General features: G+C 43.2%; 1 protein-coding gene and 1 pseudogene across 1 annotated transcript; one reads left to right on the top strand and one right to left on the bottom strand.

The window, feature by feature from the left end:
• Positions 1-36,770: 36,770 nt before the first annotated feature.
• Positions 36,771-59,248, bottom strand: MEX3C (mex-3 RNA binding family member C). Its single transcript, XM_066352743.1, has 2 exons — positions 58,376-59,248; positions 36,771-39,340 (listed from the first exon to the last, which is right to left on the bottom strand). The coding sequence occupies exons 1-2, from the start codon at positions 59,100-59,102 to the stop codon at positions 38,118-38,120; spliced, it is 1,950 nt and encodes a 649-aa protein (XP_066208840.1). The 5' UTR covers positions 59,103-59,248; the 3' UTR covers positions 36,771-38,117.
• Positions 43,000-43,098, top strand: LOC136383621 (U6 spliceosomal RNA; annotated as a pseudogene).
• Positions 59,249-72,089: the final 12,841 nt, after the last annotated feature.

The raw sequence follows: 72,089 nt of genomic DNA, 5'->3' as shown, positions 1-72,089 counted from the left end.
ATCCTTGCAGTCTGTAAGGTACCACCACCTTCTAAATGCTGCTGACCTTTTGCTTGCGGTGACAAAGCAAGCCCTGAGAGCCTTAGTTTTAACTGAAAATCAGACCATAAGCAAATTGCCCTTGACAGTTGTTATGGGTCGATTTGTGTCCTCCAAAAAAGATATGTTTAAATCCTAATCCCTGGTGCCTGTGAATAGACCTTACTCAGAAATAGGGTCTTTGTAGATGGAATCAAGGTAAGATGAGGTCATTAGGGTGGACCTAATGCAACATGACTGGTGTCCTCATAGGAAGAGAAAAGACACAGGGAGAGGGCCCTGCGTGACAGAGAGAGATGGAAGGAGTGCAAGTATAAGGAACACCACAATTGCTGGCTATCCACAGGAGCTGGAAGGGGCAAGGAGGTCCTCTCCTGCCGTTTCAGAGGGAGTGGCGCCCTGCTGACACCTTGGTTTTGGGCTTCCGGTCTCCGGAACCATGAAAGAATAAGTTTCTGCTGTTTTGAGCCACCATGTTTATGGTGCTTTGTTACAGCAGCTCTAGGAAATTAATACAACATTTATTTGTTCATTCAGGGTGAGATGGTGGTGCCCATGAGGAATAGAAGGTGGTGGCTTCTGGCCCTGGCAGGCTGGAGTCGCTAAGAAGAAGTTGGGGAGGGGCCAGGCCACATCGCAGTGTTCTCACGGGAACAAACCCCTTGAGAACGGGAGCCTCTGTCTGGAAGGACAAAGGCAGAGGGGCTTCCGTGGGGGGTGGGGGGGGTGGTTCAAGTGCATCTCTGAAATCTCCCGGGACAGAGCTGGGCAGGAGGACTTCGCTGATCCCCTCCTGGGCTCCTGGTGGCACCTTTCCTTGGTACATTGAAGGCCAGCAAGTAGGACAACTCAGACAGGAAGTGGAATAACCTGAAATCTCCCACTGAGGGTGCAAACACGATAGTCACTGCATGGTCAACTCAGGAGATCTGTCACCTACGTCAGTCACTGACAGCGCCTGGAGGCCTGTGTGTGGGGTGCCAGGGGGTTGGCATCGTCAGGTCTGAAGTTTCTCATTGTTTGTTGCACCTTCAACAAGTTCTGTAATTTCTTTAAGTGTCAGCTTCTTTATCTGTAAAATACTGACAGGCATACTTAACACCTTAGGATTGGTGTGAGGATAAATTGAGGAAAATGTATCTGAAGTATGTAACAATGTGCCTGGTGTACAGGAAGGGGTTAATAAAGCTTAGCTATCATCATCATCATCATTATCATTTTCATTACTGTCATTATCATCATCACCACGGTCATCATCATCAGATGCTTAATGGAAAACCAGTGTTTGGGGATCCCCTTACCTTTGAAATGCACAGCCCAGCTATCAATGTGCCCACGGAGGGTGGGGCCTCTGAGGGTTTTCCATTTCCTGCGATGACCACCAGGTGTCGCCATTGTCCCGCGAAGGCAGCGGGAGCGACTGTCCCGTGCGGCTCCTTCTTCTTCCCCTCCTCTCCCAGCACCTCCGGAGTTAAGACTTCGTCCTGCAAAGATGACACACACACACCGCTAGTCGCTCACCTATGAAGGTAGCCCGGTGGCGCAGGTCCGCGCAGAGTGTACTGCCCGCTGCCTACAGACATGTGGGCCGGCTCAGCTGCTGCACCTGAGTCTGGGAACCAGACTAACACTGACGCTCCTGACACCCAGATTTGGGCATATTAAGGATCTTTAATTCGATGCTGCTAGGACCCCTGGGAGGTAGCCTATGACAACTGTCATTTTAGTCCACAAGAGCCTGGGTCTTGTAGTAGAACTAAGCCAGGCCCTTGCTTGCCCAGAATTAGGAAGGTGGCGGAGCTTGAGCTTCGTTCTGGACATAGATCGCGCTCGCTGGGCACTATCCAACCTGGAGGGCTGCAGGCCTCCTGAGCTGCCGCCTTGTGGGGCCCCCCAGGCTTCATGCTGGAGGGAAAGCGGCTACCACCACCCCAGCCCAGCTCTCTGAAGAGCTCCAGCTACTGACAGGCTTGGGGAGTCCCTCCCAGCAGGGGGAGCTCCAGGCCAAAGAGGGAACTCCAGAGCCAGACGCAGGAGGCAAGCGGCCGCAGCTGACATGTAGTGGGCACTTCCTATATGAAGGCCTGTTCTAAGCATACTACTTGTAGTTACTCATGTAATCCTCTCAAAAACTTGACAAGATGATATTATCACTGTTTTACAGATAAGGAAAGTGAGGCACAGAGTTCTTAAGTCTCTCTGGGACTCAGGTGCCTGAAAATTCAACCATTTGGAAAGAAAGTGTCTCATATAAAGAGACTTAAGTATCAGGAGAGAAGATTACCTCCCATCACCACCACCACCACCACCACCACATTACCCATAAATTATTTTACTGAAATAGCAGGAAATTTCATGGTAAGTGGCAAAGGGTAAGGGAGACACCAGGAAAATTCACTTTTTTTGGATATGCTGCAGTGGGACCAGAGTGTTAGAAAAATTGCTGGAGAAACTAGAGGAAATGGTTTCTAGTGAGGTGATTTCTCCTACAGATGATTAAATCTGGGAGAGAAGATGTTTAGAGCTTCCCCTGATTGGCAAGGGTGGGCAACGCCACGTTCAGGAAAGTGCATTTTCACCCCGCTGCTGGAAATACCAGCTTCCTCCTTCGGGAGAGAGCCTTGTGATATGGACAAGCGGCAGCTTGGCCACTAGACGCAAAGCTAGAGGGGACAGATGAGTTGCCGTCCTGACTGGCCACCCATGAGGGGCTCCTCCATAGAAGACCGTGCAGGCACGTGTGGTGTGTGAACCAAGTGGTGGAGACGATGTTGGGAGGGGCTGGTAAACAATGGTTTGATGGGCCACAGCAGCCCCACCACTGCTACCAATGTCGGCAAGTTCATCACTGGAGAGGAGAGGACAGGGCGCAAGGCTGGGCCTTAATCCCCCCCAAATTTAGAAAGTGTTTCAGGGAGGGACCCCCGCCCCGTAATTTCCTTCCAGGCTCAGAGCCCTGGTTCCACAGGGAAGACATCGAATGACCCGGGACAAATGAGTTCATCAGACACTTTCCAGAGCCTGGGTGGGGAGGATCCCCGGGCAGCTGGAGCAGGGCGGGTGGTGGAGTCCACCCTGTTTAAGAGCAGGCTTTGCAGTGAGAGCTCCAGCTGCTGTGGCTGTGGCTGTGGCCGTGGGCTGAGCAGCCGGGTGTGAGAGCACTCTCACAAGAGCCCTGACACTGCCCTTTTGGACCAGCAAAGCTGTTAGGGGACATTTCTCCTTGAGAATGGTGTACCCCTTTCAGTCAGCATGCAGGGACCTTCAAGGCTGTAGTTACAGAAGAGTCAGGTCCCCCTATTCGATTGCCATCCTCGGGGCACAAGTATCCTATGTTGTGCCCCTGCTCTGGTGACTGGTCTCTATGCATGCTGCCTGGCATGGCCTTCACCCACTGCATGTTGACTTCAGCTTTTTTCTAAAGAAAGAAGCTGCACGCCTGACCAGGTGGTGGCACAGTGGATAGAGCATCGGACTGGGATGCAGAAGGACCCAGGTTCGAGACCCCGAGGTCGCCAGCTTGAGCGTGGGCTCATCTGGTTTGAGCAAAAGCTCACCAGCTTGGACCCAAAGTCACTGGCTGGAGCAAGGGGTTACTCAGTCTGCTGAAGGCCCGCGGTCAAGGCACATATGAGAAAGCAATCAATGAACAACTAAGGTATTGCAATGTGCAACGAAAAACTAATGATTGATGCTTCTCATCTCTCCGTTCCTGTCTGTCTGTCCCTGTCTATCCCTCTCTCTGGCTCTGAAAAAAAAAAAAAAAGAAAGAAAGAAGCTGCTCGTGTTTGGGGCCAGTCCCTGTCCTCCATGGCAGCCACCAGCAGTGCAGGGCCATGCACTGGAAGAGATTTAAAAAACACTGATTTACTGATGTCATAGAAAGACCATGAGCTTTGAAGTCAGACCTGAATGCAAATCTCTGTGACACCATTTATCAGCTCCAATATCAGGGCAAGTTTTCTCATCTAGAAGACAGTAGTTGTGGTGGTGGCGGGGAGTGAAAAGTGCATCATGGGATGTTAGGAGGATTAAAAGAATACTCCATCTTGGGGCTTCTCACAAACAAAGGGCAGGCCATGCAGGCACCTGATTCTCCAGTAAGAGGGGCCCACAGCAGGCTTTCAGCATCAGGCCCCGCCCAGGGCTTCCTGGTCCCCAGGCCCTTTCGCTAAGGTCCAAGAACACTGTCTACAATGTGCCACAGGCCTTTGCCTGATCCAGTCCCCAGAACAAAGGTTTCCTCCCCCCTTGAATATCTGGTTTGGAGTTACAGGAGGGGGAATGTGGGAGGGACTTTAGAGAGAAAAGAAAATGTTTAAAATAACAGAAGCTAATACTTTTGAGGGACATCTAAAAAGACTTAGATGATAAAGCCTTGGAAAGAAGAAAAGTGTAGCAAGCAAGGAAGAGGAGGATTCAGGTGAAACACAGAACCTCTTGTGGACAGAAACTTGGCGGAGAGAGACCGAGGGGCTCAGCAGTGGCTGTCAGCAAGAACCCGAAGACAGACTGCCCAAGCCTAACCCAGCCTGTCCCCTCAGGAGCCTGGCCCCCGTCCCTCTGAGCCCCGGGTGCCCGACTGCAGAATGGGCAGAGTGGCACTCTCATAGGGCTGCTGAGGGGTTAATGATTAATGTCCATGAATCACTCAGCCCAGTGCCTGACTTGTAGTGAATGTTCTGTAAGCACTAGCTAGTGTTCTTTTTTCTCTGAAACAAAAACTTAGGGAATTAAGGACCCAACCTGACAGCTCCGGTCTTTGCCAGGTTGCAGCAAAGGAAGGCCTATTTTCACAGCATTCCTGGAAGTCGGGCTCACCATGGCCTGTCTGTGAGTCAGTCAGGGTGCCAGGGACAGACAGCCCAACCTCAAATAGGTTAAACAAACAAACAGAAAAGCAATTGCTCGTGTAACTAGGAGACTGGGAAGTCTGGGGTGCTTTTCAGATGCAGGTGGACGCAGGGCTTGAAATGCTTCATCAGGACACTGCTTCTCTGTCGGTTTCTTCACCTGCTCTCATTCTCGGTGAGGCCCCCGCTCCGTGTGAAAATTTCCATAAGACTCGTGTGAAACAATAATCAGAGGACTTTTTAAAGATTGGAGTGAACAGGAAAGGCCTGGAACCTGCCTGGGATTCAGTGATGATGGGGCTCGGAGCAGGGTGAGGGCCGTGGGGTCCGAGGGTCTGATGCCACACCCGCGGGGACAGCAGCTGTGGAGTGGCAGCGGGCTGTGGCTGGGCAGGAAAACAAGCCCAGTGTGGCCAGATCAAATGTTTTCAGAAGTTGGATCCCATATTTTTATTGCTGTTTCCTAACATTGAAATGTTGGCAAATGATTCAAAAAAATCACACAACGTCATGGGCCAATCAAAACAGATGTGAGGGCCAGCAGCAGGCCTCAGGTGGCCAGTTCCCTGACCTCACACCGGCCCCCTCCAGGGCCATGTGCTGTCTGCTGGCGCCTGCCCAGCTCGCCCGTGGCTGCGAGGGAACAGCTGTGGACCGGCTCCCACTCAGCTGTGGGGCACGGAAACACTTCATTCTGAGGCATGGTCTACAAAGGGTTGTCTGGAAGTTTGGCCCCCACCTTTTGCCCTGTTTCACAGAAGCCATTTGAAATAGCGCCCATGCTCTACAGCAGGGGTCCCCAAACTACGGCCAGCGGGCCGCATGCGGCCCATGAGGCCATTTATCCGCCCCCGCCGCACTTCGGGAAGGGCACCTCTTTCATTGGTGGTCAGTGAGAGGAGCATAGTTCCCATTGAAATACTGGTCAGTTTGTTGATTTAAATTTACTTGTTCTTTATTTTAAATATTGTATTTGTTCCCGTTTTGTTTTTTTACTTTAAGATATGTGCAGTGTGCATAGGGATTTGTTCATAGTTTTTTTTATAGTCCAGCCCTCCAACGGTCTGAGGGACAGTGAACTGGCCCCTTGTGTAAAAAGTTTGGGGACCCCTGGTCTACAGTGATGCCCAGCGACCCCAGGCCAAGCCAGTCTCTTCTCTCTGGTCCTCAGTTTCATCGTCTGTAAAATGAACAGGTCCCATTAGACACCCATCCAGACCCAAACTTCACTGGCTCTAGGACCAACTATTTTTGGGGGTTGCTGAAGGGAGTTCTTGTAACATGTGTTAAAATGCAACAGTTCCACTCATGTTTTTAGCTCAGTCTCTAAAGCCGTACTGTCCAACAGAAACACGATGCAAGCTTCAGACATCATTTAAGACTTCCTAGTAGCCACGTTAAAAAGTTAAAAAGAAATAGGGGGAATTAATGTTAATGATACGTTTGATTTACTGCAAGACATAAAAATATCAGTTCAACAGGTCATGGATGTAAAAACTCTTGAGATATATATTTTAACTTTTTTATTGAATTAATTGGGGTGGCATTGGTTAGTAACATTATACGGGTTTCAGGTGTACAATTCTGTACATCATCTATATATTGCACTCTGTGTTCACCACCCCAAGTCAAGTCTCCCTCCATCAATCACCATCTATCCCCCACACTCTCCCACTCCGCCCACTCCTCCTTCCCTCCTGCAGTCCCCGCACGGTTGCCTGTGTGTGTAAGTTTTCTTCTTCTTTGCTTAGTCCCTTTACACTTTACACCCAGCCCCCGAGCCCCATCCTCTGGCAGCTGTCAGTCTGTTTTCATATCTATGAGTCTGTTTCTATTCACCTAGTGGGTGAAGGCAGTGTGTAGCCTCCTTCCCCCGACTACATTTTTCTTTCCACTGAAAAAACGTCTTCATAGTGAGGGGCAGCCAGGCCATGTTCAGTTTACCCAGAATGCACTGCTCTCTGACCCAGGCAATCAGACAGGTGTCTGCTTCCAGCCATCCCGTCTGTCAGCTTAGGGGACAGTTCTGAGTAGGCAAGACCCACAGGGGAGAGATGAGGAGCCCACTCTAGGACTTGTCGCTGACCACTGCCCATGACTTGGCCCACGAGAGCCAGGAGGAACATCTGCCCTGCCCCTTAGCCCAACCCTGAAGGAGGCAGAGGCAGCTGTGAGCAGGAGGAGGAGGAACATGAGATCTGGAACAGAGAGACACCCACCCCCAGCCCCCTTTCTAAAGGCAGGCTCAGCCTGCAGCAGCCTGGGGGAGGGGTGTGCAGAGCAAGCGGGAACTTGAAACTTGGAAGTTCTAGATTATTTCACTGGGCTCGGTTTGTCATTACTAAACTAAGGCTATTTTTGTTTCTAAAAAGTAATCAGAAGATTTGCTTTAAAATGTTCCAGCAAAAACAAAGAGTGTGTGTTTGGGGAGAGGTAGAACTTGATAAAACAAGCATGACTGTTGATAACTGTAGAAGCCGGGTGATGGGTTACATCGTGGTCCATTACACCATTTTCTTTATTTTTGGTCACGTGTGAAAATGTCCATAATATTTGTTTTGAAACAGTGATCAGAGGATTTTTTTAAAACTGGGAGCGAACAGGAAAGGCATTGAACCTGCCTGGTATTCACTTATGAGTAGGCTCAGCGCGAGCTCCCCAGAGTAGGCTTCAATGGGGACATTACAGGAAAACATTGTAAAATAAAATAGCTTTCTGAGCATATCCCATGAGATCCACTTGTTCAGTGGGTGAAATTATTTTTCTGGGTGGTTGAATTTATGTGGTCACATCCACCAGCCGGCACTGCCTCCATTCCAGGGGACATACCTTTTGGCTGAGGCTCCCGCTGCTCAACCCAGCAGGTCTGGGCTCCCGACTTCTTTGGTTGATTTGATGACCCAGTAGCTCCGTGTGACAGACATCCAGGTGGATATTCCAGAAGTGCAGAGACGCTGGAGCCCAGGACAGCCTCTGTGCAGATATTGAGCACAGGAGGGAACATTAGTCCCCCAGGACAATTTGACATTGAGAAATAAATTCATATTCTTTCATAAATAAGCTTGAACATGAAATCATGCCTGGGACAGGCTGGCTGCGATGGGGGTGAGCCCCCACACTTCTGCGTGAAGTGCTAGGAGATGCTCGGTGTAATATTTAAATGTGTAAAGTGCACAGCTTATATTTGAAGGGGACCTCGCTGGCCTCCTTGAGGCCCCCTGTTTGGAGCCACAGACCCGGGCAGCTCCAGCTGCCCCTCAAGCCTGAGTCCTGGGCCAGTGGGCGTTGGAGAGCCCTTTCTCAGGTCTGGAAGCTGCTCAGGAGAAAAGCCACCATTCCTGTGGGGTCCATCCCTGGTGCCGAAGCTCACACTGAGGCCTCCAGAGGTTGCTCGGTCTCTGAGAAACATGCCTTTCACTCGGAGTTTTGGTTTTTCAATTCTGAGTGAGTTAGCTAGTACTTTTTGAAGACTTCCTGAGCACCAGGTATATTGATCGATGCTTTGTGTGAATGATTTAATCCTCACAGCAGCCCTGTGAGGAGGGGATTGTCAGCTCCCTGTTGTGTAGACCAGCAGGTTTGCAGAGGAGGCTGCTAAGTGACTTGCCCAAGGACACAAAGCCAGCGGTCTGTGACCAGACCCAGCCCAGCAGCCACTGGTGATCGGGTTCCCAGCAAGCCAGACTCATTGAGGAGGCAAATCAAAACACGCCTGATGCACGGAAGGCTCCGGGGTGGGATTCCAGCTGAGGTCCCCGCAAAGGTCCAGCAGTGTCACATTTCTAAAGCCATGCTGCTTGGGGACGTTCCAGTAGCGCAAGCTATAGGGCGGTGCCTGGGGAAGTGCGGCCCTGGCCCACTGGCGTCCTGGGCGCCTGGGAGAATAATTGATTTAGAATAATGTGTGATGGGGTCGAATGTTTCTTTTGAAGTGGGGGACAGTAACTTTCAGGGCCAAACCTTCCCTCTACCCAGGTGCCACCCGCCCTTTCTTCGTTTGGCAAATCCTTTCTTTCTCCGGTGGTCCTGCAGGGGCTAGCTGAAGAACGCGCTGAGAATGTCAAACATTTTTGAGTTTACAAAGCATTTTCCTAACTCAGTTGTGCTTCTCTTCATACATCGCAGCAGGCATTTTAGACCCACAAGAGAGGTTAGGAAACAGAAGATTACGGTGGTTGGACCCATTGCTTGGCTGCTGAAGCCAGGACTCAAACCAAGTATTTAAAATACAATTTTCCAATTAAAAAAAAAAAGGAAAGGGAAAAGATGCCAAGCTGATGGGATTTTCAAACAACCACTTTGTGTGTCTTAAGGATTTCTCTCCAGCCCACGTCCTACCCTTCCTCGTCAGACACACACCCTTCCCTGTATTCTCCCAGGGCCCACTGGTAGTCAACCTGGTCCCTACCACCCACTAGTGGGCATTCAGCTTTCATGGTGGGCGGTAATGGAGCAACCAAAGTATAAATAAAAAGATAGATTTAACTATAGTAAGTTGTTTTATAAAGATTTATCCTGCCAAACTTAGCGAAAATCCAACATAAAGTACTTGGTAAGTAATTATAATTATATGCTTTAACTTGCTGTAACTCTGCTTTATAAATTTTATAAAGTAAAGTTACTTCCCTACTTTATAAATCACCATGACTGTGGAGCCAGTGGGCGGTTGGAAAATTTTACTACTAACAGAGATACAAAAGTGGGCGGTAGGTATAAAAAGGTTGACTACCTTTGTCCCAGGCCTTCTTGAGGAGTAACAAGACCTTAATGTCACTCACCTGAAAATGAGGGTAGCGTTGTAGCTGGACTCATCTGCCTGTGCAAGCTGAGTCTGGATGAGGAAATGTCTGGTCCTGATTTTAATATGGGGGCCCCGCCAGCCTGGATGATGAGTGAGGATTAACTGAACTTGAATTGTCCCTGGGGTACTTAGACCCAGCACGTGGATATAGAGTACAGTGCGTCCTTCTTAGTAAAGGCTGAGGAAGGCCTCAGTGAGGAGGGAGACAGGTGGGGTGAGGAGGGAGACAGGTGGGGTGAGGAGGGAGACAGGTGGGGTGAGGAGGGGCATGGCCAGCTGGACACAGGTCATCCAGGACCCATTCAGCCAGCCAGCGGGAGTCCAGGGCAGTTAAAAGCCTGTTTCTGAGGGACAGGAAGCCCTGCCCTGCCCATTTGACTTCTCAGAGCTTTTCTATGGGTCCTTTGGCTTTTTTCCTCCCCCTTTGCTATGTCTCCTTGGCCTTTGTCCCCTCCCCTGCCACCACAGCTTGCATGAAAAACTGTCCCACCACGGAGCCAATGAGGCTTTTCTGTTGACAGAGAACTTCAGTGCGTGCCGTTGGCTTCCTCTGCGGACATGCTGACAAAGACAAAAAACTGGGGTGGACTTCTCCAAGGTCACATAGAGCCAAGATGTCATCTCAGACTTTTTCGTTATGAGCCCAAAGTCTCTGTTCCAGCTCTGAGAAGCAGCAACCCTGCCTCCTTAACTCCTACTGCCCATGCTGCCAATAAACTCCATCTGTTGGTGAGCATGTCCGTTTGCCAGGAATTCTTCTATTTTAATTTACAAATACAGATCTCCCCCAACTTGACTCTGAACCCACTGAATCAACTCAATATATTATAAAAACATCAAACAAAAACCCTGCAAGTGAGAAAAAAACAAAAAAAGCATAATCTGAGGTCTGGGGTAGGATTTCTTTTTCTAAAGTGCTTCTCACAGCTATGACTTGGACTTGTCACTATCTATTATATTACTGTGTATGTGTGTATGTATACATATATAAAACTATGTGTTCATTGAGAGCCCCCCAGATCTGGGGAGTGCTAATTTGGTCATTTGTTTGCTTGTATGGGGATAAAAAAAAAGAAAAAATATGTACAGAAGTGGGTAAAAGTAGATTTATAGTTGTTCATATGGAAAACTATATAGTGTAAGTATAAAAATAATACAGGAATAAATTGCGTTCGATGTACTCACAACTGTAAGCCTGCTTTTGCCCACCTCTGTATGCATGTTACAGAGTACAGAATCTGGTTAAGGTATTTCATCCATTTCAGTAATTATTCTCGCTACTCAAATTGTCCCATATTGGGCCAGCTGGAGTTCTACTTGGCTCCATGTCCCTGATACCTTCTTTTCCATCATTTATGACAAGATGCTCCATCTTGTACCTATCTGGTCCCAGACATTTTTCCTTGAAGCACTGGCTTCTTTTAGTGGGAAATGGTGCATGATTTTGTACACACACATACACACACACACACACACACACACAATTGTCATTTTGGTTGTCTAAACTTTATTCTCTACTAGTTTCCTAAGCCAGGGATATAGAGTAATCAATATTCCCTGAATTTCTGCATGTTGTTGTCTGTAATATTTATATTCACAGTCAGTTGCTAGACAGAGGTCCTTGGCCCTCATTCCCTTTCCGTGAGTATTTTAAATATCTTACCCATTTTCTTCTGGAGTAACAAGTTGCTATCAAGATTTTCTTTTAGCAATTGAATTTTCTTTTCCTTGTAAGTTATTTGGTCTTTTTGTCTGGATGTTCAATGGATTTTTCTCCTTTTATTTTTAAATTTCAGTATTTTACTAGAATATGTTTTGGTATTAGTCATTGTGGATCAATTTCTCTGGTTAAAGGATGTGCCTTTTCAATTCCTTTCAGGCATTTTGTTGATTTTCCCCAAAGTTTCTGGAAGAAATACGTTACTATCACCTAACTATAGTTATAGAGTTGTGGATTGTCTATTTTTTCCTTTTGGTTGTCAACATTTTGCTTTCTGCATTTCTGTGTCTATTATGCACATACAAATTTAGATTTGTTAGATCTTTCTGTCAATTAAACCTTTTATTATTACAGAATACCTCTTTACCTCTAATAATGCTTGTTGCTTTCAAATTTGTTTTTTTTTTTCTGATATGAATATGGCTACCTCAATTTTTTTTTAGGTTTTTGATTGTTATATCTTTTTTCCATACTTTAACTTTTAATCTTTCTGTATCTTTTTATTTTAGGTATGCTTTCTGTAAACAGCTTATACTTGGGTTTTATTTTTATCATCAGACAATCTTTATCTTTTAATTGGAGCATGTAGTCTATTCATACTTAATATAATTACTGATTCGCTTGGGCTTAAATGCTATTATTTGCTTTCTTTTTGTCCCAATTAGTCTGTTTCCTTTTCCTTTCTTTCGTGCCTTTATAACTGCTTCTTAAATTATTTCATCTTTTCCTTTCTCAGTTTGGCAATTATATTTTAAATATATATATATAATTTTAGTAGTCAAATATGGATATTGCAATACATTTTTGAATTATCAAATTCTAAAAGAAATGAGTATTTTTCCCTCTTCTTGGGCAATATGAGTACCTTAGAAAAACTTTAATCCTACTTCCTGCACTTCTGATGTCCGTGCTACTGTTGTGTATCCTCGCCCTTCACAGGCCATGTGCCGTCTCTCGTCTGCTCTCTGTGTGATCAGCAAGTGCATCCAGGCTCTGCACACCTGCCTTACTCACCTGAGTTTCTGTTCTCACCAGATCTTGGCCCAGTGATTTTTAAAAATGTTTACTCTTATGTTAGCTTTCTGATGCCTTCAATAATTTTTCTACTTGGCCTAGCTTTGCCCACTGCCCTTGGTAAAACAGCGGTCTGGTTTACTATCCTGTCGTGAATGGAAGTGGAAGTCTGGGACTGTTGGTGGTGCTCTACGAGATGAAGACTCACGGGGCAGGTGCGGAGGCAGGTGCTGCTGTGAAGAGTCCCGGGCCTGTGGCCCCTCGGTGTTCTCAGTCTGGAAAAGCTGACTCACCAGCCCGGCGTGTGATGTGGTCCCAGGGGCGGGAGCGTGTGTCAGCCAGTCCCCGGAGCCACACATATTGCTCAGCTGTCTGAGTAAACAGAACCCGAAAGGGCACCTGAGGTGACCTGTGCTGTCCTGAGCAGACTTTGGGTCAGTGCCCAGGGCCCAGTGCCACCGGCGCCTACTTAGCCTCGACAGCCAATACGAAAATAAACTCTTTGTTCCACCTGCACAAAGATGAATACAACAAGTGCTCGGTGCTGGTTCAACAGCCTGTAGTTCAAAGACAGGAGTCTGGGCCAGCAGTCAGAGTCGGCCCATCCCTGCCAGAGGCTGAAAGAAGGGTGAGGGACAGGCCATTCCTGGAACTACTGCCTAGTCCCCTTGCCACTGCGGCAGGGGCTCTGCGCCTTCCTGGCAAGGATGTAGCTCAGGTCCGGACCTCCCACGCCGCACAATGCCATTTTCTTGGTGTGATGGACCAAACTGTATTTCCCCAAAATTCTTATGTTGAGGTTTTAATCCCTAACATCCCCTCCGACTGTGACTGTGTTTGAAGACAAGGTCTTTAAAGAAGTAAGTAAGGTTAAATGAGGTCATGTGGTGGTCCGTAATCTAACGGGACTAGTGTCCTTACAAGAGGGGAGAGGAAGAGGCCAGAGATTCATATGCACAGAGAAGAGGCTGTGTGAGGACACATCGGCCACCTGCAAGCGAAGGCGAGAGGACTTGGGAGAAACAAGCCACTCTGACCATGAACTTCTAGACTCCAGGACTGTGAGAAAATAAATTCCTGTTGTTTATCCGCCCCTCCCCCCAGTCTGCAGTACTTTGCACAGGCCTAGCAAACAAATGCTCTTGGGGTGGTGATGGTAGGAAGCTCTGTCTTCCCTGGAATACCCCTCCCCCACCGACACCCTCACCCCCAGTACCCACCTGTCCTGAGGGATCTGGCTTTAGAAAATGACTTCCTAGTGCTCCATTTACTTTCTGTGTCTGGGCCTGTGAACCACCTTTATTTTATTCTTCTTTTTCAAACATCCCCTTCCAAATGAGAAGATTCTAGCAGGTTCCTGTCTCAGAACGCTGGAGCCCAGAAACTCTGGGGTTTCTGTCCCGAGGGGGGGAATCCTCGCACCTGAGTCGTCAGCTCTGCTGGAAGCACCAGAAGGAGTGTGGACCGTCTCCTGGGTGGGGCCCCGCACGGCAGGGAGCTGGGACACCCGCGCCTCCCGGGCTTGTTCATGACTTGCGTGGACTTCCCGGTTCCCACTCTAACCCTCTTGCACTGCGTTTCCTGTTTCGCTCCAGTGGACAGCGAAGCTCTTAGGAAGTCTGAGAAACACCCTGAACGAAGCTGTGGCCCTTGTCCTTTTGGCCATGATAGCCCAGATCTAACTCTGGGGACTCAGCCACTCATGAGGGAAAGCAGTGAGTGCTCAGAGCTGCAGTCCCCCAGAGAGGAGGGGGCGCAGGTGGTGCCAGCTTCCCTCCCGGTGGTGATGACCTCACCTGTCTGCAGCTGCCCCTGGGGGCTGCGTGTGGGTTCAAGTCATACGTCACTTGGTTCATTAGGCAACAGCACATACATGAAATTCACATTTTACTTGTTGACCACAGAATGCTTGAAACTAAGACTTCAGGCACAAGTCCTGATGTTAGTAATAAACAGTCTGCTTAGAATCAGCTCCTTGTGTCAAGTGATAAATACCTTTCCCTGCCCGGCCCTCTCATCGCTGGTCCTAACCCCTGAAATTACTGTTCCATAATTCTTCCGGCAGCAACCCTCATCCTGGATCCTGCCGGAGAGCTGGTTTAGACACCAAAGTGGACATTTTTAGAAAGGAAAACAAATGTTTTATGATCTCCCTAGGGTTGACTTAAACTATTTTGCTTATTATTTTACTTAAATAAGTATGAAGACAAAATTGTTTAAACTCTGTATTCTTAATAGCATTTATATAACGCTAAAACCGAAATCAGCGGACAAATGAAACTCAAAAAAGTTTCTACAAAATCATTGAAACTCATGTGGGCACATTTTACAGTGATTTTAAGAAAAATTGAGATATAATTGACAGATAACATTGCATAAGTTTGTGTTTTTAAAAACAGTAATTAAAAACACACTCACTTTAGTGTGATGTGCTGCGTTATTTTTCGGAACCCACACACGGAACAGTGTGCTCAGTGAGACCACCCCGGAGGCTGTGACACGCTTCTTCCATGTCTTTGCTGGAAAAACTGCACTCATTTCATATGTGCAGAACGCCATGATGTTTATGAATAAAAGCTACTCCTCCATTCGTTAAAAAAAAATTAATTCTATGTACTCCTGAAGTCTCTAGAAACAGTTATGAAATAATTTCACATGTGATGGAGAACATGTTTAAATTAACTGTTGAGATTTTCATTTAAATGAAGATTAGAACTCATAGACAGGTCACGAACCTCCTGAATGCGGGTGGTGCTTCTTGGGGTGTTTGTCGGCCCCAGTTTCAAGATTCCTGGAGTTGAAGCCTGGCTCTCATGGGTGGGCTCTAGAATGACTTCTGTCTGGACCCAGTTTACCTCTGGCTCCTCCCGTTGCCAGGTGAGCCGAGGTCCCCCTGAGGGTGCGGGACTGGCCTTGTTTCTGTCTCTCTTGTCCCGCACGGGGCCAGGAGCCCTTCCTTTGTGCGATGCAGCCAGAACACGGGGCTGTTTCCCTGCCTGAGGGAATGCTCCCCACTCCACTGGGGCCCCAGCTGTCTGTGCAGTGTCCCCGTCTCTCTGGGCTGTTGCTGGCAGAGGGAGGGGCCTCTGCCACCCAACTGACCCCAGCTGGGGGACTGGCTGCTAACTGCCTCTGCCAGAGGAAAAAATAGTTCCGTCCTTGGAAAAAACTAGCGACTCACACGACCGGAATAGCAACTGCAGACATTTAAAAACAGAAACACCTGTCTTTCGGAATTGTCACAGGAAGTGAGATTTGAGAAATGCCACAGTGAAGCCGGGGAGACAGCAGCCCCTTCTCATCTCTCCCCTGTGTTTCCCGGCCAGTGGGCCCGCCCCCAGGGAAAGCCCTAGCCCTGTAGCCCCAAGGCCTGCCCAGTGACAGTGACGCCCAGACTGTAGCTGGCTGTGGATCAGGGCAGAGTGTGGCCTGCCTGGTCCTGCCAGACAGGCCTCTGGGCGACTTCACACCCCTCTGTGCTGACCTCCTGGGTGGTGACAGAAATCCGGGAGGGCTGGTCACAGAGGGAAGGGGGGCAGCCATCCCCTAAGACCCACCCACGAGTCTCCCTTTGATGGGCTGTCCGGCTGTTGGCAAATCCTCTGGACTGGTGACATCACTGTAGGGGCCTCCACAGGCTTTCGGGGGAGAGGGTACGGTGTTCAGTCGGGGTGGGGGTCCCCAAAGTGGGGCATACACATCGCAGAGGGCGTGGGAAATGACCTATGGGGTTGAGGAAAGAAAATGATAGTCCACCTATTTAATGTTTTACTTCAAAAAATGGGAGAGAAAGCCAGAGAACATAATTAAGGTTGAGTGGGCTGGGCTCCAGCCCCCTAGCTCGTCCTGAGGGGGTGCCCTGGGGGGTTACTGAGCTCACTGCCATTCACAGGCTGCTCACTGAAGGGAACTGACAGATTGTTTTCTCCCTCTTTCTTTCTTTTTCTTTCTTTCTTTCTTTCTTTCTTTCTTTCTTTCTTTCTTTCTTTCTTCTCTCTCTCTCTCTCTCTCTCTTTCTTTTTTTATAGTGAACTGTCACAAAAAGGACAAATGGCTTTAAAACCCTGCCGAGAAGGTCCCCTGGGCTGGAGGCAACACTAACCTGGGCGTGCTGAAAGCGGCCCCCAGCCTCACTGGTCCCCCTCCCTGCCGGGTCTGAGCTCACCGTCAGCCATGTTATGAGGTAAGAGCAACAGTGCTTTATAAAACCTGACAAAGAGTGGCCCAGAGGGAAATTATCCAGAAGACTACATAAAATATGGCTTCACATATGTAATCTAATCATCCATGTTGAATGTTGCCTGAAACATATATTGGGCTACAAAAGAGTAACGAGGCATTTTAAAATACTGTTAACCTCATCCTTTTAAGTCTTCTGTTGTGGATATTTCACATTGTGCACGATATAATAATAGCACAAAGACATAATGTATACAAGAGAAGGAAGCGAGCACGTGTAGCTGTGTGAACAGCTGGTCAGGGTGGCAGCACATAACTTGAGGACCCCGAGGTAAGGCAGTGGTCCTCCAAGTTCAGGTGCCTCAGGGTCACTGGGGGGCGTGTTAGAACACGGGTTGCAGAGCCCTGCTCCAGGGTTCGGTTCCAGGAGCTCTGGGATGGGACATGAGAAGTGGCACTTCTACCAGGTCCCCGGGAGATGCTGGCCCTGCTGCTCTACTGTAGAAAGGACCACGGCACAAGGGGAAGCGGCGGGCGATGAGCCTGCCTCTGCTGTCCCCGCCTTCCCCTCCGTGAGGACAAGCGTCCCAGGAAGCCAATGGTACGCCCCACCACCCAGTCCGCCACACTGCCTGGAAATTGCCCTCAGACATGGATTTCTTAGCGCAGGCCCGGCTTTGCAATCGCCTCTGGAAAGGGAGGAACCGGAAACAGTGCTGGGGAATGGGGCAGAGCGGCAGGGCAGGGGCTTGTGGTCCCCCTGCTGGCCTCGCCCCCTGGAAAGGGAGGAACCAGGAACAGTGCTGGGGAATGGGGCAGAGCGGCAGGGCAGGGGCTTGTGGTCCCCCTGCTGGCCTCGCCCCTGGCGCACAGGGGCTCAGGCTCTGAACTCAGAGAGCTGATGGGCACCCTGTGCAGCCACTCACGAGCTTTTGACCTCAAATTTTCTACAACATATGTGCAACAGGAAATCGTATGACACAGGAAAGAAAGCATATATTTCTTCTCGTCGCGCTGCCTCCTCGGCAGGGCGGTCTGGGCATGGAGGTGTGGAGGGGCGTAAGGGTCCCGTGGAGAGGGGACAGGAGGAGGCGCTCCGTGGGGTGGGGCTGCGGGAGGGAAGCTCGAGCAGTGGGGGGTGGGGTACACCCTGCTCCTCTGTCCCCTCCATATCCTCATCATCTAAAGCAGGACGGGAGGCTGAGTCCGGCATCTCACACCCGGCAGCAGGGGCCCGATACGGAGGTCTCCAGCCGGCACCTGTGAGGCCCCTCTGCCCTACACCGCCTTCCCACACATGGTCACATCCACTTTTCCTCTTTCTCCTTTTTTAAAGTGCATTATTACAGAGGACACTTGAAAGGCATAAGTTGTGACACATCAAGGGATGTAGTTTCAATAGGATTCTAGCCCTGGCCAGGCGGTAGAGTCCATGCTCCTTTTTTTTTCTCTTTAGTTTTTACTTCACTGTGTTGACATGGTTTCAAGTGCCCCACTCAATATAACACCGTCCACACACCGCATTGTGCTCCCCGCCCCATGCGAAGTCTCTTTCCACCCCCGTTTTCCCCCCTTCGCCTCCCACTCCCAGCTTTCCCTCTGGCTGTTGCTGCCCTGTATATATGTTTTGTTTATACATTTTTTTGGGGGGGCTATTTCCTTCACCTTCTTTGATCCAGTTCCCTCTTCCCCTTCCCTCTGACAGCTCCATTTGTTTTCTGTGAGCCTGCCTCTGTTTCTATTTTGTTCCTTAGTGTATTGTGTCCACCAGATTCCACATACAAGTGAGATCATATGGTATTTGTCTTTCTCTGCCTGGCTTATTTCACTTAGTATAATAATTTCCAGGTCTAACCATGCCATTGCAGAAGGTACAATTTTCTTCTTTTTTATGGCAATCCATCGTGTATATGTATCACAGCTTTTTTTATCCACTCATCCACTGACAGACACTTGGGCTGTTCTAGGTCTTGGCTATTGTAAATAATGCTGCAATGAACATGGGGGTGCATATCTTCTTTTGAATTAATGTTTTAAGATTCTTTTTTTTTTAGCTGTATAAAATTTGTATTTGTTAAAAATAAATAAAAATATAGAAGAAAATAAAACAATCATTACTGGGTTTTGAATGAGTGTGCATGTCACATCTAGCATTGAAGAGATTTTCGATGTGACTGAGTCACTCTGACAAGACACAGAGGCTTTAGTGGATGGACTCTTATTATCACAGATTATTCTGAGAATCTTCTGAAAGCTATAGACTTAAAACAGAAAATAACACAAATTGTCATAAAGCTTCAGATAGTTCTTTAAGCCGTTGAACATGGTCAAAGTTAGGAATGTAGAGCATCAGATTCTCCTGCAGTAAAAGGAAAGGAGTAACAACTTGGGAAAGACTTCAGAAAAGTCTACAAGGAGAGAGAGCAGTGATAACACAGAGCTCTCAACTGAAGATCGAGCAACTAAGAGGTTCGGTTTGCCATGAATATTCTTTATCAAGTGATTTAAAAGGTTTTGGTAGAAAACATCAGGAGAATGGTTACTCTTAACAAGTTTTGGGTCTTTTTTTTATTAATTTTAATGGGGTGACATTGATAAATCAGGGTACATATGTTCAGAGAAAACATCTCTAGGTTATTTTGACATTTGATTATGCTGCATTCCCATCACCCAAAGTCCAATTGTCTTCTGTCACCTTCTAACTGGTTTTCTTTGTGCCCCTCCCCTCCCTCAACCCCCTCCCTCCCCTCCCCCCCTCCCTGTAACCCCCACACTCTTGTCCATGTCTCTGAGTCTCATTTTTATGTCCCACCTATGTATGGAATTATATAGTTCTTAGTTTTTTCTGATTTACTTATTTCGCTCAGTATAATGTTATCAAGGTCCATCCATGTTGTTGTAAAAGATCCGATATCATCATTTCTTATGGCTGAGTAGTATTCCATAGTGTATATGTACCAAAACTTTTTAATCCACTGGTCCACTGACGGATACTTGGGCTGTTTTCAGATCTTCGCTATTGTGAACAATGCTGCCATAAACATGGGGGTGCATTTCTTCTTTTCAAACAGTGCTATGGTGTTCTTGGGGTATATTCCTAACAGTGGTATAGCTGGGTCAAAAGGCAGTTCGATTTTTAATTTCTTGAAGAATCTCCATACTGTTTTCCACAGTGGCTGCACCAGTCTGCATTCTCACCAGCAGTGCAGGAGGGTTCCCTTTTCTCTACATCCTCGCCAGCACTTATTCTGTGTTGTTTTGTTGATGAGCGTCATTCTGACTGGTGTGAGGTGATATCTCATTGTGGTTTTAATTTGCATTTCTCTGATGATTAGTAATATTGAGCATTTTTTCATATGCCTATTGGCCATCTGTATGTCCTCTTTGGAGAAGTATCTATTCAGGTCCTTTTATTTTATTTTATTGTATTTTATTTTGTTGATTGATTTTAGAGAGAGGAGAGAGAGAGAGAAAAGGGGGAACCAGAAGCATTAACTCATAGTAGCTGCTTCATGTATGAAGCAGCTTGACTGGGCAGGTCTGGGGTTTTGAACCGGAGACCTCAGCATTCCAGGTCGACACTTGATCTACTGTGCCACCACAGGTCAGGCCTTTGCCCACTTTTTAATTGGATGGTTTATCTTCCTGGTTGAGTTTTATAAGTTCTTTATAAATTTTGGTTATTAATCCCTTAATTAGATGTATCTGCAAATGCGTTCTCCCATACTGTGGGTTGTTTTTCATTTTGTTGATGGTTGTTTTTGCATTGCAAGAGCTTTTTAGTTTGATGTAGTTCCATTTGTTTATTTTTCCTTTATGTCTCTGTCTGAGGAGATATATCAGCAAAAATATTGCTACAAGAGATGTCTGTTGCCTGACCAGGTGGGGGCACAGTGGATAGAGCGTCAGCCTGGGACACAGAGGACCCAGGTTAGAAACCCCGAGGTTGCCGGCTTGAAACCCAAGGTCGCTGGCTTGAGTCCAAGGTTGCTGGCTTGAGCAAGGAGTCATTTGCTCTGCTGTAGCTCCCCTAGTCAAGGCATATGTGAGAAAGCAATCAATGAACAACTAAGGTGCCTCAATGAAGAATTGATGCTTATCTCTCTCCCTTCCTGTCTATCTGTCCTTATCTGTCCCTCTCTCTCTCTTTCTCTCACTAAAAAGAGAGAGAGAGAGAGAGAGAGAGAGAGAGATGTCTGAGATTTACTGCCTATGTTTTGTTCTAGGATTTTTTATGAGTTTGCAACTTACATTTAGGTCTATTACAATGGCTTTGTAGTATAGCTTGATATCAGGAAGTGTGATACCTCCCACTTTGTTTTCCATTTTGAAGATTGCTGAGGCTGTTTGAGTTCTTTTTGGTTCCATATACATTTTTGAAATATTTGTTCTAGACCAGGGGTCCCCAAACTTTTTACACAGGGGGCCAGTTCACTGTCCCTCAGACCATTGGAGGGCCGGACTATAAAAAAAACTATGAACAAATTCCTATGCACACTGCACATATCTTATTTTAAAGTAAAAAAACAAAACAGGAACAAATACAATATTTAAAATAAAGAACAAGTAAATTTAAATCAACAAACTGACCAATATTTCAATGGGAACTATGCTCCTCTCACTGACCACTAATGAAAGAGGTGCCCCTTCCAGAAGTGCGACGGGGGTGGATAAATGGCCTCAGGGGGCCGCATGTGGCCCGCGGGCTGTAGTTTAGGGACCCCTGTTCTAGACCATGAATTATGCCGTTGGTATTTTAACAGGAATTGCTTTGAATCTATAGATCACTTTGGGTAGTATGGACAATGGTGTTAATTCTTCCTATTCATGAACACAGTATATGTTTCCACTTGTTTGTGTCTTCCTCGATTTCTTTTTTTCAATGTCTTATAATTTTCCAAGTACAAGTCTTTTACCTCCTTGGTTAAATTTATTCCTAGGGACTTTATTTTTTTTTTGTTGCAATAGTGAAGGGGATTATTTCCTTAATTTCTCTTTCTGACAGTTCATTATTGGTGTACAAAAATGCCACTGATTTCTGAATATTAATTTTATATTCTGCCACTTTGCCGAATTCATTTATCAGGTTTAGTAGACTTTCATTTATCAGACTTTAGGGTTTTCTGTGTTCAGTATCATCTTGTTAGTAAATAATGACAGTTTGACTTCTTCCTTTCCAATTTGGATGCCTTTTATTTCTTCTTCTTGTCTGATTGCTGTGGCTAGGACTTCTAGTACTATGTTGAATATGAGTGGTAAAAGGGGGCAACCCTGTCTTGTTCCTGATCTTAAGGGGATTGCTTTTAGTTTTTGCACATTGAGTATGATGTTGTCTGTTGCTTTTGTCTTTATTATGTTGAGATATGTTCCTTGTATTCCTATTTTGCTAAAAGTGTTTTTTTTTTTTATCATGAATGGGTACTAGATTTTATCAATTGCTTTGTCTATTGATATGTTAATGTGATTTTTATCCTTCATTTTGTTTATGTAATGAATCATGTTTATTGATTTGCAAATATCATACCAGCCTTGCCTCCTTGGAATAAATTCCATTTGATTATGGTGTATTATCTTTTTAATGTATTGCTGAATCTAGTTTGCTAATACTTTTTGAGAATTTTAGCATCTATGTTCATCAAGGAGATTGGCCTACTGTAGTGTATTTACCTGGTTTTAGAATTAGGACAATGCATACTCTGTAAAATGAGCTTGGAAATCTTCCCTCCTTTTGAAATTTTTAGAATAGTTTAAGAAGGATAGGTGTTAATTGTTCTTTGAATGTTTGGTAAAATTTGCCCATGAAGCCATCCTGTCCCAGGACTTTTGTTTGCTGGGAGTTGTTTGATTACTGTTTCAATTTCATTTGTTGTAATCAGTTTGTTCAAGTTTTCTCATTCTTCCAGAATCTGTTTTGGAAGATTGTATGTTTCTAAGAATTTGTCCATTTCACCCAGGTAGTCTAGTTTTTTGGCATATAGTTCTTCACAATATTTTCTTAAAATCCTTTTTATTTCTGTGGTGTCAGTTGTTACTTCGCCACTTTCACTTCTAATTTTATTTGTTTGGGTCTTCATTTTTTTCTTGATGAGTCTGGTTAATGGTTTGTCAATCTTGCTTACCTTTTCAAAGAACCAGCTCTTGGTTTCATTGATCTATTGTATTGTTTTGTTTTTTTTTAGTCTATATGTCATTTTTTTCTGCTCCGATCTTTATTATTCCTTCTTCTAACTTTCTCTGGGCTTTGTTTGTTATTCTTTTTCTCGTTCTTTTAGGTGCAATGTGTTTATTTGAGATTTTATTCCTGCTTTTTGAGGTATAAGCCCAGCAGGGCAGAGTATCTGGGACTTGGGCGGCTGACTGTGAGGCTCTCCCTCATCCAATGTGTTAGCGCTGTTGTGCAGGTACTGACTACAGGACGTGGAATTCGTCTCAGCTGGCTTTGGTGCCTGATGAGCTCTTTTTCTAGTTATGCTACTAGTGATGCTAGCTAGATCCTGCTCTGATGTTGCCTTTAGCTGGCCACTGGATGGGTTGATGTATTTGTTCTGGGCCTTTTAGGAGGAAACCTGGTGCAGACCAATGGAAGACACTGCCTGTGACGGGCCCTCACCAATCTCTTTGGAGTTACAAGCAATCCACAGTTTGTGTTTGCCTCAGCTGCACTTAGGTGCACATGTAAGGATCAAGCTGCACACCTAGACTGGCTTTTACCAGCACCAGGCCGGAGGGCATGTCAGCAAAATGCCCAAGGTTCCCTGAGATTCACCTCTTGCTGCCTCTATCTGCTGGCTGCTTGTTAGGCTTGGCCCCTGAAAAAAACCTCTGATAGAGTAAGGAGGCTGAGGCCAATCAGGCATCAGGAAAGGTGGTGGGTGTGGCTCCCACCACAGAGCCCCAGGTGTTCTGAATTTTTCCTCAGACCTCAGTCTAGTCTCTGGGAGTCGGGTAGGTGGGCCTTTGAAACCAGAGATTTGGTCTGCTCACAGTCTGGACGGTTTCTAGTGACTCTCTCATGAGGGGAGTGTACCAGTCATATTCTCGGGAAAGTGGGGTGAACAGCTCTGGCCTCAAAGGCAGACAACTGAGACCCAAGTCTGTTCAGCTGCCCTGTGCTTCCTGACCACGGCTCCTTACTTCTTAGCAGGGCCCAGTCTCCATAGGGTGGAGCAGGAGAGGCTCCCAAGGGCGGAGCCAATGCCTTCCCCCAGGCTGACTGGAGAATGCCTCCACACAGGGTCCTGGTGGCTGTCCTCCACTGCGTCTCTCCCCCGGACTTCCAACCTCACACTCGCCTTATGTGACTCCAGTCCTCTGAGCCCTCTCTCCGCTGGAGCCCAGAGTAATGGCTGTGAAGGAGAATTTCTATGTAGGCCCTTTAAGACAGAGCCTGTGTCACTGAGCTCTCGTCTCTATCGCCAACAGAAACTTCACCTCTTCTCACCACCAAATGCTATGTGGGCAACTTTCTGGGCTCTGGTGCTCTAGGCTGGGGGGCCTGGCCTGGGGCTTAGGACCTGCACCTCTCAGGGAGAGCTTCCCCGCAGCTGAGATGTCCCTCCGGCCAGCCCTTTTTGTGTCTCCACCCTGCCTTCCAGTCTCAATGTGGCTTCTTCTGTGAATCCTTGGTTATAAGACTTCATCTAGTATTGAGTTGGTTTCTCAGGATGATTGTTAAATTTAGTTATAACCCTAGTTTGGTCCTGGGAGGAGGTGAGTGGACCACCTGCCTACTCTGATGCTATCTTGGGTCCCCTCTCAATGTCCTTGTATTGGGCCCCTGTCATGTCCCTGTCCATGCAGGCCACTTACTTTGGAGGGATGACCTGCTGTGCTATCAGGTTTCTGTATCTGCTTGTGTTCGCTACCAGTCCCAAGTATTAGGACCCCAGTCCCAGGCACGCAGCCTGTGGGAGAAGGGAGCGGGCCCGGCCCCTGCCTGGCCCCAGTGCAGCCTGGTCCCAGGCACGCAGCCTGTGGGAGAAGGGAGCAGGCCCGGCCCTTGCCTGGCCCCCAGTGCCGCCTGCACCTGGGCTGACCAGGCGGGGTGGGCTGGGGGCTCGGGGCTCCCCCTCCCTCAGCACTCCTTCTTTGTCATGATGGTGAGTTATGGTCCCTCCCTTCCTGCCACCATGAAGAGCCCAGAAAGGCCCAGTGAGAACTGGGTGGAGACAGGCTGTGGAGTCTGTGAGATGTGGGTCCAAGTCCTTGCTCCACCACCCAGCCTCAGTTCCTCCTTCTGTAGAATGGGGTGACGAGGGCCGACTGAGCACGGTCGTGAGAATGAAGCGGACGTGTGTGAGGCGCCCGCCGCATGCCCCCTCGGGTGCTTATTGTACTCTGATCCAATTTGACAAAACTCCGGCAACGCCTGTGGGTTCCTCCCCTGAAAGCCAAATGTGGCAAATCTTGTCCAGACATCTGAAGGTAAGAGAATTAACTCAGTCACTCATCCCTGTGACAAATAAATATGGAGTGCTGACTGCATGTCAAACAATAAACTAATAAATATATAAGAGCAAACAGAGATAGAAGCCAGAAGGACTGTTGACGCAGAAAGGCCTTGGGACTCTGCTGGGCCTCCCTGGGGACTGTACTGCAGGGCGGGGTGACGGGGCAGGCAGCTGGCACTGCCAGTGGATTGAAGCCTGTTTCTACCCCCAGCAAAGCAGCAGCAGAATCAGAGCTGCTGCCAGATCCCAGGCCCAGAGAGAGAGACGGGAGGCCGAGGCTAGAGGGGCTGGCCCAGCGCCCTCCTTGCTCTGGGTGGTGTCAGCTTGCTTGGTCCTTTTCTTCTCTGCACACCTGTCCCTTGAGGCTTCCTGGTGCACTGGAAGCTTCAGAGTCAGGTTTCTGGAGATGGACCTGGATGCAAACCCTGCTCCCCTATGTCTTGGGAAAGTCGTTTTAGTGCTCTGAGACTCAGTTTTTCCATCTGCAGCATGGTGATGATTATGCCTCCTTACTCATTCCACTCAGGAAAACCGAATGAGATAATAAGAGGAAGTGCTTTCAGGTCCACAGCATCTTACACCCAGTGTCTGACACGGGCAGATCAAAGTGGCCGCCTTCCACGTGACAGCCTCTTCCTCAAACAGGGCTTTCGTATATTAAAAACAAGAAAGTAATAACGAAACCCCTGAATGTAACAGCAACACAGAGCCACGGGACCTTCCAGCCTCGTTATGGTGAGGTGAGGACTCGCACAGCTGGATGCAGGGAGAGGAAAGGGAGCTGAATATCGGTGCAGCTGTGAGCCAGATGGGGAACAGCTGGCTCGTTAGAACCACAGCTCTTGTGAGGTCTTAAAAGCTCCAGTGGGTGCCCCGGATGCACAAGGAGCCCAGTGGGCAGCTGCCCCCTCTAGCTGGGTCTCAGGGACTGCCTTATGGCATCAGTGGCCACACTGCAGACGGCAGCCACCTGTCTAAATCCCCCACTCCCTGCATGGGCACGCAGTGGTCTCCTGCTCTCTCAGTGTCCCCACCCAGTCCTTTCGTCAGAGCCAGTATCTCCCAACCCCTTTGTCTTTTTTTTATGACATGAGCTAAGAATGGTTTTCACACCTTTGAGTGGTGTGAAATTCCTCTCAAAAGAAGCATATTTTGTGACGTGAAAATCACATGACATTTAAGTGTCAGTCTCCATGAAGAGTGGTTTGTTCATTTGTTATGTGGTCTGCGGCTGCTTTTGTGTTACAACGGCAGTTGTGTCGTTGACAGATCACATGCCCTGGAGAACCTAAGTTATCATCCTTGCAGGGTCCTTTGCAGAAAATGTTTGCCATTCCTGGATGTAGAGAAGCCTTCTTTCTAGGAGCATTTGCACTGTAATTCACACTTACATCTCAAGCAAAAGAGACGAAGCTCTAATGGTGGGACTTAGGCATCTGTCTCCGACAGCTGCTTCCTCCGGCCTGGACGAACTTTCCAGGGGAGGGTGTGGGGCACATCAGAGCCAGCGAACACAGGCGGGAGGATGCAAAATAGAAGACTGGAGTTTCTCATTTTAGCTTCAACTAATAATTATGTGATTTTTGAACAAAAAGGCTTTTTAAGTCCTGGTGCTTTTCTAGTCCATTCAAGATCTGCCCTCTTGACCTCAAACAGGAAGGCAATAAATGCTTTAAAACCTAAAGGGTCTCAAATGCAAAGAAGAGCCGATTCCAGAGCCTGATAGGGTCCATTTCTTCCTTTCAAGGCAAGTAAAACAAAGGGGGCTGTAGGTGTAAGGACGCTACTCTTACCCCAAGATCCTTGGTTTAACAATAAGACTATCTTAGATCCTTGGCATTTGTGCAAGTGACACTTGAGCCATTCCCAAGTCACCCAGAAGGTCTCTGAGCTGTATATGTGTCATTTTGCTGAGGCACGGATCTGAGTTACTCACAGGCCACTGAGTAAAACTGGTAGGTGGTCCAGCACCCTGTCTCAGGACAGCTCTCTGGTCTCTCCTTGTTGTAACAGGTATAGTAACTAATAAGGTGATTAGAAGCTTCCTTTGTAGATAAATGCTCTGTATACATGACTTTGGCCCTCTCAAAAGTCTCAGTATTTATTTGCAATCGGGAGACTACCCATGGTAACCATTTCTGGGTGCTAACATACATACATGCCTTTAAGAACAACCCCGTCAATTGGCTCCTTTTGATGGCAGTCTCAGTTCCGGTTCCTAGAAATCCCTGATTTCAGCCTGACGGGGCTGAGGCATGGACGGTGGTGACCACACCCTGCAACCGCCCCAGAGCATGCAACAGAACTTTCATTCAATGTGTTTATTTCCATTCCACTAACTCAACCTGTGTTCTCTTCCAAAGGCAAAGCCACACCAGAGCCTATGCCAAAGACAGTTGCAACAAATTGCATCACCTGGATATTTTGTGTATAACAGCTAACCCGGCTGCCAGTGCGGTTCGGCCAGTTGTGTGCTGTGAGAAACCCTTCCTGCTCCTTTTCCCAGTTGTGCCAAGGGCGCACAAGGCTGCCCAGAAGGAAGGGATTCAGGCAGCACTAGAATAATGCACTGAAGTCCTGTTTCCTAAACCCCAGGGGAGATCTGAGTGGGAAGGAAGACCCAGCGAGCTGAGGACAGAGTCCTCTTTGTGCATGTTTTCCCAGGCCGAATGCTGGGCCCAGGTGACAACTGTTAGTGAGAGGGAACAAGGAGCAAGGAGAGGCCTGGGAACAGGAGGAGTTGGAAGCACTTCCTGCGGGTTCATCCTGGCTGAGTGTTCAGCTGCCACCCCAGAGCCCCATCCCTCTGCCTGGCCAGGACCTGCGGTCCCTGGCAGAGAGGGCTGCAGGCAGGACCAGTCATAACCCACCCTGCCCTTACCAGAACCCCCACCCCAGGCCAGAAACTTGATTAAGCCAAGCTGCCGTCTTTACTGGGTCTTCCAGTCAAGGGTCTGGACTGCTGGGCAGAAGGTCACCTTTATCTCTGATGTCTTCCCCTGGCCACCTCAGAATTTGTCCAGGTGTTCCTCTTGTCTCCTCCCTTCTCTGAAGTGGCGTGTGGGCCCCACTCTGAATGCTGCTGGACGCCCTGTGTGCTGACACCACGCAGGGCCAGCCCTCAGCTCTGAGTAATGCCATTGCTCAGAACCATACTGATGTACCAGTCGGGATGAGGCTCCTCTCCAGCCCCTGTCCCTTGTCAGGCCTCTAGCTGTGTGCGGGGATGGTGCGGGGTGCCAGAGATGTGGGTTCGGGCCTACTCTGAGAGGGGCCCCACACTGCTCTGCGTCTGCTCCGGAGCCAGGCTGGCCTTGCAGAACAGGACAGTGTGTGTAAAGAGCCAGGGAGCGCACCCACATGTGTTCTGAGTTGGGATGTAGACTAACAGCTCCACGCAGTCCAGAGTCTGATTACTGTGAACACTGCGGAATAGGCAGGTGGTTTTTATGAATGAAATATTTTACACCCAGGGGACTTTGCTCTACCACAGGTAACATAAGCTGTGAACTCAGAAAGCTGTGAACAGGTTGGCACCGTGGGAGGCTGTTCTAACCATGTGGCCGGCGCAGGCTCAGCTCTAGTCCTGGTCCTGGCACCAGCGGCTCCTGGTTTCCAGTTCTGGCAGAGCCTCATTTCTCTCCTCCGGGGAAGCGGCTAGCGGCCCGGTCTACGGGGCTGGTCAGGCACAACAATGTGAGGAACTCTTTCTGGAATGAGGGAGCAACAAGAAAGTGGGAGCGCCAGAGGCCCCCCAAATCGGAGGACTCTGGTGGTGGAGAAGATTCTTCCCACCCCATCTGTGCCCCTTGCTGGTCAAAACAGAATGCTACTCAAGCACGGAGCTTTCTGTTCCTCCTTTACTCGTGTTTAGAAGCGAATGCAGCTACTGACAGCCTACGAAGCCCTTGCAGAACCAGCCCTAGGGAAATCCAGGCACCTTCTCAGATGAGAAAGGGGTCCCTAGGGGCTCAGGGAAATACAGAGACTGTTGTGATGCTGGAGGACCTCCCCTTCAGAGCTCCACAGACCGAGAGAGCACGAAGGGTTCTGAAGGTCTGGGTCCCACCTGCCTCATGAAAGCCGTCATTCGAGTTTTGGTGACATGTGAAGGGTATGCAGGGACTTGGTCATTTAAGATATCTCCACATCAAACATGGATGTTGTCCAGCCAATGCACCTGGGGCTTTGCTGGACAAAGCCCATGCTAACATCAAGCTCTGGAGGATGAAGAAGCCCACCTGGGTGAGCCTGGCGGCCGCGGGCCTGCACAACAGAGACTGGGTACAGCCCTGGAGGGCCCAGGACTCACTTCTGTGGTTTTTCCCATTTTTTGATAATGGGGAGTAAGCGATGGATGTCTCTCAAAGCTCTGAGGGAAGTCAGCGTCCCCCAGCATCCCCCAAAGCCTGGGGTGATGCTTCTGAAGACCTCTGGTTCCTTCGTAGACCCAGGGTCAAATGGGAAAGCCACTGAGAAATGACCTCCCAGGAAGGTGCCGTTCGCAGATAGAATCTTGGCACCCAGAACACGGAGTCTTAGGCAGCTAGTTCATTGTTCCGCAAACATAGTACGTTACCAAATGGATTCCGAGGACACTTGATGCAGCTGCCAGGTTTTGGACAGTCTGCCCTTAGTGGCGAGTGATGCTGATGGAGGGCCTGGTGAGCCATAAAGCCAGCCCTAACGGTGGTCTGGGCTCTGGCAGTAGAGAGATCTCTCAAGTCTCTGGAAAGTGTGAGACAGCTTGAAGAAGGGGTCTTGTGACTCGGGGATCCTAATTATCATCTCAGTCAGAATATAAACTGCTCAAGCGCGAGGAAGCAGTACAGAGCAGGGGTGAGAACCTGGAACCAGAATTCCAAAGGGTTGAGAGTGACAAAGGTGTCTCTTGTTATGTTAATGATGTGACTTTTGGACCTCACCTACTGGTGGGGATTGTTCAATCACTCACCTACAGCCAGGTATTTAATGAATCATGATCATGTATTGAAGCCTCCATAAAACCCACGAGGGCAGGGCTTGGAAAGCGCTGGGTCAGGGAACACGTGGAGGTTTGGAGTGGTGTGCATGCTGAGGGCATGGAAACTCTGGGCCCTTCCCCCATACCTTGCCCATTGGACGGTGTTGGTCAAGTAAGTTTGTAAATATGATATATGTTTGCTTACTTATAGTTTGCATTGGGTGTGGGGGACAGGCTGTAAGCAGGTAGGGTCGTTATAGCCTAAGGCTTAGTTTTAAAACTAAGCTTTTCCCCACACCCTTGACTGTTACATGATGTGGGGTGGTGCACTCTCATGAGGAATCCCATTATGCCTCAGATAAGTGACTTTGAATCAGACTTCCTTGTTTGTATATTGGATTAAAGGTTTTGATTTCTATACTATAAAATGGGGCAGACCTAGAGCTTGCTCTCTTTTGGTTCCTGAGATTGGTATTAGAGGAGAGAGCAGAGAAAGGTCACGTGGAGGAGAAGCAGCCAAGATGGAGTGCTGAAGGAGAAGCCATTTTGTGCAGTTTGTGCAGACAGGGGGTGGGGAACAGAGGTGAATAAGGCTGGTGAGTGGAAATCTCTGAGTCTAGGAAACTCGGATGAGTCAGTGGCTTTGGGAGCACTGAATGGAAAGGGAAGTGTTTTCCCACTGTGTGTATTTCTTGCCCGCCGGGTGCAAGCTAGGATTAAAGATGATGGCCCACCAGTTCTTGGCTCCGTTGTTTCATTACCATCTGTCTGAATCCAATGCGAACCTGCATGGGCAAGGCGGTTGTGATGGTGGCCGTGGCTACTGGCCCTACAGACGGTTCCTGCTATATCCTTTTATAGTGGACCACTGATCGCGAGTTCCGTGAGCCACTCCAGCACATGAATCAGTGGAAACCTGATTTATAACTAGAAGAACATGGTCTTGCAACTGGATCTGAAGTGGGTGAGGCAGCAGTACTGAGCCCTTAACCTGTGGAATCCAGTGCGGTTGCCAGGTAGATGGTGGTGACATTTCTGAGATGCTCTCTAAATTATAGTGGGTTGGAGCGTGAGACAGGTCAAGCTGTTAATAAACTGTTGCGGGCCAGCTAAGACTGCTCATGTTCCCGAGTGTAGGTTGGAACTCTGAATTTCCAGGTTATCTGAGAATATTAGATGCCTTTGAACCCCTGAAGCCCCCGTTGCCTGTGGATACACAAGTTTTCCAGATTGCTGTTTACAGCCAATCCAAAGGGGCAGGCTTATTCCTTACGGACTCTGCTCCTTTCCCAGAACCACTCCCTTGCTTCCTTCTCTCTCACTGCCTGTCTATAGCTCATGTAAATTCATGTAGAACAACTTCCTCCCCCCCCCCCCGCCCCCCATGTATAAAAATGCTCACGGACTCCAGGGCAGCGGGCTTGTTGACTTTCCACTTAGCACTGCAGTTGGTGGTTTAGATTCCAGGCCCAGGACCTGGTCTTTTTTTTCTTCTTCCCTAGCAATGACCTAATAAACCCTTTCCTTTAAGAAGACTTTCAGACATGGAAGTTAAAATTTTTGTTTAACAAGTGTGAGAATTGAGTTGAATTCTTGGGACACCCTGCTGTCTTGAGAATTGCTAGGTGGTGGTGTGGGAACTGCCCACCCCAACACAGGACATGTTGAAATTATGATCTCAGAACACCAGGAGACTCACAGGTCAGTGCACGAATATAAACAGCGTTTTTGGGGAAGATGGGAAAACGCAGTGGAAATTAGAAATTCAGAATGGGAAAGTGGCTGGAGGTGGAGATGTGGTTCAGAATACATGAACTCTGAGCCCAGTTCTGATTTTCTTTTTAGGATAAGACGTACTACACCCTAAGAGTATAAGCACTAAGCAAAGGGAAGGCCCAGGATTCTGGAAGACTAACTCCTCAGAAAGTCAACAAAGTGATCTTGATAGGCCAGTCAGTATTGGCTCATGCCAGGGAATCAAAAATAAAATCCCGATTTGATCAGTTTCAGCTAATTTTGACATTTCATTTGCTTGGCGGAGCACTTTAGCTTAGTATGAGTCCACAAATCAATTTTTAAACCAGAATGAGTGCCTTAATCTTGTCTAAATCCTTCGGGGTCATGATAGTTTGAAGATACAATTAACCCTATCGTGTATTAAGAAGTGCTACTGAAATCTTTTGACTGGCATGCCCAGGAATTAAGAGAACCACTGGGTTTAATGAAAAATGCTCACACCTCAGTTGTGAGCACCTAATGAGACATATGCTATGAAATCTTTTTATAAATGCTTTTAGATTTGGCAGGGTTTATTTTTACCTTAAGTCATTTAAACTCTTAAACCTGTTTTTTTTCCCCTCTGCAAAATGGACATAATAGTCCCTTCACCCCTAGGGTCAAGATTAAATAAGATTATGCACCTGAGTTCACTTTGTAACAACTGGGTCACCCAACTAGAGGTAGTGTTCTAAAACCCAAAGGCTTTTTACTTTTACTTTACACGGCTCTTCAGTAGCATGTCTGTATTTTTTTTAGCGTCATGCTGGGTTTTAACAAGAACCAGAAGAGGGATTTTCTACCTAGGAAAGCAAATTATGTATTTCACAGCATCTCTAGGTTTTAATCTTACTTGAGTTTCTTGTAGTCCTCATAAGTAATTATTTCCATTTTATAGCTAAGGAAAATAAGACTCAATGTACATAACCTGCAAAATATAGGATTACATGCCCTCTAGGAAAGCCAGAAATGAAAGCATCTTGAATGAAATAGAATCTACAGCTGGAAAGTACACTGCTCACAAAAATTCGCTTCATATTCATTTTGAAATATCTCCTTATTTTTGTGAGCAGTGTATCAATAGTCAGATAAGGGGGGGTGGCTTAACTGAGTTAGTCCAGACTGTTTTTAAGTAGCTTTAAGAACTGCTTTTAGATACCCATACAATTATTTTCACATACAAAATTCTTAGAATTATTTCCAACAAGTTTTTGCTGCAGACTCCAGCAAAATGGAAGAAATTAACTAGCCTATCCTTTTTTCTCTGTGGTTTTGGTCTTCCTTTCAGGAAATTTTACTTCACCAACAGCACTCAGTAACAAATTCTTAACAATAATAAGCATGGCTATTTGTTAATTCTGTTATCCTATTCTAAATGTCACCTGATGGTGAGCCTCAAAGACTTTAAGTCTAGGTAATTGACAAGTGTTTAGCATTAGCAAAATCCACAGGCTATCAAGTATTCCCTCAGTCCTTTTTGAAGTCTTAGCTCTGGTTTTAGATTTATCTTTGAAGTAGAGTGCTACTTTCCATACTTCAATACTTTACATCTATGACTTAGGTAGACGTGAAACCACTACCCCATTCAAAAGTCTCATTTTAACACCTTGGTAATTCCCCTGAAATTGCAGGAATAGATGTCAAAAGTTCCCTTGTGTTTGTTTTTGATCTTGGGAAATGTCATAGAATAGACATACAAGCCTTGGTGCTTTAACATAAAGAAATATCTACAACTTATTTTCCAGTTTTAAATACTACTACATTTTTATAGTTCAAGGGTCACATTTTTAAAAACCCTCAAATTTTCATTTTCAATAGAGGCTATTAACTTATTCCAAGAACATTCTAATTTAACAGACCCTCCATCTGTCTCTGCGGGATACATAGATTGTCTCTACCTTTCGAGGCTTTTGTTTTGTATAGCCTTTAAGATAGTGACAATGACTTTTCCCATTTTGATGTTCAACATTAATATGTAGAGTAAATTATACATAAACTGCGAAAGGCTTGGGTAAACACTGGAATGTTGCTGATAGGTTCTGAACAAAGATTTATACAGTCTCAGTCCTCATTTACTATCTTCGTAAACTAGCAAGCTTATTATTGAGCCAGTTCATTTGAGTTTGCTGTGTATATATATATCATAGCTCCTTCTTTAGACTTTTACATTTAAAAGGGTACTTAAGCATACACTCATACAAATACTCCAGATTTAAAAACTTAAATACAAAAGCATCAGAAACTCATTTGGAAATCAGTTTACAAACTTTGCCAATTCCATTAGACCTCTAAAAGATACCGAGGCCCTAGAACTGTGTTTCTCTGGAGAAGTGTTCCCCATTTTGCCTTCCAATCTCTGTCACTGAACTTATTAATGAATTGTTTACTAAAGTATCTTGCATTGGTGTACTACTACCTTTAAAACATAAAAGCAGATAAACATTAATATGGAGGCAGCATTGAAAATCCCAAATGGCAGGAAAATTTAACATTCTTTCACAATTTTCAATTACTTCACATGGTCAGCTAAAGACACTGAATGGGAAATAATTACTCTGATATCTAATTGGGAAGATGTGGCAGTTTCAAGAGGATAGCTATTCTTAATCTTTATTAAAGGGAATCTCTATTATGTTTCTCAATAGCCTTCCCTATTTCATCAGTGCTAGTGGGGCCCAGATACTTAAATTACTAAGAAAATGTTTAAGGTATGAAATAGCTATAAAGCAGTATTATGGCAAAAACTAAAGTATGTTGGGGAAGTATATTGACATGGAAAAAACATTCATGAAGTATTAGAAACATCCCTATTCTGCTAACAGATTCACTAGTAGTAATCTAAAAGGTAATAATATACCTATACCAATTTTCTAAACCTAATTACTTTATCTAGCTTTCTTTACTCTTGCTCAAAACTTCTTTTGCAAGGGGACTCCTTTGTTAAAATCCTTTTGGAAAGAATTACATATGGTTAAGCTGCTACCCAAATCAAATGTTTTTAGGTTAGCATATATTCTCCAGGCTTATAAAATTGGAATATTGTCAAGTCCTTCTTAATAGGTTTGCCCGATTCTTGATCATTCACACACTGCAGATGTGTGAATTCGTGCGGGGCTCAGAGCGGGGCTTTGATTCCCTGGAAACACAGGTCCACAGGGTCCTCAGTACCCCATACGCAGGAAGATCGGGCATCAGAGAGAGGAACGGCAGGTCCAGACTTAGAACTGTGTTCATCTTGGCTAACATTAGTTTCAGACAGTTTTGGCTTCCTCTGCCAAAGAAAGTCCTCAGAGTAGATTATTTTCTACGTTCTCTGAAAGATCTTGACCTTATATTGGGTAAAAATGAAGACAGTCATATTTATTGGATATTTCATTATGCTGGAATTGTATAAATACTGTAACACACCCAAATAATTGAACTTTCATACTTTTGGAGGATAATCCTCAAATTAACAAGATGAGCAATGATCTTGCCCATCATCAAACCTATACACTCCAGTCTTCTAGCATAGCCTAAGACCCTACCCAAAATCTACAATGCACACAATTACTAAGGATATGTAATAAATACCTTCTGGTGCTAAGAATGAATAGTACTTTAATGATCTTAGAAATATCTTTATTCTTGCTTACCAAAAAACAGCAACAATTTACTCTAACTAGCATCATCAAATCAATTTCCTCAATGGAGTAATACTTTTGTCAACAATAAAACCTTTTAGAAGGTACTTAGCAAATAAAAGTCAAATACAGGATGGAAGAAGTAGGTTTATGGTTGTGAGTATGTGAAATTGCTTATTCTTATACTGTATATTTTTCTATACTAACAACTACAAACCTAGTTTTACTCACCCCATACATGTACCTTCATATTAGAAAAAAATTGGTTTTATATAGTTGGTGTTTAAAGAGACAAAGGTTATAAACTAAATAGAGACTAACTTGGATTCTGGATTTTAGTTAACATAATGTATAAAGTCACTTACTATTTTATTTATAATTAGCTTAATAATGATTATTTTTGGTCAACTACACAAACATACAAAAAATGTAAAATTAGCTATATCTAAAAATAAACTAGTTAAAATCTCTAATTTTACTATAATGTAACACCATTTAAAGAAAAGGGCAGGAGCTGGATGGGTGGTTCAGTGGAGAGAGTGTCATATCCCAGCGCACCAAGGTCGCAGGGGTTAGTTAGATCACTGATCAGGGCACAGAAGAAAAGAGCCATGAGTTTGCAACTAAATGGAACAAATAAGTGGAACAATGTGTTGATGCTTCTCTCTCTTTCACCCCTTGTCCTCCCTCAAATCAATGAATGGGAAAAAATGTCCTTAAAAAGGCTAAGTTTGGATAGGAGCATATGTGACACACTGAACACTAACACCACACTAAAAAAAAAAAAAATCACCACAGGAAAAGAACAGATAGCTGGACAGGGGAACTTTGTAAAAGAAATACTCAATTTTGGTAAAGAGGTATCTTTCAGTCTAAACTAAAGATTATATGAAAAACATCAAGGAGATACATTCAAGTTAATGGAAACAAGTCTTTATTAAGTAACTTTTAATATCAGAAAAATAAAACTCTTATAATTCTCTTTACAGCAAATATATAATATCAGTGCTTTGGCCATCTTAAGTTAAAGGCCCTTTATCATAAAATATATGGTTTTAAACTTTACTCAAATTGAATTTATAATCCCTATGACTTCCCTACATATACATAACAAAAGAGTGTAGTAAAATTAGCAAATACTAAACTATATTGATAATTTATCATTCTTAGTTTGTGGTTTTAGAAACAGTACACGCACCTAATATATATGTCGATTCCTTGGCTTATTAGTTGCAGTGTACAATGCAACAAAATACAAAATACATGCTTGGTGAACATTCGTTCATATCTACAAGACGGCCGCTATAGATTAGGTTTCAATACTGACATTTAACTATCCTACAAGCAATTAGCATTACATTATAATATGCCATCAAGGCAATTTTTTTATACTGAAAAAAATCAAAATAAAAACCGTTATCTGTAAACTTTTATACGAAATGTAACTCTTCAAGTGGAAATAAAAAATAAAATTTGTCTATTTACTATTCAATACACATAGGATTTCAATTTTTGTTATACTGAGAAAAAAAAGCTCTTTTGTGTTGGGAAAATAACGCTTCAAAAAATAATTAGTAGAAAAACCCACCAGAATAATGTTTTGTCCTTTCAATGCCAGCATAGATTTGGGAACATACTGAGGATGAAGTCATAGACATCCACAGGTGAAATGTAAAAGTGTATCTTAAAGAAATCTTTCCTTGTGATTGGAAATAGTTTTGAAATGAAGTAAACTGATTGGAGGTTGTCACAGCTGCTTTTGTGAATTATGCTCAGGGCATTATTATCCCTCTCCCCCCTTCCCTAAATTACTAAAAAATAAAAATATATTTATAATGTGCAAGACAAATATGGATTGAACATAAACTGTTTCACATTTTGATCTAGTCTAAAAATTAATCAATAGCTTGATCAGACTAATGAATGGAATGTTTGCATCCTCAATTATTAGCCAAAATAGGTGAATCCCAAAGCCCTTCCCCAAACGGGAAAATCCAGGTGGCCATTTCCATATTCACCGAGGGAAGCAATGGGTCGGAATTCACAATCGACACAATTGCATTTCTGATCCACTGATCATACCAGCCGGGCGAGATGAAGGTCAATGTAGCAGTTTTTTGTCCCAAATTAAAACCAGTGATTGAGTAAACTGCCATCAGCCCTATTATTACCAGTAAGTAATTCACAATGCATTAAAAAGGTACTTGCAGTCCTGCAGAATTAGGCATAAGTTGTAAAATAAAAAACAAACCTGTTTTGTCAAAACTGGCAGTGTAAAGAAGGCAGCCCTGGAAGTGTCTGAGTCATCTGTAATGCCAAGTACCCTCTATAAACTCTTAATGTGGTTAGGCTTTGGGACCCATTGTTTTGAAATCTTAGACGTATACACTTCTCATAGGCTCACACAACCTATGATGATCTTCACTCAAACGAGTTGAACTTCAGCTCCAGCAATTCTTATACAAGCTATGTCTCTGGGTCTACAGGATAATATTAATAATTCAAACTAATAGACAAGAGACCACTTAGGTTTAGTGTTACCATAGCAGCCTTTTATAAGTTTACTAACAACTTTAGCCTAATCCCAATAAAGCCTGATAACAGTCATAAGAATTCATTAGGAAGTTTACTGGGGTACCTTTATACCCATGCCTTTACGAGTCCATATAGAGATATAGTATTTATGTATATATATATAGTTAAGAGTGAATTTGGATTGCCTGAGTAACAGCTGTCTGGCAAACTGGACATGATGGCGTTCTCTTTTCACAGATCTTATTGGCACATTCCATGCAGAAGAGGTTGTGGCCACATGGAACTAGGGCAGCAATAACTTCATTTTCAAAGCAAATCACACAGTCGTGCTTTCTTCTTGATTCTGGAGGTGAACTAGAGGTGGAACCACCATTGGAAGAGGAGTAACTATTGGTACCATTAGAAAAAGCAGGGATGTATACTGGAAGGCCAACATGGTTGCCTGTACTTGGTGGGTCACTCCTAACCCTCCGAGCAAGTGGGTGTTCAATGCTCTCAGGAAATGTAGGAGACAGGCGAGGAGTGGATGGCTGACTTCCTCTACGCTGAGTCTTCATGTTACCAGAAGGATCACTCCCAAAGCCAGAGAGTGGGTTAACTGGTTCAAATGGGGTCCAGATAGTTTGTGCAGATGTTGGTAAAGAATCAAAGGCAGGAGAATCAACTGCAAGATCTTCTGAGCCTACAGATGGTAGTGTATCTCCAAACCAAAAGTTCCCTGTGCTAAACGGGCTTGTTGGGCTAAAGTCCGCCAGCCTATTGCTTCCAAAGTAGGAATCTGTGGAACCACTTCCCAGAGAACTGGAACTATCATTTCGATAATTGGATATCATTCTTGCACGGCTAGGAGGAACTGGGTTGGAGGAGAGCCACGCAGAGCTAAGAGTGCCACTTTCAAAGCTCACATCGGTACCGTTGTAATGGAAATCATTCTCTTCATTGAGCTCAATATAGTTTCCTGTACGCATGGCAATATGCATTTCGATTTCTTCTCGTGCTCGGTCAACATTCTCGGGCATCCCTGTCACTTCAAAGACAGGCTCCTTATCTCTGCTCGGAGTTACTATGTATGTGTGGGTCTGCTGCTGAATTCTTTTAATAGTTGCTCCTTTGGGTCCAACTACTAATCCTACTACACGATATGGGACCCTAACTTGAACGGTGGTTTGGCCGGGCAGATTTGGACTTGACAACCCTCCCAGGGCAGGGCCATTTTTGTTTCGAGATGCACGAATCATGGAGAAGTGCTCTGCAGCTGAGAGGATTTCTCTTTTGGCCATGGCAACATCTTCTTTCCGTCCAGTGACAACAAAAATGGGCTCTTCACCACGAACAGGTGTCTTGATATACGTGTTTGTCTTGGCTCTCAGTGCTTTAATTTTACAACCTGTTAGAAAGAAAATATGTCATAAGAATCAACATCTACTTCAACAATATGGATAAAGACAAATCACCGAGTGTTCCTTGCAAGCTAAACATCTGCTTCTGGGCAGCTGGAGTACTCTTATCTAGGCAAGCTATACCATGAGTGGTCTGAACACCAGAACTCTAGTAGTTTACTACCCTGCAGGGCGTTGGTGCAAAGAAAAAACCCCAAAGTACATGATACATTTAATATCGATTGTCTCATTTAATTTACACAATAACCTTAAGAATTAGACTATTATACTCCTTTTTCTGTGAAGAAAAATAAAGTGCAGAAAAATTGTATAACTTGTCCAAGTTCACAGTTAATTATAGTAAGTGGCGGAGCCAGATTTAAACCTACTCTGATTTGAAAATCTACCATCTTTTTGTTAGTCCAAGAACCTCAAATTTCACACAACTATACCATATAACAAATGTTCTTTAACTTCCACTCAATTGTCTTAACATTCTCTTTCCTCTTTAAATCTCAATTGACAATAGTAATAAAGTGCTCATGGCTAGTAGGCCATATCACTTTTGCTCCCATCAGTTCACTTTTAAGCTTACGAAGAACCAGTTGTTGTTTATCTGCATCTGTTTATGTTAATTGTATTTATAAATTAGCTATATGACCTATTACTCAAACCAGTGAAATATGAATAAAGACACTAAATTTGTATGAAAGTTGGTTATTTTTGAAAATTCCAACAAAAATGAGTAACTTAACTCTTTGAGTAGTATTAATGTACGTCCTCACTCAAAGGGTTAACAAAAAACTCACTACCCAAATGTTAAAGATCATAAAAAAAAGTGCCAGTTGACTATGTATGGGCGAGACAACTATAAAAGCCTGGGGTAAAATGTGTAACAGAATGACTTTGCACTCACTGTAAAATTCTTGCTAAATTCAAAAGAAACAAGGGAAACTTTATGGAATATGGGCACTGGATATGGTTTTATTAAAGAAAGACAACTCTGATTGGTAGACTCATCCTCAAAAGCTGACCTCAAATCCAATAAGTAAAAATACAAAATCTAAGGCAATATGCAAAACTACACATGATTCTTTAATCCAGGGGTCCCCAAACTTTTTACACAGGGGGCCAGTTCACTGTCCCTCAGACTGTTGGAGGGCCGGACTATAAAAAAAACTATGAACAAATCCCTTTGCACACTGCACATATCTTATTTTAAAGTAAAAAAACCAAAACCAAAAACAGGAACAAATACAATATTTAAAATAAAGAACAAGTAAATTTAAATCAACAAGCTGACCAGTATTTCAATGGGAACTATGGGCCTGCTTTTGGCTAATGAGATGGTCAATATCCGGCTCCATATTTGTCACTGCTAGCCGTAACAAGTGATATGTACTCCTCTCACTGACCACCAATGAAAGAGGTGCCCCTTCCAGAAGTGCAGCGGGGGCCGGATAAATGGCCTCAGGGGGCCGCATGTGGCCCACGGGCCGTAGTTTGGGGACCCCTGCTTTAATTGGTTTTTTAGAGTAATCACCCATACCAATGCCGTAACTTAAAATGTCAACTATACCAAAGATCTTAACATGAAGCTTACCAGAACAGATTTACTCTTATTAATATATCATGTTATTCCTAGTTCCTAAAAATAAAGAAGGTGCTGTTGAAGATACTCATCACAATCCAGGCACATCCACCCCCTCCCTTTGCCCTAATATATTCATAATGTACTAAGTCTTTATATGTATCATTTCTAGCCTTCATATCTGCAACAGTCCCACTCCAATAGGTCTCTGTTGCCTCTAGTCTTGCCTCATGTCAATTTATTTTCTATGTTCACTTTAGTCAAACGATGCTTTCTCTGAATAAAGCAAAGATCACAGTCACAGCTTGCATAAACTGCTTTAATGGCTTCCTTTTACTTTACTACAGACATGGCACACAAGGCCCTTCTTTACCTGGTACTTGAGTACATCTCTTCCGTGACTAGAATGTTCCTCTCTTTTTGCCTCCTTACCTCCCAGTTCTGACTGTGAACTCCTACTAGACTTTCAGATTTTAGTCTAGATGCCTCATCCTCTAAGACTCAGTGGTTCTCAACATGTGGGTCGTGACCCCGGCGGGGGTCGAACAACCAAAACACAGGGGTCGCCTAAAGCCATCGGAAAATACATATTTCCGATGGCTTTAGCGGCTGAGAAGCCGCGCTACCGTCTGCACAGCGCTATTCAGGTAGAATGCACACCATTATGGACCTGCGTTCCAAACTGAATGCCTGCAGTCATGCGCAGATGTGATTGCATCATCCGTCCAGGGCCTAAGGGGCGGGGGAAGTGGGGGAGGGGGGGGGAACGCTCCACAGTCCATAGCAGCGTATTACGTGTGTCCCGCGCATGCTGACGTCATCAGTGGGCGGTGCAGCAAGCGAGGGAGGACAGAAGCCTAGGAGGCCGAGAGGCAAGAGGCGGAGAGCCTGCGAGACGGCCTGCTGGTGTAAAAAAGGTTAATAATGTAAAAACAGTACACACACCATACACACAATACTGTGTACGTGTAAGGTGCTTTGTGTGTAATAATTACACAGTACACAAAGCAGCTTACACTTACACAAAGCACCATACATTTACACAGTGTGAACTACATCGGTCTTACACTATAAGAGACCGTTATAAGATGTAGTTCACACTGTTCCCCAATGTATAATTATCTCCCATATCTCCCACTATTTTCCCATATTCTGAATGAGGAAACTGCTGAAATCAGCTGTTTCCGGCATTGAATCTGCCTCCTATTGATTTCATTGGGAGTGCGGTGGATTTTGTGGAAGAGAGTTCCCGAGAATCTCAGGTTACCACACAATCCCCCGCAGCCTCCTTTTGATTTCAATAAGAGGCGGAGAAATGACAGTTCCCGACACATTTCTTCCTCTCCTATTCAAGTCAATGGGAGGCTGCAGCAGATTCCGCTCAAATATAGAGCATGCTGCTTAATTTTTTCCACGCTAGAACTTTTCCTAGAGCAGAAAAATTCCAAAGGTGGAATCCGCCACCCCCAATAGACTGAAAGAGGCCTCACGGTGAGGAATCTGCTGTGCGGATTCTGCAGTGTAAAAGATCTGCTGTGTGGATTCTGCAGTGTAAAAGATCTGCCTCTTATAGAAGTCTATTGGGGGTGGCGGATTCCACCTTTGGAATTTTTCTGCTCTAGGAAAAGTTCTAGCGTGGAAAAAATTGTATTTGAGCAGAATCTGCTGCGGCCTCCCATTGACTTGAATAGGAAAGGAAGAAATGTGTTGGAACTGCATTTCTGCCGTACAGGGGATCTCTCTTCTGCGGAATCCACGGGTCTCCCATTGAAGTAAATGAGATGTGGATTCCACCGCAGAAACTGCTGCTTTATAGTGTGAAAGAGCCCTGAAAGATACCATGCTGTGCAGAAACTGCAGTGTATCCTATGATGTAGTTCACACTGTTCTATATAGAAAACTTGCCACTAATCTGGAAAAAACAGATTCATTAGTTAAGCAGCTATTTACGGAATGGTAGCCCCAATACACTAGGTAAGGAGGTCCATTAGTAATAAATATTTCTCAATATGTTGTTTTTGATTAATCACTATGTTTAAATTATGTTCGATTTGTAGCAATGAGAATACATAATGCGTGCTCGCTTCGGCAGCACATATACTAAAATTGGAACGATACAGAGAAGATTAGCATGGCCCCTGTGCAAGGAGAATACATAATGCATATCAGGTATTTATATTCCGAATCATAACTGTAGCAAAATTACAGTTATGAAGTAGCCACCAAAATTATTTTTTGTTCTGGGGTCACCGCAACATGAGGAACTGTATTGCGGGCTCACGGCATTAGAAAGGTTGAGAACCACTGCTCTAAGAGGCTTCTTCTCCCTTAGGACTGGTTTGTATGCCCTTCCTAAGCATTCCCAAAGCACTCACTGGTTTAACTGTAAGGATATGTCAATGGGGTGGCCATACAACATCTGTTGAAACAAAAATCACTGTTTTCTATGTAACAATACTGTGCCTTTCTATACATGCTACTTTGCAGCTAAGTATTTCTTGCTGGGCTTTTCAAGACTTCCATATTCTGTCCCCATCCTGCTAATCCAACCTTTTTGAAAGTGGTTGATTATGCTGACTTCAATCACAGCATATTCAACCTACCACTGAACCTTTAGATCTCAACCACTAATGAAGATCCTGTTCCTTTTTCCAATAAACTGTAGAATTATAAATGACTGCTTTCTCACTGCAGGATCCTAGGTATCTATCACGAAAACACTTTTCTTCAGGTTTATTCTAACCTGAAGGCCATATTCATTTGAAAAGACTATAGGAAGGAAAATTGCTAAAAGCAAAACTGCAAAAAGGCCCGTGTGTAGTACCTGGAGGAAGTTAAAAGAGCCAAGGGGAGGGGTAGTTTGGGAACTTTGAAGAAATTACTATGATGAGTCAAATATATGCTACTGTAAAATAAAGTGTTTATTACAAAGAGTGCTGATCCAAGTTTATATCTATAATGAGCTACTAGAAGATTAAACAGATAGTACACTGAGTACTGTAGAGGAAAACACTCTATCTGCTTTTGCTCCACAACAGAAAGTCAAAGGAAAGACCAGAACAATAAAACTCACACTTACTTATTTATACAGGCTGAATCTCCAGGAGACTCCCTCATTCAGCACAATAGGTGATGCTTAGGGCTAAGAATGGAAACCACTTTCCATTGGTCAGTATGTGACAAAGGGAGACGTGATTGGCCAAAGGATTGGCCCCTCTCCACCCTTACTAATCTTGACCGTCAGAAAGTTGAATTAAGAATCGTTTCTAAATAAATACTTCTCAGGGTATAATCAACTGTCAGTTGCATCTTAGTAGAATCCTTTTTATTTAATACCTATTATTTTCTCAGTTAAAAATATGCCTATAGGCACACATCTGGCCTATGGCTGCAGTTAATAAACAGGTGTTTGATATATGGCTCATCAGAAAGACAGAAGATAAACATTTTGAGCAGAAACTGCTTCTAAGATGGGGGAGTGAGACAAACCTTACTCTGCCCAAAAGGAGCATGTGCTTATTTAGGTTTTGCAGATCTGGGGAAAGTGGTAACAGGAAGATAGCAAAGCAACTCCTTTTAAGGTGGAGATAAAAAGCTTTTTGGAGCATTTTAGATCGAGTTTGTATTTGAAAATTCAAAGATACTAAAAAAACCATAAAAGAATATATAATCTCGTAACAGCACAAAATTCATAAACTATAATATAAAAGTACTGATAAATTAGACTGCACTTAAAAAAAAATTGCTGCATGGCAAAAGTCACCCGTAACAAGGTTAAAACATTAATTATTTACATCTCTCATCACAAACAAACATCAAAAACAGTGCTGGAAAGGAATGGGAGAAAGGCCCTCATCTTTAGCTGCTGAGAGTCTAAACTGCCCTAAGGCAGCTTGTGAGCTCTATCAAAATTACAATCGCAGGTATCCTTTTGCCCCTACAATTCCACTGGTAAAATTGATTCTAAAGAAATACTTGCATAGGTGCAAAAGGACCTCTGTATTACATTACTCACGGTTTGTATCAGTGTGAGGTTGATACAGCCTCAGAATGGGATACTATAATATAGAACTGGTTGACTTAGGGTAGAAAAAGACAATTTTCCATGTATACCATTTTTTAAAATAAACTTTGAGCCATACAAAAACATTAGTTTTACAAAGAGATACCATTAAATTAGAACAATTTAAAAATTGGCTGGTAGCTCTGTCGGTTAGAGCATTATCCTGATTCACCAAGGTTAAGGGGTTAGATCCCTGGTCACGGCACATACAAGAATCAACCAATGAATGCATAAATAAATGGAGCAATAAATCAATGTCTCTTCTCCCCCTTCTTCTAAAAACCAATCAATAAAAATAAACAAAAAACTTAAATATAAAGACTTTTTTAAAATTAGAGTTAACATATCAGTAAGACTTTTGGCTAGTACTGAGATTATTCTGAATTGTATAAACAGCAGGGTAACCAATTTAATATCCTCAAAAGTGAACCTGGCTTTTTAATTCTAAGATGTAAGGACCAACAACTATTTTCTTACACCACAGATAAAAAACCCAAACATATGACAAGCTGTATACCAACCTGTGTATAGGTTAAGAACTAGAATAGAATCACTTTTCAGAGTTGTAATTTTATTTTGATTTGAAAATAAATTCCTAAATAAAAAGTGTCCAATTTACCTCCCCGGAGTAGGAAGAACCCATCTCTTTTCTCTATCATTGTGGCGAGGGCTGCGTTTTACCTTCAAACCCTTAACTGCAGCCAGAATTGTGGTCCTGACACTTCAGCAGTGAGGAGGGAAAGGCCCTCTGTGGCTGGGAGAGGAGTTGAAAGAATTGAAAGGATGGTATCCTCAGTGTTTCTCAAATCACCACAGTGGGTTTGCAATATCAATATAATGGGTTCTAATTGGCATAAAAACAAACACCAAGAATATTATATGTTACAAATGTTTCAGTAAAGTATGTGTACAATGGGCTTCAATGTTAAATGTTCTTTTGCTTAGGCGGTAGGGTCAGTCAGAGCAGATCATCTTTAAGGCCACCTTTTAATCCCATTAAGCATGTAGAATGATGTACTTATAACCAAAGAACCAGATGTAGAATTATAGCCTGCAATGCAGATGTAATCACAGTCCAAATCAATTCACCTTAAAATAGGAAGATTATCCAGATTATCTGGGTGGGCCTGACCTAACCCTGAGTCCTTTAAGGTTTTCTCCAGCTGGTCTCAGTACTCATAGAGATGTGCTCTGGCTAACCCAGAAGAAAGCAAACAATCCATGCTGTGAACTGCCTCATGGCAAGGGACTGCAGGTGGCCACTACGATCTGCGAGCCAGAAGGAAAACGGAGGTCTTAATCAAGAAATCTTTTCCTGTTCTTTAGTTTTGCTTATTACCTGCTGTAGTTAGTGGTTTCAGCACCACATATTTTTTATTTCATAGTCCTGTAGGTTAGAAGTCTGACATGGGGCTCAACAAGGCTAAAAATCAAGGTACTGGCAGGATTTAGCTCCCTACAGTTACAGGGCTGAGCTCCCCACTTCCTTGCTGGCTGTCAGTGGAGGGCCATTCCCAGCTTTGAGAGGCCACCCCACACTCCTTGGCTTATGGACTCCTTCCATCTTCAGAGCCAGCAACAGAGGATGAACCTTCTCATGCTTCAAATCTCACCCCTTCTCACACCTCTGACCCAGTTTCTGCTTTTGAAGACTCATGTAATTATACTGGGCCCACACAGATGATCTCAGTCTCCCCATCTCAAGGTCCATACTCCACATCCATATTAGCATGTTGGCATTTTTGGAGAAAGGGATTTATTCTGCTTTCTGCATTACCATTTTCCTATCCTCCAATTATTTTCCATTTCTTCCAAGTCCCTGGCTTTTGAACCAAGGTACAAATTTAAACCCTAAACCAGGGTAGTGGCTATACATGGGGATGGGGGGTGTCAGGGAAAGTTTGGGGATCATAGGCATTGGAATAGGGTGATGACATTCAGTAAAAATTCAATATATAGGTAGAAAAGAAATACATGTCACTGCGTTGACAAAAATAATGAATTTATGTCGAGATGCAAGTAAAAATTTGGTAGGAGATGCACAAGTAAATACAAACTGGCTTCCACTTGTCCTACGGGCTTTGTCTAGGAGCTCCTAGTTAAACCACTCCGTCTCCAGGCCAAGAAACATTTACCAAATTACGAGACAATGGATCAGCCTAATGCATAGACTTACCCATTCAAATATTAAATTCCCTAAATAGGTGCAGGTGCTAATTTGAAGTGATAAGCTCATAAATCAGGAGAAAAAACAGTCATGTAAGCAACACTGATATAATTGCTTTAATGAAAATAGACATACAGTGGGAGCAGAGAAAGGGAGATGACTTTATTGCTTACAGTAAATGAAAGAAGACTACAAAGGCAACTGAACTTAGGCTTGAAGAAAGGTGGGAAGGAGCAGAGGAAACTTCAAGTGCCAAAGCAGGGAATCAAAAATATGAGACGGCAGCCAGGAACCCACACCTGGCTGGTATTGTGGGAGCTTCAAGTGACTGGAGGGGAGAAAGCTCCATGGGGACTGACATCTTCAATGCCAGGCAAGGGTTAAACTCTATCTTGTAGGTGCAAAGAATTAATTTTTTTAAAGAAAGAAGCCTCAAGTGTTATGTGAAATGTTGCTGATTTTTGACAAAGATGATTTTGTTTTTCAGAAATTAAGTTCACTGTACTTTCCACTCATCATTTCATGGTTTGTGATATATTAGAATTAATAAAGGGGAGGTCATATTACTTAATTATTTTATATAAAATAATGTCTCTTACTTCCTAGAAGAATCTAGACAAACTACCCAAAAGCTCCTTTAACTTAACTTTATAAGGGACTCAATTTCAGTGTATCTCCCAAATAGTGTTTCTTTTGTATTCAACTTAACCCAATATTTAAATAAATTATTTAGATTAGCAATGCAATATATTCCATTCCTAAATCACAATATAGAAATAATAGCTTTTCTCTCTAGGGTTCAAGTAGCTCTTTTAGTCAAAATTTTCTGAAATTTTAAAAAGAACACCGTCTCACTTTAGGTATAACTATGAAAGTACTTCAAACAACTTCATTTATGTGATTTTAGTTTTGCTTATGACCAGTATTCATACAGACATCTTATACCTTCAGTCAATTAGCATCTACTGCTGTTAAAACAAAAGCTCTGAACAACTTCAGGTTGACCGGCTCCTTAGGCAAAGGGTTAGAGATAAAGCAAGAGGGAAGAAAATCCTAGTTACCACAATATGGAATTTAACACAATAAAATGGTGCCCTGCTGGATAGCACAGTTGACTACAGAGCATTGTCTTGATACAGAAAGATTGCCGGTTTGATCCCTGGTCAGGCAGGGCACAGACCAAAACAGGTTAATGTTTCTCTCCCTACCCCCGCCTCATCCCTCTAAAATCATCAATAATTTTTTTAAAATAATAAAATGCTAAGTTTCTAATCCAACCATTCAATTCAATAAAACAAACAGGAAGTGACTTATTTTGTTTGAGGTCTTTTGACATTAAAGATGCAAACATGACTAAGATTCAGTTCTGCCCTCACTGACATTTAACAACTTCAAGCACCAAAAGGGTTTGGTGTTGACACATGTGTTCATACACAGATATTGATCTGTCATTTTCTTTTTTTTTTTTTTATTGTTAGTAGGTGATGTCAAAACCTTCCATATCCTTGCCGACTTTATGTCTGCTTGTTCTACCACTTACTGAAGATAGGAGTGTTGAATTTGAAAACTCCAATTCTTTGTGTGTGTGTGGCAGAGACAGAGACAGTCAGAGAGAGGGACACATAGGGACTGACAGACAGGAAGGGAGACAGATGAGAAACATCAATTCTTCGTTGTGGCTCCTTAGTTGTCCATTGATTGATTCTCATATGTGCCTTGAAGGGGGGGAAGGCCCTACAGCAGACCAAGTGACCCCTTGCTCAAGCCAGTGACCTTGGGCTCAAGATGGTGAGCTCAGGGTCTTGAACCTGGTGGGTCTTCCACATCCCAGTCCGACGCGCTATCCACTGCGCCACTGCCTGGTCAGGCTGAATTAGCCTGCGACTGTGGGAAAGTTAGTATTGCTATAGATCTGTTTCCTTATTTGTGCAGTGGAAATTAAGAATAGACCCAATGAGATGATGCACTGCCTGACACCGTTTGCTGTTATTAAAAAAAATAAATAAAATGAATCAATTTTCTATAGGAAGTTAAAAACATTTAAAGACTGAATATCCTGAAGATAAAACTTATTTATATTGAAAGATATTAAAAACTATGAAATTGGGAGGAGATATGTTGAAGTCAATTAACTGGTAATTTGAAACCTGGTACTTTTGCATGACTTTAGAAAGTCTTTGTGGACAAAAATAACAAGAGATAATCTAGTTTAATCTCATTTTATAGATAGAGGAAACTGAAGCTCAGAATTGCCTCAAGTTATAAACCAATGAGTCCTATAAATTCGCCCTTCTCTCAGTGGTGCACTTACTTATTAGCTCAGTGGTCCCCAACCTCTTTGGGCCATGGACCGGTTTAATGTCAGAAAATATTTTCACAGACCGACCTTTAGGGTGGGATGGATAAATGTATCACGTGACCAAGACAAGCGTCAAGAGTGAGACTTGGATGTAACAGAGGGAATCTGGTCATTTAAAAAAAATAAAATATTGTTCAGACTTAAATATAAATAAAACGGAAATAATGTAAGTTATTTATTCTTTCTCTGCGGACCGGTACCAAATGGCCCATGGACCAGTACCGGTCCGCGGCCCGGGGGTTGGGGACCACTGTCCTAGATGATTTAGGGTGGAGAACTCTCTGCATGTACAGGTCTTTTTAAAAATATAAGTTAAACTAAACCTAAAATTCCCCTTTTATTTTACCTCTTTAGTTTGGACAAGAGTATCAACATACTTAATTTAAAAAGGGCTCATATTTTGCTTTTCTCTAAAGCTGCAACACCCAGAGAAGGGTATAAATTAGAGATGCAAAGCAGAACAATTTTCCTAGCTGGGGAGCTTTAAATGAGGTTATTCCCAGCACAGGATGTTAACAGAAACCGTAGAAGTACCTGTTCAGGTACCATAGAATGAAATCAGATTAAAAGTCATTCTCTTCCAGACTAGTTTAGTTCTTCCCATTTACATTTCTAAAGCTCTGATTTAAAATCAATTTGAAGACACTGTAAATTTAAAAAATATATAATGTAGATTGTTTAATGGTATATCCTGAGAAAAATTTACTAGAATGACAATTTTTGGTTTCAACTAGAATCTGGCTCAGAGCACAAATCCAGTAGAAAAATAAATTATACAATTTATCTTATACCATATTAATCTACTATTTCTATACTTTTAATTGTACAGTAATTTTGTACTAACATCTTTTCAAACTTGATCCTCACAACAAATTGGGGGTGATAGAGGGGCCAGGGAAAGCAAGCAGATGGAACAAATCCTTTTTCTACAGAAAAACTGAGGCTCAAAGAAGTTAAATGATTTGTTCAAGGTCATAGGCAACAAATGGTGAAACCAGGTCTCCATCAAGTTTTCTAGCTCCAGTTCAATGTCGTCTTTAGTACACTAATGTACTGGTGGAAAGGCAGAAACACGCCAAAGGGAAGGGGAGAATGGTACAGAAAGCGGGGCAGCAAGAAGGTCAGTCCAAAGTACAAACATTTTTACACTGGTAACCTTTTGGGGAGATATTCTAATTGTTAACAACTATTTCCTTCCCACTCTCCTCTAACCATGCTTAATACTAACCACTTTATGCTGATCTTCAACTACACCTGCAGTTTTCATTAAAGAATTTTATTATTTTAAGGCCTAATCTTATTATTCCATTATATAACTTTGCTTATGGTCAAATCAGGCTTCCCTGCATACAATGAATTGTAGTTTTTGCTTACTGAACAAAGACAACTAACCATGCCCACATGAATTATTCTTAAATCCCAAACACTGGCATGAAAGAAAGAGATGCTACAGTTATAGTGTGTGAATTATAATTCTCCAAATCAGTTATGAAATAAAGGCTTGAACTTGAATGCTACTGAAACAGCATCAGGTTGTGCATAATTCAATTTTGTAGTTGGGTCTGGTAATAACATTAGAAAATTATTATAAAGGCTTAATTAAGCCTTTATATGAGATTTAATTTTTATAAATGTCCATATGGTACCTAGTGGTAGCATGAAAAAAAGGTAAGAGTAACCCACAAATTATGATATATATAAACCACTTGGGAAGCATTATGATACAGTATAATAAAACCATAACTTTTAGGCTCACCTAAGATCAATGGGGTTCTAAAATTGATTATCCATAATGTATTTAGAATTTCCTAAAGGAGTTTTTAAACTGAAAAGTTTTAAAAGTTTCCTATTTAGCTTCTTATGAACATTATCTGTTTTTTTTCATTTTGAGTTTAATTTTAAATTACAAATTCTATACGGCATACATTACATTTTTAAAAATCCTGTAACACTCCCATAGATTAAAAAATAATAGTGTGGCCTGACCAGGCGGTGGCGCAGTGGATGGAGCATCGAACTGGGATGCGGAGGACCCAGGTTAGAGACCCCCGAGGTCACCAGCAGCGAGGGCTCATCTGGCTTGAACAAAGAGCTCACCAGCTTGGACCCAAGGTCACTGGCTCGAGCAAGGGGTTATTCAGTCTGCTGAAGGCCCACGGTCAAGGCACATATGAGAAAGCAATCAATGAACAACTAAGGAGTCGCAACAAAAAACTGATGATTGATGCTTCTCATCTCTCTCCGTTCCTGTCTGTCTGTCCCTGTCTATCCCTCTCTCTGACTCTGTAAAAAAAAAAAAAATTAAAAAAAAAGTAGTGTGATAGTCATGGCTGTTCACTAATATTCTGGTAGACTCCTGAGGGCATGGATATAAATGCACTTTCTTGACCACTTGAAGTTAGATGTGGCCAGATGACTTACTTTGATTAATGAAATATAAACGGATTTGATACGTATTACTTCCGGGTCTGACATTTAAACACTTAGCATATGCTATGCTACTGTCTCTCATTTCCCTGGCACAGGGGGAGACCAGTCAACATTTGAGATGGTGGTTGCTTCACTGGCCTGTGTCCCTGAGTGACTAAAATGAGCAGAGCCCTGTGAATAAGTAATAACCTTTACTGTTTTAATATTGAGATGTTAAGGTTCTTTGTTATCACAGCATAATTTGGATAGAAATGCCATGTACCTAACAGGCGTTCAGACATAAGATGGTTCTAGTTCCATCACATGAGAAGAATAAAATGGATGAAACTGCTAAGCAAGCCAAAAAAAGTGAACATGATTAAACACAGTGGCTCAAATTAATTTCAGATTCAACTTAATAATAGTATGTGCTTATCACTTACAGTTTCATATATATCAATTTATTTGTGTATCATTCAGGGTCTCATGATTATACCCAGATGACGAGGAGGAATTTGAAGCCCAAGGAATTCAAGTGAGCTGTCCAAGATCACAAAGTGAGTTACTGTCATGGAGTAATCAGAATTTAGAAATTTTAATTTCTGATTTCTGGCTCTTTCCAAAATAACACAGCTAAGGAGAGACAGTTAAGGGCAATCTGTAGTAGTTTTCAATATGTATTTTTACGCTAACATACATTCTAAAACATTTTTGCATTCAGTTTAAGGCAAAGGTATTAAATTTTTTAATTTGTACAAATATCAAATACACAAAATATTAAGCACCATCCTATAACTAAATGCTACCTTTCTTTAAAACTTAAGATGTATTATATATACCTAGCCTGTGGTGGCACAGTAGAAAGAACATTTGACCTGGAACACGGAGGTCACTGGTTCAAAATCTTGGGCTTGTTTGGTTAAGGCACATACAACAAGCAAGCAATGAACAACTAAAGTGAAGCAACTGAATTGATACTTCTCGCTCCCCCTCCCTGTAAAATAATAAATTGTTAAAAAAACAACAACAAAAACTTTGTTGATGTAAAAAGAAGTACCTAGAATTCCAACTCATAAACATTAAAAAAAAATTTTTCTCAATCTCCTAACAGAGCAACAGTTCTCAAATACTTGACTTCCTGGATCATTTTTAGATTGTTGGTAACTGAGGGTAGAAAATACACCCTCCTCAATTTACCACTTTATTTTCCACTTCCTCCCCAGTGAATCAAAATAGTTCATTAGCTGAATAAGGCAGAAAGAAAAGGCATTATACTCCCCAACAATTTGCAATACAAAGATAATAACTGGACTTTTCCTAATGGTCCCAAAGCTAATACAATTTGCAGCTAAATTAAAATTTTAAAGCATAGAAAAGTTACAATACTTTTTTAAAGCTAGTGTGTATAGACAAAGTAACTTAACTATAAAATGACAGTGAATTTTTAATTAGACACACAGACCTAAATATTAGGACAACTCTGCCTTCTGAGTAGTAGAGATACCAAAATTGTATTAAGTTAATTTGGGTAGTGATATTTTAAGTTATACATACTACTATAGAAACATAGCATACCAACTCGTGATCAGGGCAGAAATTAGCCCAAAATACAATATTATTAACCTTCCAGAGGAGGATGCTTCAGCACTGCGGCAGCAACGTAAAGTAAGACCTTTATCTCTGATGTCAAACAAATGGGCCAAATGCAAGTGCCATCATCATTTGAGCAAGCTGCTTTCCAGAACTTCAGTTTCTACATCTGTAAAATGGGGGATAACTGCCTGACAGGTTTAAATGGCACCAGTAAAGCACTTAACATACTATCTGGCATAGAGAACACCAATAATCTCCCCATCTCCACAAAAGAAAGACACTGTGCTTTAGCATTATTCTGAAACTGTTTCTCCTCATGAAATGTGTATTTCTTCTTGACTATATGGCAAGACTAAGCCTTTTCTTTTTCTCCTGGACAAAACATGCATATATACCTTATTTCAGTTATGTTAAAACTTGGTTCTACTCTATGAAACTGGAGACAGAGTAGCTCAATAAAGAAAAACATCTCCAAAGGGTCAAGCTCAGTGATATCTACAGTAGGGTGTAAGAAAATCCACTGGCCCGCAGAAAAAAAACAGAACTCCAATTTCCATTTTTCACTTTACCCTTAAAATTTTTTTCTTTCATCTGACCAGGCAGTGGTGCAGTGGATAGAGTGTCTAACTGGGACACTGAGGACCCAGGTTTGAAACCTAGAGGTAGCCAGCTTAAGTGTGGGCTCACCAGCTTGAGTGTGGGATCACGGACATGACCTCTTGGTCGCTGGCTTGAGCAAGGGGTCACTAGCTTGGCTGGAGCCCATCCCTCCCAATCCTGTCAAGGCACATATGAGAAGAAAGCAATCAATGAAAAACTAAAGTGACACAACTATGAGTTGATGCTTCTCATCTCTCCTGTCCCCACCTGCCAACTCTTTCACTTAAAAAAATGGTTTCATAATGTATAATATATTAGCATACATATCATTCATACACACATACCCACACATTGGGAATACATGCTTAAATTCTTTGAAGGGTGAACAATTGAAAAAGCTGGACCTGGCTGGTTGGCTCAGCGGTAGAGCGTCAGCCTGGCGTGCGGGGGACCCGGGTTCGATTCCCGGTCAGGGCACATAGGAGAAGCGCCCATTTGCTTCTCCACCCCCCGCCCCTCCTTCCTCTCTCTCTCTCTTCCCCTCCCGCAGCCAAGGCTCCATTGGAGCAAAGTTGGCCCAGGCGCTGGGGATGGCTCCTTGGCCTCTGCCCCAGGCGCTAGAGTGGCTCTGGTCACGGCAGAGCGACGCCCCAGAGGGGCAGAGCGTTGCCCCTGGTGGGCGAGCTGGGTGGACCCTGGTCCCGGTCGGGCGCATGCGGGAGTCTGTCTGTCTCTCCCCGTTTCCAGCTTCAGAAAAATACAAAAAAAAAAAAAAAAAGCTGGAGATGGCTTTTCTATGAGGCTAGAAGACACACATACACCATCAATTAAAGTCACTAGTGAAAACAGTTGAGGACACTATTTTTAAAAAAACTTTTTATTGAATTTATTGGGGCGACATTGGTTAATACAATTATACAGGTTTCAGGTGCACAATTCTATAATACATCATCTGTGTATTGCATTGTGTGTTCACCAACCCCAAGTCAAGTGTCTCTAGAAGACACTATTTTCTTAAATAGTATTATAAAACCTTGGGTTATAAGTCTTTTGAAGCCACTGAATTTATGACACCAATATTTATTTATAATGTAGGTAAGAATGGATATACTGTTCTACTTTAATTCACTTTTTTAGTCTAACTGGATATGAATGTGCAAATCAGAATCAAGTCCACTGACTTAAACCTGTTAACCACTGTAAACGTGACTTGCAAATAATAATTTAAAAAAAATTTTAAATCTGTAAGGTTTACCTCCAATGTCTACATTCTAATAAGTTTTTGATTCTAATAAGCCTCTTTAGTTCCTGGTTGGTTTGAAAATGAAATATAAAGTTTAAAATATAAAGTTAATAAAATATAAAGTTTAGCTATTGTTGGTTTGAAAATGAAATATAAAGTTTAAAAACTGGGGCCAATTTACATTTGCAGACAACTATACCTCTACTGGGGAGTAAAAATATGAGGTCAACACTCTGTCAACTTTCATCACTATAAAAAGCAGTGATTTTGGTTTTTTTAAAGACACTGGAAGAGGCCATCTACATGAGTTGCTAGTCTATATGACTCAATTCCATTTGTCCTACTCTTAGCTTTAGAGCTGAAGTCATAAATGTCTCCATCTGTGACATAATTATTTCCAAAACCAATTAAGAGATGCCAAACAGAAAATTATGAATTCAGGTAACAAAATGGCAGGATAGATAATTCTTAATAATGAAAATTTGGTTCATCCAAGGGAAACAAATTAAATGGTTTTGCCCTGTTTATTCACTTGGGGGAGATTATCACTGGAAAAGGATGCAAACATTAGAAGTTGTCCAGTTCTCCTGCAGGAGTGGGACAGTACTTTACAGGTTTTATTATGGTGCTGCTGAGGCGTGGAGGGTGGCATAAGGGGTCAATGATCCACTAATTGAATGGTTCAGAACAGTAAAAGGGCAAGACTTTCTGCTCTTAAGATAAGATAGAGGATGATGACATACTTTTAACAGTACTGTGAATTCTGGGAAAATATTAAGTGCAAAAAGAATAGTCAGCAATTAGTCTCCATGTCCTAATATACAGATTCACATTTCCTTATTAACCAATAAGCAGAGCCCTACCTACAAAGAAAGACTAAAAACTTTATCTCATTTGCTGCAATTTAATAGTACAAAATAAAAACTGGGAATGAATTGTTTACTTTTAAGTAATAGATTTGTATGAAGATATCAGCTTGTGCAATTAAGGACCATTTTATAGTGATTTAAAGGGTCTAAAACAAAGAAGGAAAAGGTTTGTATTAAACCTAATATACAAACAATATCATTACAGTGTCCCTTAGTAAAACTGGCATGTAAACATTCTCCTTTGTTATCCTAAACTGTCCCCATAAGCACACTGTAACAATTTGTGCTTAGGAAGTGGCATCCTAGTATGACAATAAGGGGCCTTTGATACTCTGGCCTAAACACACACCTTCCTAGCCCTTTTCACTACTCCCCTTTACAGACAGATCCTAAGTATCAAAACAAAACAAAACAATACACACACAAAAAATGCAACTTGACAATCATATCTGGATATTATTCCTCCACACCTTTCCTTACATTGCTCCTCAGTCTTTCTTCTATCTCTGTTTTGTTCAAGTCCTGTCCACTCTCTAAGGCCTCCCAGGATTGACGTTTTCAGATGTATGACTTTTGTTGTCACACAACTACAGTCAGGGCCATTAACTACATACACATTAATTTAGTGCCACCCTACTGTTTATTATACTGTTTGCTCCTCAAAGGCAGCAACTTTGAATAATCAACCTTACATTTCCAACTGCCATAAACTCAATGCCTGGCAAAATACAGGTTTGATACATAGCAATTCCTTGATGTTCTTAATTGAATGGCCAGCTCATTTCAGATTCATAAATTGAGATGTTACAATTTTATCCTATGTGAGGTGAAATAGTTCTCTCCTGGATTAGTACTTTTAAGTATTGCAAAAACTCAAACAAGGCATGGGAAAGTTATTTACCAAACTACAGCAAAAACTCAGTTGAATGGCATCAACTTTAAACAGTGCCTTTAAACACCAACCATAGGGAGGTCTGAAATAAGCTACCTCCTCTACCAGATTTCAGATGGGTTTTTCTTATTAAAATCCTAGAGATAATGAGCCAACTCTGATATCTGAAACCACCACTTCAACAGACCTCTTATTTATGTGTACTTAGACCACTCGGGAAAGATGAGATCATTTCAGCAGCAGCGCCATCATTTATCTTTATTTGACCCCAACAATGCTCTCAACGTAACAGCAAAGAGATATGCCTCCAACCAGGCTAACTCAAACTGTAACAAGGCAGCTGCAGGTATATTTAATAAAGGGGATAAAGCTATACACTAGCACTGGACCTTGCCTAAAAATGTCGGATACAGAGGTACTTTGGGCATCCCCTTCCCCCACCTTCACAAATCTACTCCTGGAATCTGAGACATAGGTCCTTTGTCTGAACACTGTGGGAGGAGTCTGTCTGCAGTACTGGTGTGCTGGCAAGTGAGGAAGAGAATTTACTAAAAAACGTATAAATGCACCAAGTTCTTTAACTTAATTACCTTACTGGTCAATTTTTCTTGTACACTATAAAGTGTAGTAAAAGGTAGCCAGTGTGCCTTTTCGAGAGTTAAAATGCAGCAAAGGACTTCAGTAAGATCAACAGTGAGTTAGGCTGCACTTGAAAAGCTAAGTTTCTGAATAGCAGAGGGGCGAAGGGAGGGGGTTGAATCGAAACCCACCACTTGAACATCCCCTTCGCTCTCCAACGAACTCTTTCCACAAGCCTCCATTTCTGTCCATTTCTTCGTCTGAACAAGCTTTTTGTAAGGGAAGCTGAGCGCTTTTACTGTAAGACGGCCGGGGAGCAAACTTGCTATCGGAGCTTTTTGTATACAACACCAAATGCACAATCGACCCGACCTTTTACCACCTCCCCGAGGTCTCCGGTGCCACGCCAGGCCGGTGTTCCACGAATACCGCCCGAGTGCAGTGAACACCCCGGATTGGGCGCTTAGAGAAACTTAACACCTTTTATCGTGCAAAAGGAGCGGAACACCGCGGGTTCTCGAAAGGGGACCCATCTCCCGTCGTCGACCCCCGGCTCCTCCCAGACCCCTTCGCGGTGGACTTGGGGAACTGGCTTTTTCTGCCCCAAGCTGGTTTCCTCTGACTCTTCTCCACCCACGCCCGGGGGCCATGCCCAGCGAACCCCCTCCCCGCACTCACCCTGGCGACCGACAATCTCAGCGACATGCTCGGAGCTGGGCACCGGGACGCACTCGGTGGTGTTGACGCTCTTCCTCCGCAGCAGGGCCGCCTGCTCCCCGTTCAGGCCGGCCGCCGCCGCCCCGCAGCCGCCGGGGCCGTAGGCGTGGGACAGCATCGCCGCCATCATGCCCTGGGCATCGTCCCCTGCGTACAGCACCCCCGCCGCCGCGGCCGCAGCAGCCGCCTCCCGCGCATCGAAGCCGGCGGCGGGCAGCAGCACCGACCCCAGGGACCCGCCCGGGATCGGCTGGGTCTGGGAGGCGGCAGCCGCGGGCGGCGACAGCAGCAGCAGCGACGGCCGATCCTCCTCCTCCTCGCCCTCCTCCAGCTCCTCCTCCTCCAGCAGGTCTCCGTCCAGCTCCGTTTCCTCCCCCTCCTCGTCCTCCTCCAGCTCGGCCGTCTCGGGGGCCCCGGGCCGGCTGGGCGGAGTCCGCTCGTCCGGCGACAGTCCCGCCGCCCGCCTGGCCTGGCCCTGCGCCGCCGCGGCCCTCAGCGCCGGGGCGCCGGGCTCCGCCGGGCTGGGGTCGTCGAGGCCTAGCGCGGCCAGGTGCTCCCTCAGCAGGAGCCCGTCCCCCTCGAGTTCCGGGCCGCCCGCGGGCGGCGGCAGCGGCGGCGGCGGGGGCGGCTGCGGCAGGGGAGCCGGGGCCGCCGCCAGGGCCAGGGCCGCGGAGCTGCCGCTCGGCATCGCGGCGGCGCGCTGTCAATGGCGGCGGCGGCGGCTGGGTCAGGCGCGGCGGGCGGCAAGCCCCATGGCGGACAGGGCCCGGGCCCTCCTCAGCGCGCAAACACCTTGCCTCTGGGGAAGCGGCGGGGCTGGCGACCCGCGCGGAGGAGCGCCAGGGCCGCCGGAGGCCGGGGAGGGCGGGGTGGAGGGGCTGGGGAGGAAGGCAGAGGTAGGTAACTAGGTGGGTGGGTGGGGACGGCAACGGGGCGGGCTGCTGGAGGTGGTAGCGGCTCCCCTCTCAGGGTTTCTTTTGTTTCATGGCCCTAGCCAGCCCCCGGCGCGCGCGGCGGCGGCGGCGACGCCCCACGCCGCTCTCCGAAAGAAGCCGGCGGGCTCCGATTGGGCGCTTTTAATCTCTGGGAGTCCGCCTTCTCCTCCCCGCAGCCTTCGAAGTCCTTTCCCTACCCCCCCCCGCCCCACCCTCTTCTCGGGCCCCGCCCCGCCCCTCCCCGGAGCTCTCTGATTGGGTGGCTGGGACGAGCCAGCCCTCTAATCCTTCTTCTTTCGTCCTCTCCCCTCCCCCACCCACCCTTCCCTTTCCCTACTGCCTCAGGAGAGGGACTGTGATTGTTCGATGTACACGTCACTCTTTGTGACGTACGCAGGTGGGGGCGGGGAAAAGGAGGTGGGACGAAGGAGCAGTAGCCGAGGCTGAAACTAGGGACAGAGTAGGGTTTTTGCGCAGGCGCGTACAGTTGAAGTGGGCACCTGTGTTCCTTCCTTTCGCTGCATCCCTCCTGCCCACTTTAGCCGGTGTATTTAGCGTGCTGTGAGAGCACTCTTGGAGTGGAGCTTAGACATGGCCGGAGGGCGTTGTTTCCCCAGGTTAAGGAAGAGATTTACCTCTTTCAGGGTATGGGCCTAAGGAGAGTCGAAGGAGGGGCCAGGGAGGTGTCCTCCCATGGAACGGCGGGGGTGGTTTCCTGAGCCGCGTGGCTCCTGGGCCTTCCCTGCCCAACCCGGGAACGCTCCTCCCTAGAGGCAGGGCCCTCCCACGTCCAGCTGTCTGGGCTTCCAATGTGAAGCCAGTTGGTTAAGGTACTTTGAGGGCTCTTCAAGGAAATGAAATCGTTTTCTCTTTCAGGACGCCCGACAGTACTGCCCAGGTGATGCCACACGGTGGTTATATTTTCCAGGGATTTAGTTTTAAATGGCTTTTTAGAGCCTATTATTCTCCTTCATCTTAGGCTATGACTCACCCTCTCCCCCTTTAGTACCAGGTAGTCTTCCCCGGGGTTAGTGTTAACCATTAGCATTGCCCTGTAGGTATAATGCGACCAACACTGTAATTTTAAGGTTTCTAGTAGTATTAAAAAAAGAAACAGTTTTAATAAATAGTGCATTAATTCAAAATATTTTAACATTCAATCAATATGAAATGATTAATACAGTTTTTTTCACACCGAGTCTTTGACAATTGTGTGTATTTTGTACTTACATACACTCAGCATATCTCAATTCAATTCACTTGACATTAATCAGATTGTCAGGTACAGTACTGAATAACTAGCAGCTCCAGACCTCTTGATTTTTGAGTTGTAATTTGGGGCCCTTTCTACCTTGGATTTATTGTACCTCTCTGCCTCAAAGTTTCTTAAGAGTGAACTTGAATTGAGTACCAACTTGATGAAATGTCTAGGATGTCCAAAGGAAGTCTGAACTATGTCTTCTGGTGTGTGTATGTGTGAGTGTGCGCGCTTGCGCGCCCTTATGGCTGTGTTCCCAATCCTACAGTTCCCTCTAGGCCACTCAGAGGCCTAGAGAATGATAGCTAACTCTAAAACCTTTCCTCTCTTTAGGTTTCCCTGGTCCTCAGGTAATCCTGTGCATTGCTTCTCCAACAACCCATTTGCAGCAATAGGCTCTGAAACACTGATTTCCATCCTGACTACATGAGGATGAAGGAGGGCTTTTCAAAAAGATAAATGCAGTGCAGGGAGAAGGAAACTGAATTTTCTAGATTTAGTAGATGTGGAGCAGGGACCTGGACATGTTTTTAAAAAGCCATCCAGGGTTGAGAACACTGATCTAGGGTTTGAATGTGAGGTTCACAGAAGGAATCTTGCTATTAACTCTACTGAAAAGTGAAGAGTGTCCTCCCCCCCTTCCCAGTTAGGCACAGTTGTCAGTGATTTTACTACATCAACACCTTTTTTGGTGATATCCACCCCACTGACAATATTTCATGGCATCGTATAAAAGGTACTGAATCTTTTTTTAATATCTTAGCAAATACCATATATAACTAGGCATTTACTCATAAAACAGGCAAATACACTGGCTGTCCGATATTTCAGTTTAAACAATAACCACTTTTTGATGGGTTGATATTCTAGCAAAGCAGATCTTATCAAGGGAGAAAGTAAAATAAAAGGTACAGTGGCCACTCCCAGAATATATTGGTTATTGGGAAGAAATGGGTAATAAAATTACAAATGAAGCTCCCAGCAGTTCCTTTCTTCATTTCTTTTCATGAGAATTGTCATTTAATGCACCCCCCTCATCTTAAGTTCTCTTAAGGACCCAAAGCAACAGCTGTAGCAGGCGTGATAGTTCACCATACCTTTTTCTTTTGGGAGTGGCAGATCTAAAGGATAGATTCAGGTAGATAAGATTCATTCAGCTAAAAAATTTAAAAATGCTAGATAGTGTAATTTAGGTGTTCATAATATAAAAATTGCTTTTTGCTTCATTCTCACATAATAAATGAGGTTTTCATAAGTTCCTGTACACAAATGTATACATTCATGCATTAATTTATATTTAATCAATATTGTGATTTATGAACAAGGCAAGAGATATTGAAGCTCATACACCTTCCCCTTTGGGTCTATATTTACTGTCTTGTATTAAATCTTGTTTATGAAGCAAATTTAAGGTTTGCTTTTGCTCTAAATATATGGCTAGGATTCTTTCATTTAAACCCACTAAGCAACACCATCCCTTCTATCCTCCCCCAGCCACGCAGCAACGCATTAATTTGCACCTGAATAGATTTCTTTTTCATTCCTATGCTGCTGTTTATGACTTAGGCTGATACACGGGGGCAGAAGAGTTGCTTTAAGGATCTTAAAAGGAAAACTGCAGAATTGGCTACGTTTTATCAACTATTAGGCTAATTGCTGAACTAGCCTTTTAAATGTACTTGTAATGATATTAAGGTTAGAACAATTGCAGACTAAACGAAGCTTAACAAATGTTTGCCCTAGTAAGAAAACTGAGATAACTAGACAACTTTGAGCAAAGCCATAAACATTGCCACAAAAGCGTGGTGAAGGATTCAGCTGACAGCCTCATGTAGAACCCACAACTAAACATCTGTTTTGTTTTAAGGCAGGATGAGTTTCTTTAGCATAGGATATCTCCTAGGATCAGCAGTGCTCACCTCCAAGTTAAGTCCTTACAGCAGGACAATAAACATGTCATTCTCCCAATAGAGAAGGCTCCCAGTTGCTTAAGAACAAAGTCTCCTATCTGGAATTCTAGGCTTTCCACGCTCTGGTATCATTCTTGCAAGTGCTCAAAATTGTCACATAAACATGCTTAAATCTCCTGTATTAACAGAAGCTCTTCCTTGATGGCACATACCCCTTCTGTCACCACTTTCTTCTCTACTCCAGATCATCTGCTGCAACAGCCATCTGCTGTCCTTTATTGCACACTTCAGTGTACTGATGGGCTCTTGGTGCTTCACTGGAATTATCCTTATCTTGTCACTGAATCCAATGAGCACTTTTTTGTCCTTATCCAGCTTAACCTTTCCACTGTACTACTGACTGCTCCTTAAAGCGCTGTCTTCCTTTGCCGTCCCTCTGCTTCTCTTCCTATTTCCATAGTCACGCCTAAGTCTCCACAAACTCAGTGTCTCAATCACTCTGGGTGTTTATCAAGGATCTGCCTGGGTCTGCTTTCTGCTTACTCCATTCTTTAGACCTATTTTTCTTCTTATCTGTTCCTAAGACTTCTATTACTTTGCTGACAATTCCCAGATTGATATTGTCATTCTTGATCCCTCCATTGAGTTCCAGACCCATAAATCCCACTGTGTTACAGATATCTCCACCTGGCAATTCAAATTCAACCTCAGTTTAAGCTCAGCTTCTCAAACTGAAATGTCAGTTAAAATTCGCTTTTTAGCTCAGCATTAGCACCACTATCTACTCAGTTCTTTTGTCCAAAAGCCTGGTAGACATTCTTGAGTTCTTCTTTAACCTCTATAGCCTGTAAAACCCAAATTCTGTGGGTTCTATCTCTCAACCCTCAAATCTGTCTACCTTTCTGTATCTTTGCCTGCATTATCATAGTCTAGGTCACAAACTATTAGACCATGAGCTATTAAAATAGCCCACAAAACAGTATTCTTACATTCAGTCTTATTCTCCTACAATTTACCATTCTGCAGCTGGAATGATTTTAATTCAGGTTTACTCCTTCCACTTTCCTGCTTAAAACCCTTTTATCCTTAAGATGACATCCCAGTTTCTTAACATTACTTATAAGGTCTTCTGTGTCTGGGCCCTGCCTACTTTAGCCTCATTTCATGCCATTCTTCCTCTTGCACTCTTGGCCTCAGCCACAGAGGTCTTCTGACAGCCATTCATATGTTCTGCATACTCTTGTTATGCTTCCAGGCCTAGAATATGGCTCTCTGACTGTTCCCAGTGCATCTTACATGTCCCTAGAAACACTCTTCCTCTGTTTACATCCTTATAAAGCCAGTGCCTGCTATAGTTCTGGCATTTAGGAGGGGCCAATATGTCCTTGCTGATTGACTACTCAATAGATATTCTTTCAAATAAACTCAATTATTCAGTTAGCCTGAGCTTTGGCCATTTTCCCAACACATTGCAATCTACTTCGGGCGTCTACTTGTGTTATTTTTCTGCCTAGATTGCCTTTCCGTTCTATGTGAACCCTGCCCATCTCTACCAATTTTAAAGCCCCAGTTTAAATTCGACTCTTCCAACATACTGGTTTGCTAATCAGTACAATCAGGGCAATCTTTCTTTCTTTCTCTCCAGGAAAATGCACATGAAGGCAACATTTTGCATATATCTTCTGAGGGCTTAATCAACCCCCTAAGGTCTATACATCAAACCCTTTGGGCTCCATAGACTTGTGACTGAGACGGGCTAGATGTTCACTATCCTATTCTTCTTCCTGAGCACATAGCTAGACTACATTTCCTGGCCTTAATTGTAATTGGGAGTAGCCATAGACTGAGCTTTTTCAAGTGTACCCCAATTCCAGACCCTTAAAAATCACTTGCACATTTTCTTCCACATTCCTTTCTCATCTGTGATGTGGATGAATATGATGACCATAGAAGTCATGTGTTAAAGATAGCAGAGCCACAAGATAAAAGGAGCCTGAGTCACCACGGGGAGGAGAGGTGCCCTCCAACCAGATATACCCATTCTAGACTTCATGTGAAAGAAAAAAATATTGTTATCAAGTTGAAATATATTGTGTACATTTATTAGAGCAGTTAATCTATCTTAGTTAGCATCAAATGCTTGGTTAAAAATCTCTGGTTTGTAAGGAAACAATAAAATGAGCAGTGGTTGCCAGGGATTAAGGGGGAGGGAGGAGGAGTAAATAGGTGGAGCACAGAATTTTTAGGGGAGTGAAACCATTCTGTGTATAACTGTAATGGTGGATATATATCATATATTTGTCCACTCATAAAATACATGGTACCAAGAATGAACCCTGCTGTAAACTATAGTCTTTGGGTGATGTGTCGATGTTGGCTCATAGATGATAACAGATTACCACTCTGTTGTGGGGTGTTGGTAATGGGGGAGGCTGTGCATGTGTAGAGTCAGGGCATAGCCATAGAGCATATATTAGAACTCTGTACTTTGTACTGTTTAGTGTGAACCTAAAACTGATTTTTAAAAATAAAGTCTACTTAAAAACACACACAAAACCCTGTTTTACAAATTTATTAATATTTAGTTTGAGTTTCTCATATGCTCTGATCACAAGCTGCCTGGGACTATCCCCTTTGTATCACAGAGCCTGATAATGTTTATTTACAACAAGATGACAGCAATGATAAATGTGTGTGCATCACAAACAACAAAACTTCAAAATAAATGGAAAACAAGCAAACAAAACAAAAAACCTGATAAAGCTGATAGAAGAAATAGGTATATACACAGTTATAGTTGAGGCTGCCAACATCTCTTTCTCAGCAATTGATAGAACCATTAGAAAATCAGCAAAAAAATAGAACTGAATAATACCATCAGCCAACAGACACACATTGATAGTTCTAGATTGCTTCATACAACAGCAGAATGCACATTCTTTTCAAGTGCTCATGGAATATTCACATACATAGACCATAACCTGAGCTATAAATTAAATTAGAAGAATTGACATCATATACAGTATGCTTTCTTCTATGTAGAGTCAAATTGGAAATCAATAACAGAAAGAGAGCAGAAAATCTCTACACACCTGGAAATTATACAACAGAATTTTAAACTGTAGGTTAGTGAAGAGTCTCAAGGGAAATAAAAAAAAGTACATCACTCTGAATGAAAATGAAAATACAACATCAAAATTTGTGGGACACAGCTAAAGCAGAGTTAAAAGAATAGTTTAAGGCACTAAGTGCTCATATTAGATTCAAAGAAGAGGTCCTGGCTGGATAGCTCAGTTGGTTAGAGCATCATCCTGATATGCCAAGGTTGTAGGTTCAATCTCTGGTCAGGGCACATACAAGAATCAACCAATGAATACATAAATAAGTGGAACAAATCAATGTTTCTTTCTCTCCCTTCTCTTCTTTCTCTTGAATCAAATAAGTTTTAAAAATTTATAAAAAGAAAAGAAAAGAAGAAAAGTCTAAAGTGTAATTTTCTATCTCAAAAAGAAAAGAGGCCCTGGCTGGTAGCTCAGTGGATAGAATGTGGGGCTGGCATGCAGACGTCCCAGGTTCAATTGCTGGTCAGGGCACACAGGAGAAGCGACCATCTGCTTCTCTCCCCTCCTTCTTACCCTTCCTTCTCTCCCCTCTCTCCCTCTTCTCCTCCCATAGCCAGTGGCTTGATTGGTTTGAGCATGGCCCCACATGCTGAGTATAGCTCTGTTGGAGCATGTCAGCCTCAGGTGCTAAAAATGGCTCACTACTTGAGCATCAGTCCCAAATGGGGTTGCCTGGTGGATCCTGGTTGGGGCGCATGTGAAAGTCTGACTCACTATCTTCTCTCCTCTCACCTTAAAAAAAAGGTCAAAATAAACCCAAATAAGCAGAAAAAGGAACTAATAAATAGCAGAAATAAATAATATTGAAATTAGAAAAACAATAAAGAAAATCAATGCAAGAAACAAATTTTTCAAAAATAATCAACAAAATTGATAAACCTTTGGCAAGATCGACAAAGAAAACAGATTGCCAATATCATCAACGAAACAGGCTAGCACTATAGATCCTTCAGCTATTGAACAGAATACTTCAATTTTATGTTTATAAATTCAACAACTGGGAAGAACTCAATTTTTTAAAAACTACAAACTACCAAAGTTCAACCAGGATGAGATCATTTGAATAGTTCTAAAACAATTAAGGAAATTGACCTCATTAAAAAAAAGAAATGTCCAGGAGTTGATGGTTTCATTGGAGAATTACATGAAATAGTTTAAAATGGTAAGATTAACTTTATATAGTGTTTTCCAGAAAATAGAAGAGAAGGAAATACTTTGCAATTCTTTTATGAGGCTAGTACAGATACCAAAACCAATGACAATACAAAGAAAACAAAACTACAAAGCAAAATCTCTAATGAACACTGACACAAAAATCTCATCAAGATACTAAAATGTCAAATCTAGCTACATATAAAAAGAATCTTACATCACCATCAAGTGGGATTTCTTTGATATATTTAAAGTTGGTTCAATATTTAAAAGTCCATTAATGGAAAACTTAATGTTCATTGCAGCATTATTCATAGTGGCCAAAAAGTGGAAACAACTCAAATATTATCAATTGATGAATGGGTGAACAAAATCTGATATATCACCACAATGGAATATTATTTAGCCATAAGAAAGGATGACATACTTATATGCGTTACAACAAAGATGAACCTTGAAAACATTGTGCTAAGTTAAAGAAGTTGGTCATAAAAGGCTATATACTGTATGATTTTATTTATATAAATATCCAGAATAAGCAAATATATAAAATCAGAAAGCAGATTAGTAGTTGCCAAGGACTAGGGAGTGGAGAGAAAGGAGCTAACTGCTGAAGGGTGAGGATTTTATTTTGGGGGTTATAAAAATATGCTGGAGTTATTGGTAATCATTCAAAACCTAGTGAATATATTAACCATGAAATTCTAGTTCTTCAATATAAAGTGTGACTTATATTGTATATTATGTTTCAATTAAACAGTTAATTGCCCTGGCTCAGAGGAAAAAGTGTTGTCCCAGTGCACAAGGGTCATGGGTTTGATCCCCGGTCAGAGTAGGTACGAGAAACAATCAATGAGTGCACAACTAAATGGAACAACTAAATGGTACAGCGAGTTGACGCTTCCCCCCTATGCCACTCTCTCTCTCTTAAATCAATGGAGGGAAAAGCCAATCAATATAACATGCCATATCAACAATCTAAAGAAGAAAAACTATAGCATATTGTCAATGACACAATCCAGTACACATTCATGATAAAAGCTCTCAGAAAACTAGAAATGAGGAGATCCTCCACAACTTGATAAAGAATATCTACAAAAAACCTATAGCTAACATTATACTTAATGGTGGGAGACTAAATGGTTTTCCCCTAATTGGGAACAAGGCAAAGATGTCCATTCTTATTATTCTTAATCAGCATAGTATTGAGAGTTTTAATCAGAGCAATAAAGCAAGAAAAATACATAAAAGATGCATAGATTGGTTCCTCTTAGACCTTAATTATAAATCTCTCTGTTATACATGGAATGATCAAATATAGACAGAAAAAGGAAGGTGATCTCAATAAAATAAATTTCAAATTTCAGAATAAAAGGAGAAAATTGAGCAGAATTGATCCCCAAATTTATATAGAACTGGTTTAAAGGCTCATTGTAATTTATCACAAAAAAGTACAGTCAAGAAAAGTGACATATAGGCACCAAGAAGTTGAGAAAGATAGAAAAAAATTAATTGGCTAAATAGAGAGTTAAAATTGATTTTAAAAACTAGAAAAACCAAAGAAATACAAATTGTAAAAAGACAGGGAAAGAGAAAAATAATGAAATGAATCTGAAATAAGTAAATAAACATTAGTTGTTAGGCTAAAAAAATGTCCTGAAAGGTTAGAAAGGAAATCTGATAATACGTGGCAAATAAACAATATGATTTGAATACACTTCAAGTTTTTGTGTTTAATAATACATTCTGTAAAGAAATTTAATTGATAAACATGGAAGTAATTACATTCTTTATTTTTTGTCCTTATTTTAGATGACATCATGACCTGAGATTCTTTACTCTCCGGTGTTTACTCCATTTCTAATTAGATACTTGTCTTTTAAGAGGTAATCACTGTGAAATGTTGGTTTTTCTAACTTTGAGGTTCTCTTGAGATGTTGAGGGGAGTACGGGGGAGGGGGAGATGCATTCGGGGTGACACTAGAATCTATGTAAACACAGTAAATTAAAATCAATAAAAAGTGTAAATAGTTTAAATAAATTAATTAATTAAACTAGGAAAAAAACAACAAAAATCCCCTCAACATCTCACTAAGTTCTAACCTACAGAATATGTCTTCTGGAGATAGTGGGAAATAAAGGGAAGTTTGCTACTTTTCAGCTTGACAAGTCACTTTTCCTGTTGTGCCTCAGTTTCTTCCCAGATAAATAAGCATTTATTCATTCAACAGGCAAACATTTAGCTTCTATTCTGTCCCAGGCACTGTCTCAAGTATCTGGAATACATTAGCGAACAAAAGAAAGACTTCTCTGTTTCTGTGGAACTTATACAGTCTATCAAGGGATCACACAAAATAAACCAATATAAGTAAATTATATAGTTTGTTAGAAGGTGGTAATGCTTAAAAAAAAAAGGAACAAGATAGGGTAGGGAGTATATGGACTGCAGAAGCCTGGGGCATGGAACAGTTTTAAATAGAATGGGCGCTGTAGACTTAACAGAGAAGGTAATGTCTGAGCAGAAATTGGAGGTCAAGGAGTTAGCCAAATGGAAATTGGGGAAGAATGTTCTAGAAAGAGTGTTACATCTAGAGCAAAAGTCTAAGTTGGGAGCTGATCATGCAGAACTCTCTAGTCCATCTTAAGGACTTTAGTTTTACTCTGTGTGCAATGAGAAGCTGCTGGGAAAACAGCTGTGTTAGGCTTGCTCACTTGTACTGTGCCTGATTAGTGCGTGAGCACGTGGCAGTGTCACGTGTGTATAGTCTATTGCAAGGCTATGAGTGCTTAGACTCAGGGCAGATTGCAGATTGTGGGCCGCCACTGCTAGGGGCCAGTTTGCCGTGAGAAGCAGTTTCCCCTGTTGGTTTGCTTGCCTGCCAACGCAAGACTCTATTAAATTGGAATGGCCCAATGCTTTCTGGCTCTGCAGTTCCTCTACTGTCTGCCCGAATCCAGTGTGGACCTGTCTGGTCTTGGCCACCGGCATTATAGAAACCATTGCAGGGTTTTAAGCAAAGAAGTGATATTTTCAAAGGTGTTGGGATTTTTTACTGTAGGAAGCATGAATAGGAGCAGGGTTATAAGGAGCTGTAGGATTCAGGACATATTTTTGAACACAGTGCCAGCTGACCCTAAGGTTTTGATCTGAGAGACCAGGTAATGCCATCAATAGGGCGAGCTGTAGGTACAGCAAGTCTGGGATAAATATTTCTAAGGTTTTATGGTCTTTGGTGGCCTCTGCTGTGGCTTGAATCCAGGGCCTCTTCTCTGCGTATTTCTCATGATCTTTACTGCCAGTCCTCTTCAATTTTGCAACTTTTTTGGTCTTAGCTTAATTTTCTAGGCATTCTATTGGCTGGTTCCTCTTACTTAGACCATAATTTATAAATTTCGCTAAATAGTCTCCCTCAGTTACTGGTCCTTAAGGAAATATGAAGGACTCCTAGTTGGGGAGGGGTGTCCTAATATTTTCATTAGTTTTCTCATAATTTCTTTCATAAGATTAATTTTTAAATTCTTTTCTTAAACTTATATTTTATAATAACTTTTAGAAGCAAATTTGTTGCTCATTTTGCAACATTAAAGGGTCAATTGCTTTAGGTATAAAGAATATGGGAGCATTTCTTCTTCCAGCTTTCAGCAGAATATTTGAACATTGACTGGGGAAAACTTTTCCTAAGAATAAGCATGAATATACTTTCCATATCAGTCTAATCTCTGACTTCTTTATTTTGGGTCATGTGTAGGAATTGTTGAGTTTACAGTGGATAGGGTGTTTTAAAATCTGTCAGCTATTCATGAGTGCCTGGGTTGAAACTATTACTTTATTCCGGTCCCTTCAGAGTTGTGATGGAGGAGCTGGTCCCTGTGGTCAGGTTTGCACTAAAATCACTGCACAGTGAAACTTCCCCAAGGCTGAATTTTTTAATGTTTCATTTTCAGTCTGTTGGTGCCACAGGAGCAATTAAAATGTGTGAATAATGTCTGTTTCCCCCTTGATAAATAATGTGGATGGCCTGCAGTCTGTTAATATTCATGGCAAGGGACTAAATAAGCTATTGTGTTAGTAACAATGTGCATGCAAATTGTAAACATTTATCATCTCCAAAGTTTCAGGCAATTTTCAAAGTAATGTCAGTCGAAACAGATGCTCTACACTCCCCAAATAAAACAATCGTTAGATGATTTCTCCACATTCTCCAAAAACATTTTGTCTCCTGGTAACTTCTATTTATTATGTCAAATAACATATAAAATCTACTAGAAAGAGAACAGTAATGGATAAAAAGTTTAATGGAATGTCCTCTAAAATTGATTTCCTGTTTCTTTAGATGCTATGAACTATCACTAAAGCATATTAATAATACCTCCCATATGCTGGAATATAGTAGTGAGCTCCCTCTGCATATTTATTAGAAGGTAAGCGACATATATGCTAGTGAAAATTTCCAAATTTTACAATTAGTATTAACTTCACTTATGAAAATCACTGATTCTAATGGGAAACTTCAAAGATTTGGATGTCTTAAAATTGAACTAATATTTTGACAAGAAGGGAAAACTCATTAAGAATTATGTCTTCTAGCCCAGCAGGTTGGAGAAGGTAGACATGGATCAACAAGTCTTGACTAATTTCTTCTTATAAAGCCTTGGACTAAGCATGTGGGAATACAAAGAAATGTAAATCATTGACTTGACCTAAGATGCTCACAATCTAGTTGGCAGGGTGGTTAAAAGTTAAAACATAAGTAGGCATAGAAGATAATAAATAGTCTATTCATTAAATCGATATCAGCGAAGCATGTTTTCAGTGTTTTGAAAAGAAATATTTTGTGATATAATCAGAAAATTTACGGAGGAAGTGATAGGCAAAGATGTAGCGGAGGTGAACTCTAAACAGCTGAAAGGAGGAGGAAGGCAGTATATTAGTGAGAAATGCCCCAAGAAATGAAGGCCCAAAGAGAAGCTTGAGGCTTGGAGGAGTGGTGGTGGGATTGCGAGGTGAGCAGGTTCGTTTGATCAAAGTGAAGGATAGATATTTGGCAATGAGAGGAAGCGACACCTAAAATCTGAACAAGGCTAAGGCATGGAGACTCTGGTGTGAGGCCCAACTAATGTCGGGAGGTTGGCTTATTGTGTAAGGACTCAAGCCGAATAGAAAACAGCCCTTATTTAAATCCAATCGTATATACAATGGAAAGAAACACTTTCATATTACTACTGTCATTTAAAAATTACTGTTTGAGCCTCTGAACAAGCGTTATTAAAAATAAAGAAAACTTTTTCACCCTTCCC

The sequence above is a fragment of the Saccopteryx leptura genome, chromosome 11, assembly GCF_036850995.1.
Source record: "Saccopteryx leptura isolate mSacLep1 chromosome 11, mSacLep1_pri_phased_curated, whole genome shotgun sequence".
Lineage (NCBI taxonomy): Eukaryota > Metazoa > Chordata > Mammalia > Chiroptera > Emballonuridae > Saccopteryx > Saccopteryx leptura.
This window is presented reverse-complemented; position numbering and strand designations above follow the sequence as displayed.

Bases quoted from the DNA above. Each gene is read 5' to 3' on its own strand.
- MEX3C (XM_066352743.1), bottom strand. From the start codon at position 59,102: ATGCCGAGCGGCAGCTCCGCGGCCCTGGCCCTGGCGGCGGCCCCGGCT. The intron at 39,341-58,375 runs GTGAGTGCGGGG...TCTTTCTAACAG, and splicing joins TGAGATTGTCGGTCGCCAGG to GTTGTAAAATTAAAGCACTG.